This window comes from Harpia harpyja, chromosome 15, assembly GCF_026419915.1.
Source record: "Harpia harpyja isolate bHarHar1 chromosome 15, bHarHar1 primary haplotype, whole genome shotgun sequence".
NCBI lineage: Eukaryota > Metazoa > Chordata > Aves > Accipitriformes > Accipitridae > Harpia > Harpia harpyja.
The window spans coordinates 28,909,181-28,978,836 of NC_068954.1; the positions used below are offsets into that span (position 1 = coordinate 28,909,181).

Here is a 69,656-nt window from a genome sequence, read left to right on the forward strand (position 1 = left end):
AGAGATGAGCTCGGGTGGGGGCAGCAGCTCTGGCCGGAGAGGGTCCATCTCTGGAGGTGGAGGAGTAAGCTCAGGTCATGGAGGATTGAGCTCTGGCAGTGGCGGGTCCATCTGTGGAGGAGGAGGAGGAAGCTCAGGCAGTGGAGGCTCCATGTCTGGAGGTGGCCACAGCTCTGGAGGATGGGGATCCAGTTCTGGCAGTGGCGGGTCCATGTCTGGTGGAGGAGGAGGCGGCTCAGGCAGTGGAGGCTCCATGTCTGGAGGTGGCCACAGCTCTGGAGGATGGGGATCCAGCTCTGGCAGCGGCAGATGCAGCCCCCACGGTGGAGGGATGAGCTCTGGTGGGGGCAGCAGCTCTGGCCGGAGAGGGTCCATCTCTGGAGGTGGAGGAGGAGGAGGAGGAAGCTCAGGCAGTGGAGGCTCCATGTCTGGAGGTGGCCACAGCTCTGGAGGATGGGGATCCAGCTCTGGCAGTGGCAGATGCAGCCCCCACGGTGGAGGGATGAGCTCTGGTGGGGGCAGCAGCTCTGGCCGGAGAGGGTCCATCTCAGGAGGACGAGGAGGAGAAAGCTCAGGCAGTGGAGGCTCCATGTCTGGAGGTGGCCACAGCTCTGGAGGATGGGGATCCAGCTCTGGCAGTGGTGGGTCCATCTGTGGAGGAGGAGGTTCAGGCAGTGGAGGCTCCATGTCCAGAGGTGGCCACAGCTCTGGAGGATGGGGATCCAGCTCTGGCAGTGGCAGCTGCAGCCCCCACAGTGGAGGGATGAGCTCTGGTGGGGGCAGCAGCTCTGGAAGGAGAGGGTCCATCTCTGGAGGTGGAGGTGGAGGAGGAGGCGGCTCAGGCAGTGGAGGCTCCATGTCCGGAGGTGGCCACAGCTCTGGAGGATGGGGATCCAGCTCTGGCAGCGGCAGATGCAGCCCCCACGGTGGAGGGATGAGCTCGGGTGGGGGCAGCAGCTCTGGCCGGAGAGGGTCCATCTCTGGAGGTGGAGGAGGAGGAGGAGGAGGCTCAGGCAGTGGAGGCTCCATGTCTGGAGGTGGCCACAGCTCTGGAGGATGGGGATCCAGCTCTGGCAGTGGCAGCTGCAGCCCCCACAGTGGAGGGATGAGCTCTGGTGGGGGCAGCAGCTCTGGCCGGAGAGGGTCCATCTCTGGAGGTGGAGGAGGAAGCTCAGGTCATGGAGGACTGAGCTCTGATAGTGGCGGGTCCATCTGTGGAGGAGGAGGAGGAAGCTCAGGCAGTGGAGGCTCCATGTCTGGAGGTGGCCACAGCTCTGGAGGATGGGGATCCAGCTCTGGCAGTGGCAGATGCAGCCCCCACAGTGGAGGGATGAGCTCTGGTGGGGGCAGCAGCTCTGGCCGGAGAGGGTCCATCTCTGGAGGTGGAGGAGGAGGAGGAGGAAGCTCAGGCAGTGGAGGCTCCATGTCTGGAGGTGGCCACAGCTCTGGAGGATGGGGATCCAGCTCTGGCAGTGGCAGATGCAGCCCCCACAGTGGAGGGATGAGCTCGGGTGGGGGCAGCAGCTCTGGCCGGAGAGGGTCCATCTCTGGAGGTGGAGGAGGAAGCTCAGGTCATGGAGGACTGAGCTCTGATAGTGGCGGGTCCATCTGTGGAGGAGGAGGAGGAAGCTCAGGCAGTGGAGGCTCCATGTCTGGAGGTGGCCACAGCTCTGGAGGATGGGGTTCCAGCTCTGGCAGTGGCGGGTCCATGTCTGGTGGAGGAGGAGGCGGCTCAGGCAGTGGAGGCTCCATGTCTGGAGGTGGCCACAGCTCTGGAGGATGGGGATCCAGCTCTGGCAGTGGCAGATGCAGCCCCCACAGTGGAGAGATGAGCTCGGGTGGGGGCAGCAGCTCTGGCCGGAGAGGGTCCATCTCTGGAGGTGGAGGAGTAAGCTCAGGTCATGGAGGATTGAGCTCTGGCAGTGGCGGGTCCATCTGTGGAGGAGGAGGAGGAAGCTCAGGCAGTGGAGGCTCCATGTCTGGAGGTGGCCACAGCTCTGGAGGATGGGGATCCAGTTCTGGCAGTGGCGGGTCCATGTCTGGTGGAGGAGGAGGCGGCTCAGGCAGTGGAGGCTCCATGTCTGGAGGTGGCCACAGCTCTGGAGGATGGGGATCCAGCTCTGGCAGCGGCAGCTGCAGCCCCCACAGTGGAGGGATGAGCTCTGGTGGGGGCAGCAGCTCTGGCTGGAGAGGATCCAGCTCTGCAGGTGGAGGAAGCTCAGTCTCTTGTGGCATCGGATCGAGCCATGGTGGTATATGCAGGTCTGACAGTGGTGGGTATGGCTGTGGTCTTGGGTCTAGCTCTGGAGGAGAAGGGGTTTATAGTGGTGAGAGCTGTGGAGGTGGTATATATAGTTCTGGAGATGGGCCTAGAGAATCCAGCTCTGAAGGAAGGTGGTCTTCTTGAGGGTGGGGTTTCAGTTTTACCTGTGGAAGTGGCTCAGGTTTTTCTGCAGATGCTTCTCACATGTAATATTTATATTGCAAAGTCTGTCAATGGAATGGGAAGAAGACATTCCCTTCGCTATTAGAGGCAAGGGTGGCTTTTCTGCCCACCACTCGGTCACTGCTAGTTTGAACGTGTCACACATAATCTCAAGCTCTCTTCCTGCAGCCATCTCCTGAATTCTCCGGCCACACACCTCTGTTTTATGACAATATTGTGATGGTTGCTACTGTTTCTTTAGGCTTTCTCTGAGCACTTCAACTCAGACTGTTTGGAACCTTTGTCTTTGGCAACTAAAAGCTTGAAACCCTGTCTGTTGTGTGTGTATTGGTCTATGGGTGGGCACAAGCCTGATGTGTATGATGAGATTTTTGTAATAACTCTTTAAATATATAAATCAGTGTATGGAGATCTGATCCAACCTCAAAAAAAATTAGTGAAAAAGTGGAAGAAGGTGTTTACAAAAGAATGTCTGTTGTGGGAGGCCATAGGCTGAACATCTGCTGTGAAAATGGGTTCCAGGGGACAAGTCCTGTTGGCTTAATCTAGCCAGTCAACCAGGACCCATGGCCACATCTCAGTTCCATCATTCCCTCCAGGAGTCACTCATTAAAGAACCAGGGGACAGATCGAATAATCCATGTAGATTTTGTTAGCATTGCAGCTGCAGATAAAGGAGCAGAAAGTCTATGAACAACAATGTCTTATCTTGCTTCTAGTCCCATTTTTCCCCCGGGGTCCCAAATCAAAATTGGATGGTATGTACCCAAGTAAGCCTTTTTTGGCCAACATCTTATTCAATGGTCACTTCTATGCAGAGGAAGCAATATATTTTCTAAATTTCTCACAGAACCTCCTCTAAGTCCATTCAAAAGTTCTAATGAAGAGCAGAGAAGCTGACATTACCAGGAAAGTTTGTTTAAGAAGCTCAATGCAACTGTGTCACCTTAATTTAGCAACACTCCACTTTTAGATAACTGGAATGTCACAATCCCATCAGGAATATTTCATGTCTTTTCCCCAGTCGGAGGGAAGGTAGGATGTTCTTAACTGTTTTTCAAAGAAATCCAACTGTGAAGGGTCCTGGGGGTGGCAGCCAGTGAGTGAGATACTCAGCTTTGTGGGAAACCCACTGTGGAGACCCATTTGCAGATGGCCACAGAGCCGTGAAAACAACTAGGGAAGGTTGACAGGGAGCCACAAAGGGCTAAATCAAACCTTTATAGCATAGTCTGGAAGCAGTTATGAGTACCCTTCATGTGGGGAGGTCTAGACACTGTATTTCGGTCAAAACTAGGTTATCACTGCCCTCATCAAATGCAGAAAGCCCCACGTAAGCTGTGAAACAGTCAGCTGTGGTAGTGAAATCTGGAGATTGTGTTAGCAAACCCTGCTGAGATGAGCCTGTGTTTTCATCTGTGCTGGCTCACATCCCACAGGTTCAGTGTGTGGGTGGTATGAGTTTACCTTGGCTTGCAAAACGCCATGCACAGCTACCCTTCAACAGTGGGGACAGTTTATTCACCCTGTTAATGGCTGCTTCTACATCACTTACTGAAACAGTTCAGTTCTTCAGGATCCAAGTGATAAATAAGCTGCACCATCACAACCCCATTTTTCATCTAAGAGATTAGGTAAGACTTTTCAATCAAGACAAAGCCTCCTCTCTTACAATAAAAAGTGGAAGCTGTGAAAGGTAATTCTGCACACTACCAAGTACTGTTGGGCTTTAGTTTCATTGTTACAGGGTGCCTAGAGCTTCTCATCTCTAATCAGAAGAAATAAAGAACAATTATGAACACCGTGGTCAGGTCTGTGGGTTTTTTACTGATCTGTTTTGTAGAGTGAAAGGTCGAAAAGGAAGAAGGTAGAACCAATGGAGAGAAGTAGGCACTCTGGGAGGCAATTCAAAAGACCTAATTTGTGCATCTACCTTAGTACCGGGTGAGTCACCCGCTGGAGATCAGACAAACCATCTGTTTCGGTTGACTATAATAGGAGCCTGGGAGACCAGCTTAGAAAAGAGATTGCTAACCCCCAACTCCTAGGAGAGGCTTGATCAGCATTTCCACTAAGTTGTTTGAAGTACTGTTTACATGCTGGTAGTACATAGCCTTAAGTGCTGGGCTAATTTAGTGAAGGAATGGTTTGGAAGGGTATATCAAAACCTGTTCTGCTTGTCAGCTAAGCTATAATGATATCTCCAGTTTCTGGAAATGAGTGTTCTGGCACCTCCTTCCATATAAAAGTATCTCTGTATAAGTAGGAGAGAAAAATCTCATCCAGGATTTCAGTTGTCTAAAAATATAATATTTTTTAAATGCTTAATTTCGTGGTTCCTTTCCTTCAGCAGCTATATGGTCCAGCTTCTGCTAGTACCTCTGAGGAGCTTGTGTATTCAGCTCTGTTAAGACCGAGGCTGAGTTTCAGGTCTTTGGACCATACAGATTTGAGCTGAGATGATCAAGCAGATGATTTTCTTTCTACCACCACAGTACATGCAAAGTGTGGAAAGTGGCTAAAAGAGGTCAACGTGGGGAGCATGGGGACATATCCACTGCTGATGTCTTGTTGACTCAACACTAAGTTGCTATTGTCAATTAGATATTGCCCATGCATTTTTGATGGAAAATGCCGCAAGATAGACTGTCTAAGGCTGTGCCCAGAGACATTTTTAGTTTTGAGGTTCAGGGGCTGAGCTGAAGTCATGAGAAGGAGAAGATCATAAGGTGAGGCCTTCAGATTAATGTCAGTTAACATACTGGGGCATGTATTATCAGTCATCACAACATTGTAAACATGCTCAGGACGTAACACTGAAAGAAGGTGTCTACTGACACCCTGTGCCTAGGCACAGCTTGAGCCTCCAAAGAGTATTGACATGATGAGCAAGATTTTAGGTATGAGGGGAGGACACCAAGGTGATGAAGAAGATGACAGTAGGTCAGTTGTCCTTAAAGCTGGTGATAAGTCTCTGTCTCAGGGTTGTTTTTCTGCCAGAGGTTCATTACTGGATGCACACATATTTTACAAAACATCCCTGGCTCATAGTCAACCTTGGAGTACAAATCCATAAGAAATCTCACCTTCTTGCAAGGACTGAGGACCTCGTTGTTCCCATGCTGTCCTGGCTTCTAAATATTGCCCTCTACAGCTGTGAGCTAGCTCTTGCTAGTGGGACCCTGAGAGGTTTCTGAATGTTGAACTAGGTGTGAACAGGCTCATGTCACCACCAAGAACCCAACCAAGAACCCATGTGGACAGGGAAGTTCACAATGCATTAGATACCACCACCTAGTGGGAGAAACAAGTTGTTCTGTAGTGGTGTAGAGCTGGTCATTGTGCCGGCTTTCCCAGTCTCTCTCTGACTGGTGGAGTTTTGGGCTTGAGCCCTCTTTGCTGTACAGATGTGGCCAGAACAAGAAGTTCCCTCCTGATTTGCTTTGGCAAAAAGCTGTGAAATTAGTCAGGGCTACATTGTAGCACCATGAAAACTGTGGGCCTCCTATCTTCATTGCTGGGCCTCTTTCCAAAATTCCTGGTGGTTAGGAGGAAATTAATGAGCTGTGATTACCCTGGGAGCTACTCCCCTGGTGCCCACGTACACGTACAACCCTCCCTCTCCTGAAAGGGAGCTGCAGCAGACGCAATTGCTCTGACGTGAATACGTGAGTTCCATCAACTGGATGGAAGCAAGTGGAGAAGTTCTGTATTTTAAACCTGGAGACTGCTGTCAAATGACACACAAAAACTTTGTCTCCCGCAGCAAGTTGAGTGGGATGAGATGAACTTGGGAGAGGAAGGCAGAGCTGACCTTGTGTTCCTCTAAACTACAGCCCGAGCTGGGCAGATGAGAACAGCCCAAGGGTTGCATCAGGTGGCATCATCTGCCTTTTGGGGACTCAGGGTCATCAGGGGACATGTAGACTCAGAGTCAGAGGTGAGGCTGATCTGGACGGATGAACGTTTCGCTATGTCTGGGGGTGTGAAAAACCCAAGTTCAGAAGTTTTGCTTATCAAAGTGTATCTATGGGAGGAAAACTTTTGAAACCACCCATGACCCTGTAGGCTCTAAGCGGAGCAAGGAACCAAAAACTCTGAGCTAACTCTTTCTTGCTTGAAAGGAGCCAAACTCCCCTTGCTAGCAGCAGGGCCAGGCAGAGTGCTCTCTGAGACCACCCACCCCTGCTCAGAAGGTGTGGGGGAACCATCAAGCATCGTGGTACCTCGCCACTGGGCCCATGCAGATGCAGCAGGGGGGATTCAGTGGGAGACCAAGGAGAGACAAACTGGAAGCACAAAATGAAGACCGAGTCAGAGCAGCTCCAGGCCAAGAGCCCTCCTCCTGGGCTCCAATCCTGCTCTTCCAGCTGGGATTGCCATGGACTCTGCCTGTATTTAAGCAGCCGAGACACCCAGGACTTCAATCATTTCTGCTCTTCTGTGTGTAGGTGTAATTGATAGAGCTGTCAAGAACCTGCAATTAAGCTAGTTGTCTTTCCAGCTACTTCATACCATCAATTATCTCTCTTGCTGGGCTAAGGGCAAGCTGTTCCAGTGAAGAACATTTGCAAATAATGAGGTACAAGAAAACTTTTGGCATCAGCCACTCTTGGAGACAGAATACCAGCAAGGTTGCTGGTAACCAGTTTTGGTTTTCATCAGCCTCCTTGCGAAAGGTGGTGAAAAAGCCCTCCAATGAGCCCAGGGAGTGAAAAAAATATTAAAAAATCCCTGCAAAACCAAGGAAAGACATGAGCATGTAAAATACTATCCCATTTCTTAGGAATTTGAAATGCTTAAATGTTTAATTGCCAAAAAAAACACTGACCAAGGTTTGAGCCTGTTGAAAGAGTTAAGGTTTAGTATGGCATAATAACAGGGGAAAACCATTTCTTTCAAATCATCTGAAATGAAACCCTTCACCTTTCTGTTTTGAAAGAGACTTTGGCAAGAAGCCGCAAGGACAGAGATGTAATCTTGGCTCCACCTCTGAGGTATTGTGAGGCTCTTAGCAAATATATTAAACTTATCAGCCTTTTCTTCCCCATCTGTCAAGCAATTCTAATAAATCTTTTTTATTTGCCTTGAGGTATTCCAAGGGTTTTAATTACAAAATCAAATATAAAGGATAGTAACAGAGAGTAACCATACAGCAGCTGTATTAATAAGGTATTTTCGCAGGATACTGGTTGCTGGTGCATTCATAGTCTGCCCACCAAGGCCAAGCCTACTGCAGTTTCCAATTAAATGATTAACAAGCATCCAGCTAACAGCCTTGTGGCTGAGCTTCCTATTTCCTAAGCTATTTATTGTCTTCTCCACACGAGCATCATTTTTCAATGTGTTCTATACAACCAAAGCCAAAAACTTAATGAGATGATACCGATACAGTAATTTATTCCTCTAAAAGTTGAGCATCCAAGTTTGAGCTGGTCATTTTAGACTTTCTTGGACTCAGTGAAGAAGACGAAGGCTCTCTGGAGAGCAATCTCTCAGACATGCCTGTCTCTCAGCAGACCTAGCATCAAAAGTTAGAAGAGATAGGTCCTGCTCAGTCAGTTATGGTCTTTAACAGGGGATGGTGTGTGGAGGGCTATTTATAAAAAAGAAGTATTTTGCACTCTTGTACCACCACAAGGAAATTTGTGTGTCTGGCCCACACTATGGTTCCCAGCTTCCCAGTACTGGGCTGCCTTTGGCTGTGCCTCGTGGACTTATACCACCCTTTGTGAAGGGAGTGACTACAAAAAGAACAGATACTGCAAAAATCACTTATAATTTGCTGTTCAACAGAACATTCCTTTACAGATTGTCCTTGACAGAGGGAGATACTCTTAAGGCCATTTGCTAAACTGTAATTCATGTAAGGAGGGAGGACAAACTAAAACAAAAGAAGAATCCTTACAAAACCCAGCCCAAGGGATCCTCCAAGCTCTATATGCAAACAAAGCAATTTAAAAACAATAAAATTCCATAGGATTTCACAAATGTTCTGTGTTATGCATTGTTTTGCATATTTAAACCTACCTATTTAAACCTCGCCAGCTAAGGCAAACCCCAAGAAAACCCCAAATTATTCATCTGCATCAACCAAGCCCCACTTCTGAGATGTGTATAAAGGAGGCACCCCGGGCTGTCGGAGCAGAGGGGCCCCTTTTTGACTTGCATGCTCTGCTGTCCTCCAGCATCCTCTCCTCCATAACGTCTGCCAGCATGAGCCAGCAGCTGTCAGCTGGAAGGTCTTTTCATGGAAGAAAGTTCTTCTCACCATCTTCTGCTGCGAGTGGCATGAGCCAGTGCCGAAGCAGTGTTTTCCCCTCTGCTGTGCTATTTGGAAGAACTTATGAAGCCTGGAGACACAGCAGCCAAAGCCTCCAAAACACAGATAGGTGCAAATGGATTTCTTCTGACCGAAGCCTCGCACAGAGGGTCTGTGGAGGCTGGAGGTGCAGGGGCATCCATGCCAACAGTGAAGGTGGGAGTCACAGGTTAGGCTTCCACAGCAGGAGCTGCAAAAGTGAAGGTATTTGTGAGGTGCACGTCAGTGAAAGCCTGCTGCAGCCTCTTGATGTGAAGATCGACCCTGAAATCCAGCACATCCGAAAGCAGGACAGAGAGCAGATGAAGATCCTCAATAACCAGTTTGCCTCTTTGATTGACAAGGTGAGAGTTGAGACAAGACTTAAAGGAATGATGAGGTTTAAGTGTGAAGGAAACCTTTTTGTGCTCAGGTCTTTGATTCCTCTCCTCTCATCCTATTACATGAGCTGTATGCTGGTTTTAGCATGTGTGACTCCAGTACTATGAGCTGCAAATGCAGATCTAGCTGATAATGTTATTTTAATCTGGTTTATGTGCTTATGTGCTTTGATAAGCTGCATCTGTTTTTATTATTCATAGTGAAAGGGAGCTGTTCCTCCAAGGTATCTTACTGAGCTTCTGCACTGTTGACTTCTCTCTGTGCAGCTAGACCTTGTAAAGTTGCATTGTCTCCTATCGGTAAACGTGGTTTCCACTATCAGCCATTTGATATGCAGATTTATTTGAATATTCCATGGTTTCTGTAGCTGCCACAAAGGCTGTACTGTCTAGGGCTTCCTTGGAGAATGGGAGAGCAGCATGCCTAGTTTGCTCTAGGATTATAGGATTAGGAAGACTGCAATGCCCCCCTTTTGCCCTCTCATCCCCTTCAAACCACAATGAACCCCTGAAGCATTGACTCAGAAGATGCCTTGGTCCCCCCCCCATTCATTTGGTCCCCATACAATGCAGCTGAGCACGTGCCTGAAGAAGGTGGCTTTGCTTTCTGAATGCAGGTACAGCATCTGGAGCAGCAGAACAGGGTGCTGGCCACCAAATGGGACCTACTGCAAAAGCAGGTTCTGCCATCCCAGAAGAACACCAAGCATGTCTTCGACAACTTCATTTGCAGCCTGCAGAGGTGGCTGGACTCACTGCTGCATGAGCAGGGGCAGATGGAACCTGAGCTGAATGACACAGAGAAGCTCGTTGAAGAGTTCAGGTGCAAGTGAGTGAGCAGAAACCATCCACAGGGCAGTGAGCTCAAACAGCTTGTCTAATGGGACTTGAATTTTTGTCCGTATCAATAGACTTCTCTCTGAGGTCCAAAAAGCTGAGATCCAAAAGCACCCTGACCCCTAAATACTCAGACAAACAAGGTCCCCAGTCTCAGAATGACCCAGTAACCAGTCTTTTCTCTTCCCCAACAGATACAAGCAGGAAGTGAGCAGACGCACGGCTGCTGAGAACGAGTTTGTGTTACTGAAGAAGGTAAGGAATTGATATGAATGGAAGGGTTAGATGCAGAGATCCAAGGACTTTCCTCTGATCTGCTCCTTGCAAGGCAAGGGTCAGGTCTTGAGAATGTTAGAAGTCATTGGACAAGTATGGATACAGAAAAACATGTCACAGAGTATTGCCAGAGAGCATTACACCTCTGCCCTTTAGCACAGAAAGGACATTTCATTCTAAACTGACAGCTTTCTAGTCCTAATGCCCAAGTCATGATGTCTTTCAAGCAAGAACTCAGCAATATTGTATATGCTTTTGGGACCCCCTCAGCTGTTGCTGTTCAGGGGAAATCTGAGCTTCCCAATGACTTTTCCTAAACAAAATTTCCTACCCTAAAAATATAATTACATTGCCTTAGGTCTCTGTGTAGGTACCATTTTGACTTCTAACTGTCTGGAAACTCTTTTAGGATGTGGGCTGTGTCTATCTGGCCAAGGCAGAGCTGGAAGCAAAGGTGGAAACCCTAAAGCAGGAGATAGAGTTCCTGAAATGTGTTTCTGCTCAGGTGTGGATGCTCCTGTCCCAACCTTGCTTGATGGCAGCTATTCCTACCAGCTGCTTCTTGATTTAGGCCCGATTAAACCAATCCCTCTGGCTCTTTTTGGGAGGCAATAAGAATCCCAGATAAGGAAGATTTTGCGATCTCAAAAACCCCAAACCCTCAAGCTGCATGTGTGACCAAATCTAGTCTCAACTCCTGGGCTGTGGCTCAGGTCAGACTCTCAGCGGTGGTGTTACTTCCACTGGAGTGTGAGATAAGAAATCCAGGGACAGAGACATACTGACACCTTACTGCCACTCACACATGGCTTCTAGGAAATCGCTGAGCTGGTGAGAAGTCCCTGTGACACCTCTGCCATTGTGAAAATGGACAACAGCCGAGGCCTGGACGTGGAGGGCATCCTCAGGAGTGCTGAGTGTTGGTATGAGGACATAGCTCAGAAAAGCAAAGCAGTGTTGGATGCGCTGTACAGAACTAGGGTAAGTTGTAGCATCCAGTGACATATCCTTAATTCTCTCACTGTCAAAAGTAGTAGTGCAAAGGCAGTGATTTTTTCTTTCTGTCTTCACTGTATAACTTCTGGACCTAATTGTCCATTCTGCTAAAATCTGTAAGTCTCAAAGTCAGGAGAACATCCCCAGACAAGATAAAATGCAATGGGACAAGACTCAGTCATGCTGGGAAGGCTGTAGGTGGGAGGTTGTAGGTGAGTTGAACAGTGAAAACTACAGGAGGAAAGCTCCATTTGCTGCTGAAAGTCTCAGGAGCTGCAAAGTCATGAGACTTTTCTAAATCTAGTTTAATTCACTCTGGAAAGAAAAGCAAGGCTTCTATACTAGGTACACTACCAGCATTAATTGCCAGGTCTCTCTTTTCTTACTATTAGTTCCAAGAGCTGGAGGAGGCAAAGGGGAGAGATTGCAATGAACAGAAGTCCCACCAGCAAGAGATTGAAGAGCTGAGTTTTGTGTTCCAGAGAAGGCAGTGTGACCTTGAAAATGTGAAGAAGCAGGTATGATGGATCATACTTACTCACTGGATCCTAGGTGTAAGATTCCAAGTCACGTTTTCTAGATCTCTGTGGCATTTCTTTCATCTTTATAAGGAGCATTGCCTCACACCGGTTCCATTGGTCTAGAGAAGATTTTACCAGTGCTGAGCGGGGAATAAGGATTATCTGCTGGCCTATTTACTGTTGGATCATTTTGATTATTGCAAAGAACTAATTGCAGGAAATTAGATCATTGGATTAGCTACAGCCACTCGGAAAATTGCTAAAATTGCTCCAGCAAGAATTCTGGCAGGAGGCAATGCTTCTGACACAGGTTCAAATCATCCAAGAAGTAGGGTAGAATTATGACTCACCAGTAATTCAGCACCCATAGAAACTGGTATAATTTTCAGACCATCTAATTCATTATATAGTTTATAACGGGAAGTAATGGAAAACCTTAATTATTAGTTCCAATTAGAACAAGGTATTGGTATCCTTGAAACAAGACTTAAACACAGCCTGGCAGTACAGGGACATGTCCAGCCTTTCTGTAGTACTTCAGAACTGATATTTGATTTTGGAAACATTTGGCTCTCCTAAAAAGAACCTCAATACTTCCCAATTTTCGACTCTCAAAAAAAGTGAGAATTTCTCTTTCAAGGATAAGGATGGCAAAAAAGAGGGCAGGGAAAGTAACGACTTCTTGTGTCTCCCCTGACAGGTGTCCTCTCTGCAAACATCAGTTTGTGAGACTGAGCAGCGCAGGGACTGTGCCCTCAAACACGTCCAGGAGAAGCACGTTGAGCTGCAGGATGCCCTCCAGCAGGCCAAGGATGAGTTGGATTTCATGCTGCGGGATTACCAGGAGCTGCTGAATGTCAAGCTAGCCCTGGATATCGAGATTGCAACATATAAGACTCTACTGGAGGGTGAAGAGAGCAGGTGGGTACCACTACAACCATGTGTGGGCAGCGTTCAGTCCTTGGGACTCTTCGGCAGAGACAAGGAGGCTGGAAAACACTAGAAATGCTAGTTATGTGATGGATAACCTTGTGACCTTCTTCTCCTTCAGGATACGCCTTGGGAGCCCTGTGAGAGTGTGTAAGTAAGCTCCAGGTTTTCTGTTTTCCTTACATTAAACAGTCTAGTTCTGGTTTGCAGGGGGAGGAGGAAGGCTGAATCCTCCCCATGAGTGATTCCACCTGTGTTTTCCCATGACAGTGATCACCACCCCTTGCAACAACATCTCCGGCTGCGAAGCCGACCTGGGATGTGGATCTGGTAGACAGGCCAGAAGATGCAAGTCCTCCTGTAGTGCTGGTAGAGCATCCCTACCCAAAGATGCTAGTGCCTGCCACAGAGGATTCACCTCCAGAAGCGTTGCCAGCTCTGTAGGCAAGCAGTATATCTCTGGTGGTCCCAGCTGCATCCCTAGGAGTGAAGAATTTAGGACCAGAGGTGGGGGCCATTCGTGCCAGAGCTCAGCCCCTCTGGGCACTGGTGGACTGTGCAGTAGGAGCTGTGGAGAGAGCTGCAGAGCTGCAAAGAGCATGGGAAACTCAGCTCACCCACAAGGGATGTGTTGGCCAGGGGTGAGGATTTCAGCCGGACCTCCATGCCCCAGGGCCACCCGGATCTAAAGTTCAGCTGTGAGAGTCAGGACAACCAGGACGTAAGACCTAAAGTAGAAAAATGAAAGCCTCGCTCTACTTTCAGTGGTTAAAATGTCCTCAACTCCACCTTACACACAAGGAAGAGGCATCCTGGCTACAAGAACATTGTAGCCTCATGAAACCACATCAGAGAAACTCCACTGGGATCACAAAAAAAGGGACACTTAAAACATCTTCCTTTTGATTTCTGCTGTTTCTTTAAAGGGCTGGGCGTTGTGTTGGGGCACTTATCTTATTATCACTCAGTTTCTGCTTCCTACCAGCCTTCTTTTTTTTCCCGATTAAGCCTTTGCTATGTATGAAACAAGTTGTGACATTTAATTCAGAATCCTTTCCCTAGAGTGCTCTGGGAAGTGTTTCTGGAAATGAGCTCTCGAGGACTCACCAATTCATCAAAGTCTATCTGACGTAATTTTAGGCAAGTCAGTGGAGTTGTAGTGCTGAGACACACAGGGTCATGGAGAGGAGGGCCACGACTCCAGTGATGTTCTTTGTTCGCTGACTTGGAGCAGTTTGGTCATCCATATGCAGGCAGGCAAGTCATAAAGGAAATCTCAATTAAAAAAAACACATTTCACCTTCTGTAGTCAGCAAAGAGTAATTACATCGCTTGTGCTCCTATTAGCTTCCTTGCTTAGTGTCCTGATGTTTACATAAATTACAGCACCCTCACTTCTATCTTGATGACTCAAGAGCTTTAAACTTTTTCTCTTTTTCCAATAAATCTCATGGAGAACAAACGTGTTGCCACTTGGTTTTTAGTGTTTGCCAAGAATACAGAAATGCCCCATTCCTAAATTGGTCAAGACATATCTGCTCATTAGAAGCCTTAACAATTAAGCAGAAGTGGCAGGGCTGCCCAGAGATTGTCATGTAGATCCAGTCTTTGGTTGGTGTAAGTTATGGAAGCCTTTTAAAATCAGCTTATTTATGCTGATTTGCACCAAATTGGGCTCCTACCCAATGCTATTCAATGGCTGTTTTAAGATTCATAGAGAAGTCATCTCAGTGTCTTTGCATTTTTATAGCTTGTCTACCACAGAGGTGTGATGACAAAACACATTTTATACCTCTTCAAAATCTGCTGCAATAGGGTCATTATAGGGAAAAAACTCAGGAATGTGCTTGGTTGCTTTTTTTCAACATCATTTTAGAAATCCTACAACAACCAGTTTAGCATTTCAAAACAGATCAAAGGGAGATATTTTATTGTACATTCAAGCAGATTAAAAAAAGAAGCCAACAAATTAGTAACATAAATCAACCACCAAGGACTAAAGTGTTTTGCGATTAAACTGATGAAAGCCAATGAGCAGAACAAAGAAATGAACCATATAGAGGCAAGTTGGACAGATACGTGTTTTACAAAAGGGACAATCCAGAGGGAAGGTCTTTCCTATCTGACGAAATAATCGTGATTCAGAACTGGAAGACCTTTCTGTCCCCCCATAATTCTCATGTGATAGGAAGCTATTTCCCAATCAACTGAGAGGAGCAAAAAAGAAAACAGGCATAATCTTTAATGAAGAAAACCACAAGAAAGATTTGAGAAGAAAAGAACAATCGAGCAGCCATAAATATTCATCAAAAGGGGTTTAAGTATCTCATAAAGGTTGTGGTGTTCCCACTGAAAATAGATGATCCTGTCACTTTTTACGCAACAGAAGAATAAGTCAGGGAAATGATGCAGAATTAGGGTTGCTTTCTCACTCCCAAAATCCCCCCCCCCCCTTTCAAGATCTGATAAGTTAATTTAGCAAGTGCTTTACTTTAAACCTGTGACCAGCCTCTCTGAACATCAGCGCTTCATGAATCAGCCAGGCATTTCATCAGAAATTCAGCAGTACATCACAAAGCTGCACAAATCAAATAAAACATGGGCTTGGGCACTAAGGCTTTAGCATAACAAAAGGAAGAGCTTATCTCCTGCTGGCTGAATATGCTTCCCGGGAGGACCTGACCCACCTTCCATGGGCAATTCCTTACTCCTGTATGGCTCAGAGAACATCTTCCACCCAAGAATACAGCTTCAGCTGGAAGGGATAAGAGCTCCTGTAGATTTATAGGGAAGTTGCTGTAACCTAATAACAGCTGCAATATTTTTTTTCCTTTTCTAATCTTTTTGCTTTAACAAGCAGTGTGATGCCATCCCATTCAGGGGCCCGGATTCCCATAGATCCCACATTCATTTCCACTGTGCAGTTCTGTGGGAGGAAGACATCAACATGAAAAAGATCAAAACAATCCTTTGCTTTGTTGCAAGCCTCAGCTTTACAGGCGCTAATCACTGCACAGAGATATGATATATGCATACATCAGGAACTAAGCAAATCTAGAGAGCGTGTGATGTTGTGTACTCTCATTAAGACTTCAAAGGTGCTAAAGAAATTTGGCGCCCAAAGGGTGGGACTAATTTCACCTAACTTTAACCATCCAGAAATGGGGCGCCTGGTCTAGTTGTCTGGTTGTCTAGACTGCCTCTGGTAGTCAATAAGAATAGAGGTAAGTACCTCCAGAGGTGGATTCCTCCCACCTGTCTTAGCTGCCTATTTTAGGATGCAATGAATCACCGTCTGGAGATGCCTATCTCTTTCCATTAGCCATAGAGGGAGTCTCAAAGATGAAATTAGAATACAAGCCTAGTTTGATGGCTGAAGGAGGGAAGAAGGTGCACCCTGGCCCAGTGTTTGATGAATTTTATGAGGAACACCCTTTGAAAATCCCAGCCTCGTCTTCTAACATAGAGCAGATGTAGGCTAATGAGAAGAAAAAATACATTACCAGATTGAATTCCTTTGGACAACTTTGGCTTTAGGATACAAGGCAATGAGGCTGCATTAATCAAATCAATTCTTTAACATCTCATGAATGTCGTGGACAAGAGTCTATACAGTCCGGGAAACCATGTGTATAAAAATACATGTTACGACCCAATCTTACATCCATCAAATGGTGTTAACATAGGTAGGTTATTGCCATTGTCGTATCTGAATGCAATGAGTTTTCTATGGCTGTGGATAATTACAGAGATGGAGCATGGCTCTTTGAGACTATCGCATAAAACATATTTTAAGAGCTAGTTCAGATTCATCTCCAGAGGCAAAAAACTAATTAGTGAACTTCACATGTTCTTGTAATGAATTCCATTTTCAGCAGCACATTCAGGGAGACGAATGCTGACAAAGGGAGAGATTGCAAGTTGTCAAAATGACTCATCCAACCCCTCATAAAAATATTTTCCTTTTTTTTGCTTCCTCAGTCCTTCCTCTCCTTTTTTTTTGAGTCAAAAAGATGCAATTTTTCTTCAGAGTACACTCCCATTTCCCATGTCCATACTCACAATAACAAATTGTCAATTCTTGAGGTCTTATGTACCAACAGGCAAAACACTTGTTGTTCCTTGGAAAGACCTAAAAGACATTAAGTGAACCTTCTGCATAGCTGCCTTCTCACTGGGATTCAGGAGCAGCAACAGGGATTTGGCTAACACAGAAATTTTACCCAATACTGGGCAATTTATGCCCAAAATCTCTTACCTATCAGGAAGCCGGTCACTCTGGTGAGGTGTTTTGGAACTGGGGCTGCTGCAGCACAGTTGGTTCACAGAGATTTAATTGAAGTCTGTGCTACGTTCCAGGTGTCTCCCACACAGCCGACGTGTATAATGGGGTGCAGAAAGGGAGCAGTGGCACACCAGCCTTCGGTCTGAATTCTGGTGCAGGATGCAGTTTTCTTATACAGAGCTTGTAACAATTGCCTTTTGTACTCTTGTTTGGATTCAAATATGCACTTCACTTCTGATAAATCTTGTTTTAGAACTTAAAGGATGTGGGAAGTTACAAGCTTTAGCTTGAAGTCTCTAATATTTGTTTTAACTGATATTACCAATTGTGCTGGCAACCCAGTATGAACTGTGAGCCTAAAATACTATAAACAAAGGTGTAATCCAAAAGTCATGCTGTAAATATGTTGAACTATCCCATTTGTATAGAGCGAAAATATCTGTTTACACAACTAATTTATACCACCAGCCCCTCAAACTCACATAAGTTGCAATTACATGTTCAATTAATAGCCTCGTGAATCTCAGTGCTGTAGTCACATCCTATGGTTTCAGTGTGCATGTCTTCTTTTTAAGAACTTGATATTAGAAGGTTTAGTGTTTTAAGGGGGGGTTAGCACTGGTTTTATGATTTGCAGTGCCTGGTCCTAACTCTTGGAAAACGTTTTTGGAGGGGGTTAATGAGAACGAGGGAACAGAGCTACCGGGTGTTTCCAGATACCATCATGTTGTACATATAACACGCAGACTTCTCCAGGCATCGCTCCCCTTCAGTCAGGAAAGGCTGAGGGCATTTAGTTGTTTGCACTATAATGTCTCTTTTTCTCCCAAACACTTTACTCTCAAAGAGCTGAAAGAGGCCTATTGTTTTGCCTTTCCAAATGTCAGTTTGGAGAAGGCCCTGAGATGGTTGGCAGCTAGGTTCACTCTCTCACCTCCTTGGGCTGGTGATTAGGAGAGAGAGAGATTCATCTTGCCGATGTGAGTCAAAGCCTTTTCTGGTGTCCAGTCTAATCCACTCATTAAGACTTCCTCTGTTGATGGAGAAAGACCAGTGCCTGCAGAGAGTGAATCACCCCAGTTCCCCTAGGCACAGACCCAGGGGCTGTTTCTCTTGGAGGTGTACCTCCCTTGAGTGTCAAGGACGTGTCTGGCCGTCACCCAACTTTTAGCTGTCGCTTCTTGAATGAGACGGATCTCACCAGGCTGAAATGTGCTACTGTTCCTTTTTTTGTTCCCTGTAGAGACTACCAGAAGATGGATCAAAAAGGTCTCTGACATCCAGCTTGGTAAAGGGTCCGATATAGCGAGGGCCAAAGATTTAACTGTGTTCAAATGGACTTCAGGTTAGGAATTTGCAGCATTACTCAAGTGAAAATGTCGCTGACTGCACAGAACATAAATCTGGTAAGCAAACTGGAATATGCCACAGTTCCTGGACGCAACCTGCTCTGTTTCGGTGGTGTTTCATGGTGGTAAAAGAAGGTCAGCATTGCAATGTTTTTGGGGGGCATTTTGAGTCCTTGCAGTTGAATCCAGACCCATAACTCAATGAATTTGCTGGTGTTTCAGGTACAGAAATGATCCATCCATCACAACACAACTTCCACAGTGTTTTTCCATGGTTGACTTTTTTTTTTGGTTACTTTTCCGCACCCAAAGATTGTGAAATTACCCCCACGAAGTGCAAGTCTGCAAAACATGCCATCATACACAAAAACCCATGAGACACAAAACCCCAAACGACACACTGCAAACAAATCACAAAGAGTTTCTTCAAAAATGTTTGCTAAACTATAATTAGCGTAAGTTAGGGGAACACTTCAAACCGTAATATATTCTAAGCTAACTTGCAAACAGAGCACTTTTAGATTCCTTTTTATTTCCTCAGTAGTTAGTATTTGCTGGGCTGTTTTGCATTTTGAGGAGCATTTATTGCTGCCAGGCAAACCAAACCCTTAAGCGCTTTAAATTAATGTCCTGATCCTATCAAGGCCAGCTTCTCAAATATATATAAGGGGTAGCATCACTGTGTCACTTCAGCGGGATCTCTGTTCCTCTCCTGCAGAAGAGCTTCCCCTAAACTTTCATATTCCACCTTCAAATAAGCCACGATGAGCAGACAGGCGCCAACAGTGAGATCTGTCCTGGGACGAAGAGGCTTCAGTTCAGCTTCGGAGATTTGTGGTCGAAGCTACGCTGCCTCTGCCTGCCAACCTGTCCGATGTGGAGCTGGTGCCTATAGCAGCAGGAGTGTCTGCAACCTGGGTGGAAACAGGAGAATTTCCTACGTGAATGGAGTCTGCGGTACTGGATGTCTTGGAGAGTTCGGCTTTGGAGGTGTAGGCTACGGTAGTGTTGGAGGAAGGGTTGGCCTTTGTGGCCCCAGGGGATATAGTATTGTGAGAGGTTACCCTGATCGCAAAGCTGATGGCATCCAAGGTATCTGCATCGATGAACGGCTTCTGAAGCCCCTCTGCGTTGGGGTTGACCCGCTGGAACATGAAATACGCTGTCAGGAGAAGGAACAGATCAAGACACTCAACACTCAATTTGCCTGCTTCATCGACAAGGTGAGTGCAAACCTGCTCCGTACTTGCGCTTCTTTGAGAAAAATAAAACACGACAAAACCCCTCCATAACCCCAGTCCAGCTGATGCCATGAATCACTGGGCTGGGTACAAGCAAGGGTCCAGATTCCCACAGAGCCATGTTGGTTCAGACTGGGATCTTCAGTACTGGGGAAGGGCTCATTTCAGCCAGATGCCAGTCCTAGTATTTGCTGGTGTTTGTATCGTGGCCACGGTAGCACTGGACTTTCTTGCAGGTGTATCCTCTCTGGACAGCCTCGGTTCAAGGCTGGATTTCTCATGGCAGCCTTGTTCTAGCTCAGCTAGAAGTTACAGCCCTGACGGGGTCATCTTTCTGTCCTCCATTAGACCCTTTTCCCCCTTTTGTCTTTAAATATAGCGACTGTTCCAAAAAACATTCCTGAAGGCAAAGGAGGTTAATCTTGATTCAGGCACCTAAACCTTAGATATCTAAGTCTGAGCTGTCACCTTAGGATCCCTTTGTAGAAAAAACAGAGACAAACAGGTTCCGCCCTCTGGGGACTCAATCTCATCCTAAAATACATCAGAGGCACCATCCAGAGGAGCCTTATTTCTATTCATTGGTGAGAAAGGCAGATTTAGACATGTGACTTTTAGATTTCTAAATAATTTAAACATGTGACTTTTAGATTTCTAAATAAGAGCAGACAATTTTATGATCATCGTGGCATATCACCTCTCACTTCCTGAAAATCCTATTCTTCCACCTGCAGTTTCACAGCGAGAGCAGACAGTTAAACCAGATGTCAAGTTATTGCATTCATCTCTTTATTTGAAGAATTGCTATTTTATGGCCTGCAGGTCCGATTCCTGGAGCAGCAGAACAAAGTGCTGGAGACCAAGTGGGGCCTCCTGCAGCAATACGTCCTACCAAAGAGAGGGAAAAACCTTGAACTGTACTTTGAGAATTACATCTGCGACCTGCGGAAGCGCCTGGACTGCTTGCTATGTGAAAAGCAAAAACTGGGCAGCGAAGAATGTGCCACAAGCCAGCTGGTGGAGGAGTTCAAGTGCAAGTAAGGACCTTCAGGTCTCCTCTAGCTCTTGGCATTTCACTTCTCCTCTGGTTCATCTCAGGCAACATCTCCCAGACATGTGGCACATCCCCTTTGGGGATGTCACATTCTTCCGTCTCACTTGCAAACTCTTTGCATTGTTAATGTTGTTGTTCATGAAGAAGCTTCTGATCTTGGGATGGTCTAATGTTTGGTCTCCAGACACTGATCTTACAGTGCCTGATGGCAGTCTCTGAGCAAGCGAAGGTTGTTATTTATACCTGATGGTTAATGTCTGTGTGTCTGATAGTATTGCTTGCCTCAGCCCTTTTCTTCTCCTTTTCCAACAGATATGAAGAGGAAATCAATAGGCGTACAACTGTGGAGAATGAGTTTGTGGCACTCAAAAAGGTGAGAAGCTCAAAATACATGAATTGTTATACCTATAATAGTTTTATTTGGTGTAAAGCTTGGTTGAAAAAGTGCATTATTAGGAAATGCCCGGCAAAAGTGTTATAATGTGCAGAAGGAGAGAGGCCTGTAAAGAGGCACAGGGTTAGAAAAAGAGGCAAATGCAAGTAGAAAGTAAAAATAATGTATCCTCAAAGCTTACATCATCAGCACTACGGCAATAGTTTTGTTACCCCAAGCACATTCTTGAAGCATAATGGGAGGGTGCATTTGTGGAAGGGGGACAGAGTGGGAGAGGTCACACTGGAATACCTGGTGTCTAAGACGCTGGTTATTTTCTGACTGTGTCTTCACATACTTTATACTTGGACATCAGAAAAGCAGAAATCATTTGAACAATATTAAAAAATTATGTTTAAATACTCATTAGTCAATTCTGAGTTTGTAGCTAGGTCCTAAGTAATAAATAAACTAATCCCTGTAAGTCATGTTGGAATGGTTTTGTTTTCCTTTAGGAGACACCAGGGCATCTTGACTCACCCTCTCACACCTTTCTGCTCTTGAAATCTTGTTGAAACATGTTTCTGTTTTATTGGCGCTATGTCTGTCTTCTGTGTGTTTCTCCAATGTTTTCAGCGAGATTGGGCTGGAACGTATCTATCTCCTCTCTTTCAGGATGCAGACTGCATCTTTTTGAACAAGGAAGAGCTGGAGGTGAAGGTGGATCTGTTAAGAAGGCAGTTGGAGTTGCTGAAATGTGTGTTTGAGGAGGTGAGTTTCTCTGGTCTGTCCCAGGAGTTTGGTGGTGCTGTCTCATCCTTCAGGTGCTCCAAATTTCTACAGCTTGGAACCCTTCTTTGACATGTCTCATCCCAAGCCCTGAATACTTGAAAGCATGGAAGTATAAGGCTGATACAATATTAACATGATTATGCTGGGAATAGGGTGGTTCCCCCTTTCTTAATGCAGCTCCAGGTATGAACTGGCTGTGTCCTAACTCTACCCCTGAGAAAAGAGATGTGTCTGTCTAGTTACTCCGGATTGCAGTTGTCTGATTAGAGCTAAAGAAACTGCCAGCTTAATCCTGTCATTAACATCAGTAAAGCAGCTGAAGATGACAGGATACCAAGGGTTAAGTCACTCAAATTCCTTGCCCTTGATGTGGACAGAATTGCTGCAGGTCAGCATGTAGGTCAGCAGCTGACATGTGGCAACGCATCCAGCAGGGAGGATTTTCTGCTGAGCCAACCTGAGGGACATTTCTTGACTTGTTATATCCATCAGATGAGCAGTGTGGCTCTTTGTCCCAGCCCTTCCTTCACTATGAAGTCTGAGAATTGCTAACAGCTGACTAAGCCATTCCCCAACCTGTAGGAACGAGCTCAGGTAGATCGCCAGCTATGTGACACTTCAGTCATCGTGAAAATGGACAACAACCGAGACCTGGACATGGAAAGCATCATCAAGAACGTTGAATGCTGGTACCAAGAAATAGCTCAGAAGAGCAAAGAAGAAGTTGATGCTTTCTACCAAACCAGGGTGAGTAAGAAGCAACCTGGCTGTCTGCCTGGCAACTTAACAGGCTGCAGGTCAAAAACGATGATTGTCTTGTTTCTTGGTACCAGTTTCAGGAGCTTCAGGATAAGAGAGGCAAGTATTGCGATGATCTGCAAAACAACAAGTGTGAGATTTCAGAGCTAACCCGGATGATACAGAAGCTGCAGTGTGAACTGGAGAACGTGAAGAAGCAGGTAGGAGAGGCCCAGAGGCGATGTTTCCAGAAAGGGCAATGTCTTGGAGGACAGCTCAGATATGGGGGAAGATGACGCATTGGCCTTTAGTAGTCTTAAGACCTGCCCTAGGCTGTAGTTGGAAAGTGTATTGTTGAAAAGTGGATAGAGAGAAGGGAAGCTGGTGGTTTTTTTCTCTGTTTGCAATTGGAAGAGCAGATTAATCCAAAACCAGAATGTCCAAGAATTAGGAAACGAAGCCTTGAAGACACGTGCACTGTTATCCTCCCCTCTGACAGGTCTCCTGCCTGCAAACCTCCATTTGTGACGTTGAGCAGCGTGGGGATTGTGCTCTCAAAGATGCCCGGGAGAAGCATGTTGAGCTACAGAATGCCCTCCAGAAGGCCAAGGATGAGCTGGCTTGCATGCTGCGGGATTACCAGGAGCTGCTGAATGTCAAGCTGGCCCTGGATATCGAGATAGCAACATATAAGACTCTACTGGAGGGTGAAGAGAGCAGGTGGGTGACAGAGACCTTGTCCCTTTTCTCCTGTATATCAGAGTCTGGAACGATTCCAGCTCCCAAGTGAATTTTGCAGCTCCAGGATCCTTCCAGGCTCACAGAAACTGGGGCTGGAGAGATGGCTGGAGGCCATACAGGCCACCCTTTTGCCAGCAAAAACAATTCCTGTCCTAGGGATAGTCAGACTTGTGAAAACAAGGGATTAAGTGGGCTGGTTGTACAGCTGGAAGTTATGAGTAACGTCAGGTTTCTAGATGTGCATGCAACTGGTTAATAGGATAACGTGCATTTCTCTTATCTCCCCTAACAGGATATGTGTGGGGAACCCGGTGAGCGTGTGTAAGTAACCTGAAGATTTACAGACATGAGGGTTTCTCATTTTAGGAAAGACAGTTTATGGAGTAGCATTATCTGTCTGCCCCAGACCCCTCTGCTTCTACCTCCCCTTCCCTTTCAGACCAGGCTGATGTTGAAGGTTTAGTCCCAGAAATCTCAAATACCTCTGAATTTCAAAAAAATCGGCTTTTGGATGGAGGGGGAGAAGGTCAAATTCATGACCCTTTTCTACTCTTGGAGGCAACAGTGAGCTGCCCTGCTGAACCCGCCAGGCAATGCACCGATGTGCATTGAACCTGGGAAAGAATATGCCACCAGCCAGATGAGCCGCGTGGGAACTGGGAGAAACTGTGAGGGGATGTGTTGGGACATGGGGGAGGAGTTGGAAGGAGCAGGGGCTCAAATATGTTGGACAAATCTAGAGGAAATCAGGTTTGGTCGGTTCTGTCACTCATGAAACAACTTGCCTTGTGAGAGTCTTCCAGTTTTCCTCTCTAAATAATTAATCCCATGGGCTGTCTTGCAGCTGTGGTCAGCAGTGGCTACAATATCCCCGATGACTGCGGGATGCTGGCTGCAAACGCGGCTGTGTGTGGCTACGGCTCCCTGGGGAGACGGTCCGGACGACACAGCTCCCAGAATGGAGGATTCAGCTCCCGGAGCGCTGGGATCCACCCCAAGAGAGTCATTAGCTCGGTGGCCAAGCAGTGTGTCCCAGAGGTGTATTGCCAAGCCGGAGGGGTCAACTGCAAAAATGGGGGATTCAGCTCCCGGAGCGGGGGGTACCCAGCCCGCACCGTCATCAGCACGGGAAATGGGGGCTTGAATGCTAGGATGGGGCCTTGCCAAGCTGGTGGGGTGGTCAGCTTCGGAAACCAAGGCTGCGTCATCAGGCAGCTGGGGGGCTCTCCTGTTGTCGTTGCAAACAGCCCTGAAGTTGTGGGGTGCAACAACGGCGTGGTGGGGAACTTCGGGGTTGTCAGAGACCCATGCGTTGTTCCATAGGGCCGTCAGCTGGGGAGGTAGCACAGCCAGCAACGTTGGAGAGCAACACTGAGACACGCAGTTCCTACCACTGAGATGATGCAGGATAGTTTCTCTGCCCACTAGTAGCAACATTTGTCACCAAGCCCATTCCCACATTTATTAGCATCAGATATATACCCCACCAAGTTATGTTTTCAGAGTCCCCAACCCTAAAGACACATCTAGCAAGCTTCTCCAGCAGGTGCTCAACACAGTATTATTTCTCTGAGTTTATACTGTCTAGATTATCACAGCTTTAAGGGTTTGCTTGTTGCGCTGCCTTCGCTGGCTTTTCCCATAACGAGCAGATTCATTAACAATGTTCTTCCTTACAAGACACCTCTTTTTCTTCCAGCTCCTCCCAAAGCATTTCAGAAAAGAGAGTGATGATTTAACTTTCCCAGGAGGCACTGGGAGAACACGCCCCTCCCCTCCGCTTTTTTTTTTGTCAGAGAAGAAACCCTGAGCTGCAAAATTGAGCTTAAATTTTAAACAAGGCAATTTCAACTTTCAAAGCACCTGCTAGTTACACTGCAGCCATAGGCTTTTTGTGGAATTTGCTTACAGATGAATACGTAGTACTTTCATTTGCTTCTGCATGTTAGGGGTGGCTAGTTCAAAGCGTGCTGATTTTTAGAAGAGCTCACCCCCCATCCCTACCCCCAAAATGCCAAGGGAAGTTATTGGTGCATAAATCTTCTGAGCTGACATCTTATATTCACATGAACAGAGCTTCTTTCATTGACTGCTCAGACTTCCCAGCTTTCCACTGCGCCTTCAATAAACTGCATTGAAAGTACATGTTTCGTCTCTGCATTTTTCCATAGATGGTATTTAAACAAATTACAAAATGGGTGAAGAAGTACGCTTTCGCAGTTTATGGGGGGAAGAAAGAATCAAACATCTTTTGATTCTCTTTAGGCAGTTTGGAGCACAGTGGCACTCACATGCCAGGAGAGTCCAATGGTGTTTATTCTGTTTTATTTACCTCCTTATATCACACCACCTATAAGATATTTTATAGCCCAAGTAGCAACTGATGTCAAAGATTGCCAGAAACCTCCAAAATAATTCTGAGCACTGTAAGATGTCCTCTATGACAAGTTTGCCATCCTGTAGCTTCATTCACTGCTGCAACCTCAGAACAAGGTATTTGTTCAATCCTTCCATGTCACAGCAGTTGAATGAACACAGAAGCCAACGCTGACCTGGGCTCAACAGGCTTGTGATCAGGACTGTGCACTGCCAGAGTCATATGTATTTCAGACATAAAAACTTTTGCTTCAGTGGTGTTAGGGCTGACAAAGTGTGACATTTATCCTGTATGACTTAAAAGGCAAAGAGATATGTTGTGAGATCTCTTGGCCATAACGGGGTGGGATTGACTTTGTCTCAGTTTTGAAGTCTCCCATGTTGAGCTCAACAAGTGAGCTGGTTGCTGGGGGCTCATTTTGTGGAGAGAAATCAACATTTCCATGGGGTTATTCATCTGACCAAACACAGGTGCCTAATTTAGCATGAAATGCATCAAGCTCTAGACTCTACTGACTGCGTCAATTAGATCTCTCCTGGCTCTGCAGGCAGCCTCGGGCAGGGGTATTAGCGCAAATAGAGACATCACCATGTGAGACGCCTGCATGTACTCAGACGAATACACCCTGCCTGTCATCCGCTGGATTCGCAGACGTTATTATCACAGCGAATGTCTTCCTGTCTCCAGCACATGAAGTATTACAGGTCACACGGCACCACTAATCTCCCCGCTCTCACAGGGCAAAATTCTAATTGCAACCTAAAAAAAAGTGAATATTAAAGACCGATGCAAGGAAGAAGATAAGCACCTCTGGGGAAGGGCATGAGATGTCATTTCTATGCTGAGAATAGAAACTGTTTCATCTAACTTTGACCATCTGCGTGTCAGAGACTGGTTAGGTGAGGTGGACAGTCCTTCCACCTGAGCCCCTCTCTCAAATGAGGAAACCCAGTTCAGCAGTTTATATAACTTGTAAGTGGCTACAATTAGATGAGATGGAGCCCACCTAGGGGGGTAATGTGGCATCTGAGCTTAATGCATTCACCACCTGCAAGTGTAATTTGGAAAGGCGGCAAGCCCAATCCTTAGAGACCCTGCTGAGATATTAGGCAGCTCCAGTTAATTGCCTGAATGTCGCCAAATCCCTGCGCAGTTTCGAGATATCACTGTGGGCCACGGCCAGGCGGCGTGCGCAGGATGGCTCTCCAGGAACCACTGTGGCTCCAAGTTTGGGTCTTCCTTGTGGCTATGAGGAGGCATGGCCGTCCCTTCACAATCCACAGCCAGAACAACTCGGCTTGGCTTTGTTTCAGCGGCCACGTTTTGCTGTTGCTAAAAAAGATGGTTGCTTGAGAAAGAGGAGGTGGAGAAAGCCACAGCTTTGTGACCTGGGGTTAGTCCTCACCAGCTGCTGGTTGACTCAACCAGTTGGTCTTGCCCTTGCTTGCTCTCCCTCCGTGATCTGTAGAAACAGGAACTGGCTTTGCATGATGTTCCCAGCCTCGAAGGGGTGAAAGCCCAGCAAGCCCCAAGTTTTCCAGAGCTTTCCCCCCCTGACCATTAAAGTCAGGACCAAGGTGTCCCCAGATAAGAGAAGACACAAGCCTGGGCTGTCAGTTGCAGTGCCTCCTTCTCTTGCTTCAGGGGTGAACTGCAGACAGGAGTCTAAAATAGCTTCCTAACATTAGCAAGGGTGACTTCTCCCATCCCAACCGAGGAAGCAGTAGGCGACTGCCTAATTTCAGTGGGAGAATAATTATCTTTTAGTGGACTGAATAATAGAGAGAAGAAAGGAAGATGATACTACCTCTTCCAAAACAAGGGCAGCTCCTTTCCTCCTCATGTTTGAGCCAACACCCAAATATTCTTGCTATAATTTTAGCAAACCAAAGAGGAAAATGAAGGCTGCATTTATTTTTTCTCTATAGCTACAGCTGAATGGGCTAGCTCTTAAGATTTTGTCACAGTAGCAAAAGGAAAAGGTTCATCTCAGATGGTTTTCAAACTATTCATTAAAGCTTGTATGACAAGATCAGGAACATTTCCTGGTAAGTGATTGCTATTTTTCCTTCCCACTTTTTTTTTTTTTTTAATCTTGAGGATTGTTTTGATTATTTTTTTGCTCTTCTTTCTAATAAAAATTATCTTAAACAAACAATTGTTTTAAGTTGGGGAACTGGATTTTCTGTCAGTTAAAAATAACCAGAGAAAACCGTTTGATAATTGAGAAATGTTTCCATTCCGTTCTTTCAGTAAAAAATATTAATAATTTAAAAATACCATTCCAGTAATTTTATTCTATGAAATGTTTTGGTTTTGATGTTTTGGCTGACCAATATAAGCACTCCAAGCCAAAGCCTATGACAGACAAGGAGATGAAGAAGAAAGTGGGAAGAAGCAAAGCATGTGCATGGTCCAGGTCTCCTCCATCATCCATGGAGACAGATGGGCAGCTCAGAGGGTCTCCCCTCTCCAAAAACTAAGCATGTCTTGGGTCTGTTGCAGAAAGAGCAGTATGAAGACAGGGATGACTCTACTCCTGTGTCAGGCAACCTCCTGCAAAGATGTCACCACCCTTTGTAACCAGCATTTTCCATTTCAGCCACCCTGTCCAGGGTGGAATGCTTCTGCCATAAATTTGTCTTCAAAAAAGACAGCCTTATCACACTGACCCACTCACTCTGAACTTAATTTATAGACTAGAAAGGGCAACTCACCTTCTCATAAAGCATCTCTCTGCACTAAATATACCAAGACAAGGATGTGGGAAGAGGAGGAAGAGGTGGGACTCTTACAGGAACAGAGAGAAAGTAATCTCCAAGAAAGTCATCTCCACAGCATGTCCCTGCAGTATGAGGCAGAAGAGACGGCACAGCCGCAGCAATCAACTGAAAGAACACACTTTACAGTAAATATTTGAACTGGTGATTAACCTGAGTGCAATACATTAAACAAGGAAATGTTCTTTGAGCCAAGATTGTCATTTAAGCTTTTTCACTTGCTCATTATTCTCTGTGTGTGTGTGATAGTTACTACAATGTTTTTTCATGTCAAAAGCAGATACCAATTACCAAACAAACCCACGCAGGCTCAAAAGACATTAATCTCATCCAGCCATGCCCAACATAAGGGATATTTTCAAAGTCTGCCACTAGACGGGCTCTTTCCCTTCCTGGTCTGCCCATTTCTTCTCTCCCTACCCGGAACAAGCTAAAGATGCTAGACCTCTGCGGTCTAGCATTGGACGATGGGTCTTTGGAGCCTTTTTAGCTCAGAAGCAGCAGAAAAGGCAGAAGCAAATTCATCCAACCTTTGAATCAATAGCAACAGCAAGAAATTTTAACAGCTTTGCTGAAACAAGAACCCTCTTTGGTCTCTGTGCATGTCTATGGAGTCCTTTGTCATGGACCACACACAGGATGCAGCGAGGGTGGTACAAGATGTGGACGTATGTACCGTAGTTTTGGCTTTAAAGATCTCAGAGATTGCAGGGACCCCGGTGAGTGCAGAACGTTTGGAGTTTGTAGCAGCAGAAGAGGTTGCATGATGAATCATCGTGATGGTGAGCCTGGTCCCACTCATTCTGCAAGCAGTGAAAACAGCCAAAGTATCAGCAGAGATGAAAGGTCCCAGCAATGGTACAGCTATGGGGCTGAATCATCTGGCACTATGAAATACACAGATAAGGAAATCTCAGGAGCAAATCTGCCTGCTTTGCCAATAAGGTAGGAGCAGAAATTTTGCTTTATTCTGCAGTGAATTCCTTACAGAGCCAAACTGGGAAGTCCCCAGACACACCAGAAAGATATGGTTTGGAATACCCCACTTAAAAAAAAAAAAAAAAATCCACTTGTGTAATTTCAGCTTTTTATCCTAGGTGTTAAAAAAAAAGTTTAAATAGCTCAGAATTTTGCGGAGGACAGAAGTTGCATTTTTGTGGCCTGATGAAGGAGATGTAGATTTATTACATTTTTTTACCAATTGCTCAGGGAATCATTATAAGGGATCATTTGCTTTTTTTTTTTTTCCTTCAGCTATCCAATTTTCAAGCTATGTATCCAGCTCCCAGAAAGCACAGCAGTTTTATTTCCCCTTTCTGACCCCTGAACCAAATGAGACGGTGTCTAACTCTCCTCCTGATATGTTGCTTTCTGTTCTTTAATAAACGCGTCATTTACTATAATTATTACTATATTATTGTCACTCCCAGCACACAGAGGAGGCACCCAAGTGGGGTGTCTCATGGCTGCACGGATGGTAAATCCAAGGCCATATTTTCAGGCCTGCATCTGCAGCCCGAGGAAGCGGATAGACACTTTGCACGGCAGGTGGGAACAAACGATACCCAAAGAGCCTGCCACAAAGCAGATTGTGGATAAATACAGGTAAGAAATTAGCCAGTAATTAGTTCCTCCTGTGAACACTCATTCCTTGCAGCCAGACGGCTCCACAATCCACATTATATTCAAAAGTAAGTTGTTTCTTGTGATGTGGTCAATATTACTAACGGGAGGGAGGGGGAAGGTTTTAGTCAGAGGTCTCACTTGAAAAGGGATGGATCTCAGGGTAGGAGAAAGATATTCTGGGCTTGTGGTCCAGGCTCAGTGTGTGGGTGGAGGATTCTCCACCTCCTTGGGTACAAGCAATATAGGATTATGCTGGATTTTTCTCACCTCTGCTTAATACAACTTCTTTCCTTTTAAGGTGATTTTAATGGAAACCTCAGTTTTCTTTAGATGCTTCAACTCAGCTGTACTAGAACAAAGTGAACGTTGGACCTTTCTGTTTGGTTGCCAAACCAAACATCTGGGTAAATTCTGACCTGGCTGTCCCTAAGCATTTTTGGGGGTTCGAGGTTTCTCTTCTACATCAATGAAACCTTTTCAGGAGGTCTGCTCTTCTCAAAACACAGGCCAGCAGATTTGACTTTCCTTCTCCACTTTTTCTAGGCTTGCATCATTGAGGTGGCTCGAGGAAACTCCTAACCGCAGACAACACGATCCGCAAGTCTGCTTAGAAGAAATGAAGGGAACCCAAACCCAAACCAGCCATGCAAACCAACTGGCTAGTTGAGTGTGAACTGCTCGGCGTCTGCATGCGGCTGGTCCTGCGTCGGCTCCCGAGGAGCTGGACGGTGCACACCGTGCCACGACAGAGCCGCGGGGCAGGGCGGGTTGGTTGAGGCAGGAGCTGGAATTGCTGAGATGTGTGTTTGAAGAGGTAGCAATTCCTCCCTTTCTGTCCGCAGGGAAATGCAGGTTATGTTTTTTTCCTGGAAACACCCTCATCTTTAGCACAGCCCAGTTTAGCGTAGACAGAGTTGGGTTTCGGAGCTGGACTGTCTACTTATCCAACATATTCACTAATAGGGCTTATGTGCTAGTTGCATATGGGAACAAAAATCCCACTGATATTCTTCAGGGTTCATGTGCTACCTACATGGGGAATCCTCTGTCTATACCCAACGCTTGCTGGCTATGCTCCAGTTCAGTAGGTGGATTTATCCTTTTTCAGGATTAAAGGAGGCTTGGTATATTCCTCAGTGATGAATCACTCCAGGTCAGATTGTAGCTGCAGGATGAAGACTCACATTATACAATTAGTTCTGCATTTCCCCAGAAGTGATGCAAATGAGGGGGAATCACTTTGGACTGCAGCTTTTTGCAACCTTTAGGCACAAGCTTTGCAACGCCTCCATCACTGTGAAAATGGACAACCGACGGGACTCAGGCACCATCAGAAACCCCAGCACTGAACGGAGCTCAGAGCAGACATCAAAGCTTTGTACCATAAATGAAGGACCCATCAGCTACTGAATACCATTGCACAAGAGCAACTGCTGTCTCTGGAGGAGCCCAGATGTTGACCTAGGGTAGCGTATTAAACAGGACCTCTGCCAGCCTTCTTGAAACGGGCTATTTTGTACAACAGAAATTATATTAACAGTGTTATTTTATGTGAAGAAAGCAGGCAGGTGGAATGGTAAAGCATAAAAAGCTTTTACATTTTAAGTTGCTCTTTCAGTTCTGGCGTCAAGGAAAGAGGATTCAGTGTAACTGAGAAACAGGGTCTGAACACTCAGCATCCAAGACCTGGCTTTGGAGATGAGACCATGAGCTTGCCCTGCAGTGCTCTGCTTGTGACAGTGATGAAGGGTTTGGGTGGGAAGGAGGTGCTAAACCTCTGCAGAGCAACAGGCAATTATGCCAAACCTAGTAGCAATCTCATAAGCAACTGGTTCTCTTTATCATATACTCTTGGAGTAACTTGAAAGAAGTCACTCAAAGGGGGTATGACGTTTTGGGGACAGCGCGCCTTTGGTGTTTGTCAGTCCTTAATTGAAATGAGGACAACGAAGCCACAGTTGTCATGCTCAGTAATTAAAGGGAAAGTAAAGCCACCCGTCTGTCCTTTGACAAGTAGCCTGTCTGCAGACGGATATTTGTGATGCTGAGCAGCGTGGTGACGGTGTTTGCAAAAATGCCTGGGAGAAAAAAACACGAAATACTCTCTACGTTAAGCCAAGGAGGAGCTGGAAGGCCATGTGTGCAATTATTAGGATGTCTTGAACACCAAGCTGTCTTTAGGTCATTGAGATTTCCACATGCAAGCCATTTCTGGATGGAGAACAAGAGAGGCAGGTGCTTAACACTCCCTGGTATCACACGCAGCGCCCAGCAGGCAGATTACCCCATAGGATATTCAAGGAGAAAAAGCAACCACATAATAACAAGAACAAAGAGAATAACAAGGCAAAACACTGATGTGTGGATGTTGCTTCAAGAAATTACACTGGAGTTCCCCCAATGAAACTCCCCAGCGTGTGCATCCCCACTGAGCGGAAGAGGAAGATGGGTGCCTGATTCACTCGGGATCACCGGGGTGCAGAGTTAAGAGTAGCTGTTAAATGAAATTGTGAATTTCTAAGATCCCACTCAGTGGAGTTTCTTCTGTAAGTTGCAGATTTGCCTAATAATGTATCTCCTTTTATCCTCCAGCAGAGTGTGGCCAGGGAGTCCTGTTGGCACAGCTATGAAAAATGTATGATTCACTGGAAGATTTTCTGTTTTCCATTTCTCTGCACTGTTTCTGGCTTTCTCTTCCAGTTACTGAGCGCTGGGTTTTCTTGGAGCCCAGGTTCCCAAGTCCAGTGCAATGGACGGTGATAGTGGCCCAGTTGGATTTCAAACTCAGTATGGGCACATCTCTGGCCATGAAAGAAAGAGGTTCCTAAAAGAGGAGATTTAGGTCGAGAAGTGAAGGAATACACCTCAGAAACACAGTGAAATCAAAGCATGACTTTGCATCTCTGAAGGCATAGTCATCTTGCACGCTGGAGGACATAGCTGCGGCAGGGAAGCGTTTAGCTTTGGGAGGAGGGATTACCAGTCCAGAGGTATAATCATTACTGTTGCTTGCCTTTATCTCCCTGAATGTGTGGTTTGCTAGCAATTCAGAGAGTTAATCTCTGGAAATAGAGGATACAACCCTGTCGGCTTGCTGAGCTGTGGAAATGAAGACTGTGGTGCCCGGTGTTTCAGCTGGCTGCTCTCCAGGGCAGATAGCACTGGGGCTTTAGGTAACTTTGGAGAAGGTGTTTCTGAGTATCAGGGCTGTGATGAATAGAAGTTGGTTGCAAATTCCTCTAGGACAAATTCTGCTCTTTATCTCTAGTTAAGCTGGTGGAGACAACCATAATACAGAGCTTATGCACCAAGCTGCCACCTCTGGAGTGACACATGGGGAGTTTTTTGCGTGTTGGTGGCAAAATGAATCACAAAAGTGACTCCAACCATTCATTAGAGATAATAGGTATGTCCTCTAGGAGCTATACCTTCTAGAGGTATAATCTCCTTAATCTGAGTGTCCATCTGGAAAGCTTAATGAATAGGTGCTCATAAACACAGCATTGTTATTTCTCCTGGTTCATATTTGTCCTTCTATTTTGCTGAGGCTGGTAGCTATGTACAGATACCACCTCTGCTTTTGGATCATGCCCCCATGGCTCTGCAAAGCGTGACTCCTTGGCTCTAGGTTCTCCTGCACTAGTGACTTTAGAAAACAATCTTTTGCTTGATGATACCAAGCGCTCTCATTGACTATTCATGGAGCCCATGCCTCTAGCTTCAAACTGGTAACTAGTTTTTAGGTAGCTGAATCCAGGTAAGAGGACTCCCATGCTGGAATTGGTTTTATTCTTTCATGTTATCTTACCTGCCAAGTCATTTTCAGGAGGCCAGTAATAGAGTTTGCTCTCTACCGAACATGTCTCCTTGTCCCTCTCTGCAGAGTGATGCTTGTTAATTCAACAGGGCACACAGAGATCATATTGCTGATAGAAGTTCTGTGTTCTCTGCTCTGCTGCCAATAAACTGCATGCAATGTTTGCCCATTGTCTCTACTTCACTTTTTTTAAGAAACCTGTTTATAAGTTTGCAAAATTAACTCTATTACATTAACCACACATACTGAACAGCTACTTTCTATGGTCATTATTATAAATACTCATGTGCACACACGGACATAGATTTACAGACCTATCGATGGGAACTAGTTGAAATTCAGTGGCTGAATTTCCCTCCTCCTACACTCTCCCCTTTCACTCAGCTGCTGGAGGGCATCTCTGGAGTCCCTGGTTGGCTTAGTGCATGAAGGAACATGCTTTCTGGTTAAAAAAGTCTGTAACATAGAAGAGAAGAGACGACTGTCCCATGAAACAGTTCAGCAGTATTGCCAACCTCAAAATCTGATGTGGTTCTCATGGCTGCTTTTTACAAGGGTTGCCCACCTTTCCCCTGAAAAACACTTTCAGTGCAAACCTTGTGCCCTTGGCATGCGGTTGCTCTCCCTCTGCAGCGGCAATTCCCAGTGCTTAGTCTTGGCTGTTGTGCTTTCATCATGACACTGCCGTACCAATTCCACCCCATTACTCACAGCCCTAATAGTCCATTGGGCCCCGAGTGTTAGCACAAAGTTGGTCAGATGATGCAAAAGTGCCTTACAAATTCCTATGCAAAAGAGGAACGTTACAAAGGAAGGTGGCGGACACCCGTGGTGTTTGGTATGAAACCTATTTGTCTCTTGCAAAATAAGACAATAAATAAGAACTATGAAGGAGAGCTTCTTGGCTTAGGTCACCTGGTAACACCATCGGAGTTTTTAAACGCAGATTTAAAAAAATCCAAACAGGCTGCCTTGTGCTGCTGCTGGCATGCTGCCTACTGCAGTCAAACATCCAGAAGTCACAGAAGCTCTGTCTGAAAGGTGCATGCAGCTCTGCATCTAACGCCCAGGTTTTTCATTACACGAATAAAGAACTGCCCAGAATATGACAAAGTTGCCCTGAATGAAGCACCTGGATTTGCTGTCAGGACACCAAGCGTGGCCAGTGCATCACAGCACACACAGGCAGGGCAGACATCCAGCTCTGGCTAGTAGGTAGCTCTCCATGTTCCTTGCATGAGACATTGCCTTTGGGAGCAATACTCTCTTCTGCTTAGCTTACTGCCATAATACCCCAACATCTTCTCATCAATACTGGTGACGTGACCAACATTGGTCACCCACAGCTCATTTTTGTCCAGCAGAAAGACTGCGGAAGGAGGGTAAAGGTTTTGGCAAGGTCTTATCTGGCAGCACTGCAAATGCAGATGGTGCATATGGGCAGTGACCACTGATGCTCCGGGAACGGCCTGGAAGGAACCTCAGGAATTAGCTTGTCCATCTTTTTGCCCCAAAGCAGCATAAATGGCCAGGGACAAGCCAGGCTGAGGGTGAAGAGCTACTGTGGAGCAAGGTTACTGGGAGGAAAGCAAGGTGCCCAGTGGCGATGGAAGGAGCCCAGACCATCATCTCTACCCTGGTCCCCACAAATCCACCATCTGCTTTGATGTGGGAGCAGAATCAAGCTGCAGTTAAGAGGCCGGGAACAGCCACCTTTGGAGGGCTGGACCCGTGAAACCAGAGGGAGATGTCCCAGGGGCCTCATTAGCCATTTTAATGGTGACTGCACGGTCCCTTTCGCAAGGAGCCACAAAAACTGCCCAGCCTGCAGGGAGGGAGAGCATCAGCATGGCCAAGCCCTGCCAACCCCATTTTCTCAGGAGAGGGTCTTAAAAAATGGTTTTCTCACTGGGAGAGGGCAGACTTGGATGGCTGGGTTGTTACAGCTGGAATCATAACAGGAGGCTGGAAAAACCCCTAGGCTCTCCCTATCTGCACAGATGGCTTAACAGGTCCCAATTTAGCAAGGTGCTTAAGCAGAATTAATTTATTCTAATGCATCTGGGTACACGTAAATCTCAAAGGCATAAGTCTCACGGAAGCCACCACCATTCTAGGCATATTTAGGGCCAAGGACCTCAGGGCTTTCCCCAGTAAATCTGGGTATAAGCTGCTGCTTTAAAGCTTTGCTGAACCCCATCAGCCTGAAAACAGTGGTTTCATCTGTTCCGTGTAAAGAGGAACGTTAGTCCCTTTCTACAGCTTTTCAAACACTATCTGACCTGCAATCAGCCAGGACAAAGCACGGAGCCATGAAGAAGGTCTCTATGAAGAAGGTCTCTATGAAGAAGGCATTTGCATCTGACTTGAGCCAGTGCTGTGCATGTGTGAGTCCGATGAAATAAAAGCCATTGCAATCCTTCTTTTCAGAAGACCAAATCACACCAGAGCGCTTCCTGCTTTGAAGCTGATGTAACCAGCGCTCAGGGCTTCCACCATGTGACTGCGAACCAGCTTTGTGAAAGCTCAGCAGATGGAAACCACAAGCGCTGCCCTGAACCATCTCGCTCTGATGTGCAAGGCTGGGCACCTGGAAGAAGCCACTTCTTAGGGCTGTGAGGAGGAGCCAAAGGTTGAAGGGCAGGTTTGTTGCTTTCGATCCACGGGGAAACAGCCCGGCAGCACGTCGTACGTAAGACGGGATCTCAGGGCTCGCAGCCGGTGGAGCAACGTGGATGGTTGTAACATGAGCGGCATTTTCCCTGCCTTCCAACAAGACTAGGGGCTTGGAGGGTCTAGAGCCCTCAGATGGTGTATGTATCACCCCTGTGGCGCAAGGCACTCTACGGTGGGTGGCCGAGCAGAGACAGGGAGGATAGCAGGGACCTGATCCGAACCAGATCCAGATTTCTCACAGCTGGAAAAACCAGCAAGTTGCTACCCTCAAAGATAAAGGGCTGAGTCTTTCTTGCCATGGAAAGGAGCTGGAGCCTCTCTCTGTGCTCCTGCTGGATAGCAGACCTCGGAGCAGTGGCTGCTCCTGGTCGCTATCCCCGATCCCTCGTCTCTGCCCCACCACAGCTGCACCAAGCCAGCGTGCAGGGCCGAGGCATACAGAAAGCAGGACTGCAGCCACTTGTGCTGGTAATCTGACAGCCTGGCTTCTCCCTGTTTTTCAGCTTGCCCATGGTTATGCCCATCTAAAAGAGCTCATGAAGGTCATGTTGTACGGACCTACCTAAAGGCTAAGCGATGCTTTAGCTCATCCATGAATGCCCTGATCCCAGGGAGTGCCCCAGGTTTGGCTTCAGACCACACACCCAGTTGTCCTCTACAATGCTTGCACCAACACTTCAGCACAAAATAAAATAAATTTCCAAAATATTTCCCCATTTCACTTACTAGCAAGAGGTCTCGGTGCTTGGATTACCTCGGGCAGAGTGACATGAAGGATGCAGTGCCCAAAAGCTCATCTGTTTTCTCCAACTATCTCAATCTCACAAATGAAAGTACATCTCATTGCAAGACGTGCACCCTAATATACTCAGACCAATGCAGCTACAATGGAACTACTGCACAATTATAATTGCATATAGTATTTTATAGTTCATTTCAACTCATTATGAGACCTATAAAAAAAAAAAAAGGAAGATCTTTACCTGGAGAGACTCCACAAGTATTCTAAATAATCCTAATTCCTTTGCATTATTTTTAATTCAAGACAACCTATTTCAAGTTTACAATAGCACTGACTAGGAATCCTCCCAGAACCAGTTAATTTTCCCCCGGCAAAGATGCAAAGATTTCTTAGGGCAAGCTATGCAATCACTTGTGATTCTGTGATTAGACCCCTTTGTTAAGGCAAAAAAGGAACTTTATTTGTTTCCAAGGAAATTCAAAAATCTTTTTAAGAATTTTAATTAAGATGGTATGGTACCTTCTCATTAACAGATATTACTAGAATAATTTAACGTCAAATAGGTGTGTCACAGGAATACGAGGAAAAAAGTTCACTCTGGCTAACATTTCTCAACCTGTCTGTAACACTTTGCTTCACTTCTTTGTTGCATCTCCAGCTATCGTTTGCGTGAATTCGCCGTGTGTGCCAGTCACATCACACCCAGATACTAAACACAATCCTCACCTTCCCTAGGCACATAATTCAGCAATAAATCGCTGTCTGCAGCAAAGCCTTTCCCAGAAATGCCTTATCTTCAATTCTGTATATTCTAAGGGGCCCAGCGCCTCGACTTCATGTGCATGAACCCCCAATTTGCCAGAGCATCCATCCCATGACCGAATTCGTCCTCGGCACCACCTCGTGTAGTTCATGCTCCATTGATACAGAAACCACCAACCCCAACCTGCTCCGCTTACCAGCACGCGAGCCGGCAAACACGGCTGCAACCAAATTGCCTACGAGAGCTCTAGCCGTACCCATAAGAGGAAGAAATGAATGCTTACGAGAATGCTCCCGACAACGTCGGTGCTGTGCTTTGACAGATACGCCTTCCTTCTCCCCTATCATCGCCACCGGTCATTGCTCAAGAGCCAGCCCTGAGCTGGCGAGAGACCCTGGAAGAGGTGGCATTGCCACGACATTTTGCAGGAGGTCCTGAAACATAATTAAACGCTGTGGTGAAACCGAACCGTAAACAAGCCATGAATAAAAACCCCTTGAATTATTTTGCTAAACTATAATTACACAATAAGGAAGCAGATTAATTAAGTAAAATATAAGTCCTGAAACTGAAGCTTGCAAGCAAAGCAGTTTATTTTAATTTCCACATTATTTCGTATGAGATAGAAGTGTTTGCTGTGGGTTTAAAATGTTGGAAGCCATTCCTTGCTGCCAGGCAGACCAAACCCAGTGGATAAATTAAATTTTTGCATCTCAGGCACCTCCTGAAATGTATATAAGGAGAAGGGCTCTGCCTCAGAGAAGCTAAAGGAGATCTCCTTCTTTTACTCCCCGCTCCTCTCTTGCTCTTCTGCTTTGCCGTTACCGCTTCACCTCCCGTCTCCCCCAGCCACCATGAGTCGACAGTGCTACACCTCCAGCTCTCTCCTGGGAAGACGGGGCTTTTCCTCCGCGTCCGCCGTCTGCGGCCTCGGCAGGGGCAACAGCAGCTCAGCCTCCGTCTGCCAGCCGGTGGGACGGAGATGTGGAATTGGTGGCTTCAGCAGCCGGAGCGTCTGCGACCTGGGGAGAGGGCAAAGGATTTCCTTCGGTGGGAGCTGCCGCAGTGGGGTCTACGGCGGTGCTGGCGTCGGACGTTGCGGCGTGGCTTACGGCGGAGGCCGCTTTGGCGTGGGCACGGTCGTAGGGTTTGGTAACTGCGGAAGCTACGGGGGCCTGGGCAGCTACAGAGGTCTCGGGGACGGCGTGGCTATCGGAGGCTACGGTGGCGGCATTGGCATCGGCCTCGGCGGAGGTAGATCCGAAGGGATTCGGGGCGTCAGCATCCACCCGGAGCTCCTCAAGCCCCTCTGTGTGGGGGTCGACCCTGAGGAGTGCCAAGTGCGGACCCACGAGAAAGAGCAAATCAAGAACCTCAACAACCAGTTCGCCTGCTTCATTGACAAGGTGAGACCCTGATTCCCTCCGCGCAGGCTGCTTGTCTCATGTCTCTAGGCTCTGACGGATGGATTGTCTCTAGAGAGGCAATGTCGGTAGCTATTTCTTCTGGCACCCTGATATTGTAAATGGTTCTGACAGACCATGGTGGTCCTGACCTGGAGACTGTTTGGATTTAAGCCTTGCACCAAGGCAACTGCACCAGTATTTCACCTTTCGATGGTCACCAGTCTGCTAAATAGCTAAATCAGGAGTGGCTCCAGGGATACAGTAAATCAAAACCTGTGAGAGAAGGGATGGAGACACGGAAATGTAAAAAGGCGAAATAGGAAGTTTCATTACAAATGTATAATCTGACATTGCTATCGCATCTCTATAAACTCCAAAGGACTTTGGCATTTTTAAAATAGTTTGTGTGCTTCGTCAAGGAGATGTAGAAAGATAGATGTCTAGCTAAAATGAGATGAACAATTTTAACTTCTCTGTCCCTCCACTCTGTGAATGAAATGATTTGGTGATTTCCTAAACAGATGTAATTTATCATTGTTTTCTTAGCTAAGCCTAAGGGTTTTCGTTACTGTTTAGAGATGTGTTATAGGAAATGATTTTTCAAATGGCAGAGAAACCTTTGCTCTGTCTGATCTTGATTTTCCTCGTGAGTTGTTGTGCAGCTGGAAAAACCAAACCCACGTAAAAGCAGCAACTCTGCTTCCTCCCATTTGAAAAATGACTTATTCATGATGCATAAAGGTTCTCAAGTACTAGAGAGCTCTTTAATCTAGAAGTGAAAGGCATGATAAATATCCGTGGTTAGAGTTTAAATCAGATACATTCAAATGAGATCCTGGATGGAGCTTTTAGTGCTCCAGAAGACTCATTATTGTCCTCAGCCCGTCAGGGGAGGCAGTGGATCTTCCATCAGCCAGTTGTCGCAGGGGAAGAGGTGGCGTTTGGCTGAATGGAGCTTTGGTCAACCAGATGATTGGCCTCAACACAGAGCAAACACACCAATGTTGTTCAGCCTGTGATATGAGTCCTGGGTGGGACCAGGTTTAGCTCAGAGAAGATGCTAGTCTCACTCAGGCTGCTGAGAAATCAGCACTTAACCATTTGCATTTCTGATTTTATTTTTCCTTTTTCCTTTTGGAAGTGGAGAAGCCCAAAGCGCCTTTGCCTGGGACAAGAGGGGATTGTATGACTCTCACATCTCTTGCTTCCCCAGGTCCGGCTGCTGGAGCAGCAGAACAAGGTGCTGACCACCAAGTGGGAGCTGTTGCAGCAGTATGTCCTCCCAGCTTCCAGGAGAAACCTGGAGCCCGTTTTCGAGAACTTCATCTGCAACCTGAGGAAGCAGCTGGAGTGTGTGCTGGGGGAGCGAGAGAGGCTGGAAAATGAGGAGCGGTGCCTCAGGGACCTGGTTCAAGAGTACAAGTGCAAGTAAGTACTCTGCAGAGAGAAGCTGCAGACGGCAGTATTTGCTGGCCTGAGCGGTGTTTCTGAGTGTGAAGCCAACGCACTTGCACCAGATAGATAGGTCCAAATACTGGGGTACAGGGAGGGGAGCAGAGCAGGGCACACCAGTACTGGGCTGGTTTCCTGTACTGGAGTCACACTGCTGCACCTCAGATGCTGGTGATAGACTGGGAGAGCTCTTCAACCACAGTGTTTCCTTAGGAAGAGGGACAGGGAACCACTTTCCCTCTCCCTAATGCTCCTGCACACTGTCGTGGTTTGCCATATCAAATCTCCCACATCATCTGTGCCTGTGGCTCCCCCACATCTCATGTCCCCGGTGCCATCTGTTCCCACAAAACCCTCAGCCTATTTGTCTCCAGCCCACGCTTTATCCACATCGTCTCCGTTGGGGTTCGTTCTCTCTTCCCAGAGGGAACGTGGGAATTGGCTTTTTAATCTAAGCTGCAGATATTCCTTAATAGCTCCCCGTGTGCTCTGCTAAGCCACGAACCAGGACACTTTGTGGCTGGTGGTACACAGCACAGGATAAAAGAGTAATCCTTTCTCCAGAGATTATACAGTCAAGCATCTCAGACTTTTTTTTCTCGCTGAGCCACCACCAAGGAGGTCAGACTCAGAATCATAGAATCATATTGTGAAAGTTCTAGGTCCCAATTACTTGGTCATTATGCACTGGCTTTTCTTCCTATTGCATCTGTGAGTGTCAAAGGTTGCTCAAGCTCCTGACCTCCCTTGGGGCATTTTGGCCACAGTCTCCCCATAAACACTCAGCGCAGAGTCCTGGATGCTTCAGAAAAACATCACACAAAGCAGCAGGGCTAGGAGAAGCAATCCCAGCCTTCAGCTGAGTTACAGGGTTTTGCATTTCTAGTGGTTTGGCCTGATTTACTGCCATCTCACTCCAGCCACCGATACTGCTGGCGTGGACTATTTAAAACTGCTGAACAAAGCCCATTGGGGAGGAAAGAAATAGCAACAAAGCAAAAATCAAAAAGGAGGTACAAAGTGAATAGGGAGAGGCTCTGGTTTTAATCACGCTTCCCATTTTCTGCACTGGACACTTGGGTGGTGGGGATGGGACCCCCGGGGCTCAGCATCCCATCCCTCTCCTTTCCTCCTGCAGATACGAAGATGAGATCAACAAGCGCACGGCTGCGGAGAACGAGTTTGTGGTCCTCAAGAAGGTGAGTCACACTAGGGACAACGTCAGCAAGACCAGCTGAGAGTGGCAGACGTGTGGGCAAAACCTGGGCATGGGGCCGGGGAGAGAAGTGGGGAGTCCTGGCACCATGACACTACCTGAGTTCTCATCAAGTAGCCCCAAAATAGAGGCAACCCAACGAATCTGGAGAACCCCTATCAGGTTGTAAGCATGTACAATGCAAACCCAGATAGTCTTAAGGGCTGGAGATAGTGAGGTTTCCTGCAAATCTAACAGAAAACATGGGCTTTGCCACAGTCCTTGTTTCTTCACCTCTTTTCACCAAATATGTGGTGTCTCTCCAGGATGTGGACTGTCTTTACCTGACCAAGGAGGAGCTGGAGGTGAGAGTGGGCCTCCTGCGGCAGCAGCTGGAGTTCCTGAAGTGCATCTATGCCGAGGTAAGAGCTCCCGGCTCCCGCTCCGCTGCCCCTGGGACGATGCATCATCTGCTGCCACCCTGAGCTCCTACACCAAAACTAAATGCAGGGAAAGGTGTCTTTTCTGAAAATTCTGAAACTGCGTCCCAAAAATCTATATCTCTTTATATGTATTTGATAACAACACTATTGCACACACTTCAGGAAGGCAAAGGGAGTCCTTGGTTATCTCCTGTATTGCTGGCTGCAAAGGGAGGAATCTTTTGCATGAAAAAGCCCCTCAAATTCTAATCCAAACCATCCCTGGGAACCACTGAGACATCTTACTCTTCAAAACCCAAAGATTTTTAGCACTTCACTTTTTAAGCCACATTAGTCAAAATATTTTGGTGAAAGTTAACACTTTTGTCTAAAATGTAGCAAGTTTTTAACAAAACGCGCAGGGGACACTTTATATTTGCACCTTTTCTAGCCATACACCTCCCAGCAGTCTGTAGGCAATGGGGCCCAAAGCACTCACCCCTGAGGGATTCACAGCCCAGAAAACTGCTGACGCAGCCAGAAATGCTGAGTTGCAGTGAAGCAACTTGCTCCACCAGGATTCCCCACCCTTCCTTAGGGAATTGCATGCAGCAATCCCACGTTGTGCCACCAAAACAGGTCCCAGCTGCCAGCTCTTGCTGGAAACCAGTCACCCACCTGGAGAACCCCATGCTCTAGTTGGGTGTTAATGGGAGAACCTCCCCCAACCCTCCACCTTCTCATCAGGCCCCTCTTTGCCAGGGGTACTGGCATGCCTGGCTTGGGCTGGTTGAGGGAAGGGGACTGACATGCAATGGATCTTGCAGGAGAGAGCTCAGCTGGATTGCCAGCTGTGTGACACCTCTGTCATCGTGCAAATGGACAACAGCCGGGACCTGGACATGGAGGGCATCATCAAAAGTGTTGAGTGCTGCTACGAGGAGATTGCCCAGAAGAGCAAGGCTGAAGTGGAGGCTTTCTACCAAACCAGGGTGAGTACTCACACCACCAGCACAGATGGCAATGAAATCCCTTGGCCAACAAAACTCTGAGGACCATTTCTGTCCTCCATGACACAACTTAAACCCACTCCACAGAGTGCATGCACTGTAGTTTGCTAAAAAAGGTCATGCCAAAAACCCCATCCCAACCTTAAAACTGTGGTTTGAGACTTTTCTGTAAAAACAGACCACAGCAGATCACAGTGTTGCTTCAGAGAGGTCTCCTCTGTGCACATCCATCAGCAACACCATCCTCTTCCCAAGGGGCAAATGCTTAGGACCTACCTGGGACTGTTGCCTTGGCTGGGCTGAGGTCATGTCTGGGTGCTTCCCCGGGAGCACCGACGTCAGCGCGGCTCCAGAGAGTCACCACCTTCCCTGGAAGGGGCGATTCAGGTGCATTAACGTCATCCTCTTTCTGCGCAATAGCTGGAGGAGCTCCACAGCAGCAGGGGCAAGTTCTGCGATGACCTGAGGAACAACCAGAGTGAGATAGCCGAGCTGAACCGGATGATCCAGAAGCTGCAGTGCGAGTCGGATAACGTGAAGAAACAGGTAGGACAAAGGGTTGAATGTTGCATGGGCAGTGGGGCGTTCAACTTCTCCAGCGAAAGGTTTCATCCTCACCAGCTCCCACCCTGTTGGGCTGCAAAGAACCCCCCCCGCCCCAGCTTATGCCTATATTTGTAGCTTCCCATCTGCTGTCGATACACAAAGAAGCAGATTTATTTCTCACTTAGCAAATAAGCAGATGCCAGTTGGTCTGGCTATAACAGAAACGGTGTTTGCTGTATGCTTCCTATCGGGGTGCAGCCAACAGGTGCCCTCCCCTTCATCCCAAACAGCTTAGCCATCACGTGTCTAGCCTAAATCTAGGCTCTCTGGCATTTCCTAGCTGAGAAACAAGGGGGTACACGAGCAACCCTGTGGAGATGCCTCTTAATATCACCACTGTCAACCCTTTTGCCCGTTAATGTCCACAGATTGCAGCTCTGCAAACGGCCATCTGTGATGCTGAGCAGCGGGGCGACTGTGCCCTCAAAGATGCCCGGCAGAAGCTGATCGACCTGCAGACTGCACTGCAGCAAGCCAAGGACAAGATGGCATGTTTGCTGAGAGACTACCAGGAGCTGCTGAACGTCAAGCTGGCCCTGGACATTGAGATTGCCACTTACAGAACACTGCTGGAAGGAGAAGAGAGCAGGTAGGCGCATCCCTGGCTGCACCTTGTAATGACAGCTGGTGAAACCCCACGGGAGGGGAGAGAGGGGCCGTAAGAAATGCTGGGTGGATGTAGCTCCCCAGGGGTGCAGAGGGGGGAGCATCACCCCTTTTTCTCCCCATCGGTACAGAGGGGAGCATTGCCCTTGTTTCCTCCTCATCCTCCCAGGGCAGCTGGGTTGCAGCACACCGAGCATGCTGCTGTCAGATCCCCTGCTTGCGGTACAAAAAGAGGATGGGATATTAAGATGTCTGTGGGATTTGGGGATCCAACCCTGCAGTGCTTCAGTGGGCAATTTGGATCAGCACCTCACACCTGGGTGCACAGAAATGCTGCAGTACCTGCAGGGTTTCTAAGGAGGCAATGGCTGCGCAGCACATCTATTTGCTTGTGTATTTGAGGAATATTTCCCTAAATACATCTTTGAGACATTTATTTTCTTAACAGGATATGTACCGGCAACCCTGTGAGCGTAGGTAAGCTAATGAAGTGTTCCCTTAATTTCCTTACAAGTCCTTTAAGCTTATAAGTTTCCTTATAAGCCGGGTTTTAGCTGCTCTGGGAGTGACTGAGCCTGTTTTTCTCCCACAGCTGTGGTCAGCGGCGGTGGCACCGTTGGGGAGTGCCGATCCCTATCTGGAATTGGAGGGAAATGCGCCGTCAAGACAGGAGGGGCCGGTGCGGGGTTAGGGGTGGTCTCCTCCTTCGGCGTCGGCGGCGCCGGCTTTAGCACCCGGAGCGTAGATTGCCTCCCCAGGGTTGGGGGTGGATTTGGGGCGAGGAGCGCGGTCAGCTGTGTGGGGCGAGAAGTCATCTCCGGTGCGGAGGGGGTGCAGTGCACCACCGGCGTGGGCAACCTGGGGAACGTGATGTGCGCTGGCGTGGAGCAGTGCAGCCCGGCAGCCGTCATCATTCCCGGGGCAGGGGTCTGTGGCACCGGGAGCAGGTACAGCACAGCTGTGCGCGTGGTCAGAACAACCCGGTAGAGACTGGAGGGCAACAACACAACATATTTTAAAATAGTCAGCATTTCTGCAATAAAACAGTATTCCCCTTCCTTCTGACAGCTATAGGGATCACACAACCATGCGCTGCCCATGCCCACGCAATTAGGCTAGTCGCTCTGCCAAGAACTCTTTGCATGACCAAAACCCACCTTCTCTTGCATGTCCTTCTTGGGGGAAACTTACCCCCACGGTCTCAGCCAGGTGAAAGTTTCATTTCAGAGAGTCCATACCTGTCTTCACGCATCATCTTGGCTCTTAAATCAGTCTTTGCTGCTTGACCCCTTTTCAGCAGGGATTTTCTTTCCCTAATGCAGCTATTGCAAAGGGATGAAAAATTTGGTCATCCCAACTTCAGAAAGAGAAGCCACATTTTAATTGTCCGAGATGGAGCTGCAGCTATTATTTAACTTCTTTAATGACACCAGAAAATCCAATTTTTCCTGTTTGCGAGAGGGTTGGTAATGCTTATGTAAATTGGTCCAAGTTGCTACACCAGGTTTGGTAGAGCAGATTTTAATTACACACCGATGAGCACCTTATATTTCTGTAGTTAAATGCATGCGTTGTTTTTCCTGTGTGTGTACTAGATAGACGGATTTAAAGCTTTTAATGTGTAAGTGAACAGAGTTGATTATCCTTCGCTTACTCCAAACTTTCAGCTACCTTCAATAAACTACATGCATAATTCACGCTTTGCTTCACGGTTTTTATTTCCCTCCCTGATAATACAAAAGCATAGATATTTTCTCAAACATGAATCTCCAAATGGGTGGGGTTGGTAGCTTGCAAGAAGTGGAGTTTTAACAAAGTTTTTTTGAGACTTTGTCTGCTCTCCTTCCTGATGCACTTTTGCATACCTTTATTCCAGCCAGAGATTAGTGTGGTCACAAGGAAGTCTGGAAACGCAGCGTAAACCAGGATATTTAACTGCTCGTGGGATGTGCAGCTCAGTTGGGATCTCTCACACTGTCTGGGATCTCTGGAGGCAGAACAAAAAAGCAGCCAGGCCCTTGTTTATAGAAATCAGTCAGAACCAGCTCAGGTAGTAACAAAAAGAAAATAATCCCACACCCCACCCCTGAAACCCTCTCACAAGAGTAGGCTAATTTTAAAAGAAAGCAAGAGAAAAGCGTACCTTCCCAAAACGCAGCATCAGGGCCCTTCTTCCACAAACGCCCCACCTTCCTTAAAACACATGACCTCACACGAAGAGCAGAGTCTGTAGGATGGACGTCCCCCTCCAACGTCCCTTGCAGGGAGGGGAAAACCCTCTCCCATCGTTTTGGGAGACTGGGATTTAGGTGAGATCACGTTGCCCCCTCCCTTTTGTCTGCGAGGGTCCCCAGTTTCCAAGGGATGGGGACCCGCTGAAAGGTGTCTAGAACACGGCTGGGAAGGGCTTGCCACGGTGGCACTCGTCACAGCTGGATGCACAGCTGGATGCTGGGAAAACCAGCCGGCCCTGCTGGCTTCTTCCCTCCCACAGCTCACCTGGGTGCAGCCAAAAGCCCCTGAGACAACTTTGCTCTGAATTGGAGAAATCTGTCTCTCCTCACCCAGTCTGGAAGCAGCACAGAGAGTGGGCAGGTTAATTTCCCCCATGAAAGCTACACCAAGGACTGGGTGTCATAATTTATTCCCCGACGTCCCACTCCCTAAACTTCACTGCTGACTCAATGGCTTGTCCAACCCAACGTCTCCGTGGCGGGTGGGTGAGTTCAACCGTCCCACCAGGCTCGGTCTGTCCATGCCGGCGTGGTGGTGACGAACCCACCACTGGCTGAGCATCTGCCTCTGCTTCTCTCCCAGCACAGAGGCCGCACCGATCGCGGTGGATTCAGGCTCCCCAAGTCTGCAGTGCTTTTCTGATGGAAAGCAAGATGTTTTATTGGATGCGATCAGCAGGTAGCGGATCACTAATTATTTTTTAATAAATGACATGCCGTAGCAACACTGTCTGGGCTGGGAGTGGTGGTGAAAGCCAAATGGATCAGCCCTTGCTGAGAAGGCAAACCCCATCCACCTAAAGAGGATGTTTTTTGAAATGGTTATCTTCACCTTTTCTGTCTCAATGCATAAGACTCGGACTTCATCTCATTTGTATGTAAATAACAAGCAGAAACACCTGAACGAGAAGGTTCCAGTGCCCCAACAGCTCATAATTTATGTTGATCACCCCCTCCTGCAAAACAATAACTGCACACCAAAAACCAGCCGGCTCCCCAGGGTACCAAAGCAGCCCAGCAGCCCTTGCATTTCTGGGAGAATAACTTTAATCATCCCTGCCCTTCTCAACCTCCGAGTATTGCAAAAATCCATGTTTTCTGCTGCCTGCCTGAAGACGTTCATGTAGAGCAGGCTATTTTGGAGCATGATTTTTGGGGCAGTTTGGAGGCCAAATCCTGCTCGGTGTCACTCTGGACACGGCCCTTGGTAGATCAACAGAGCCTAGTAGAGTTGATCCAAACTGACAGATGCAAAAAGCCACATCTGCCTCTGAGTATGTAGCCCACCAGCCTCAGCTCCTCCACACAATAAACCAGCCCGGTAAAGAAATGGTGCATTTTTCACCCAACCTTTGCATCACTCGCATACCTTGTGGACAGTGGGCTGAAGGAAGAAGAGTGTGGGAGCCTAAAATGACAATTCCCTCTTTCTTGTTGGCAGCCCCACCTTTAATCCCATTACATTCATTCAGCTCTAATATCTGATCCGAACCCGTTTGTCAGCTTCAGGACAATCTGCCTTTACTGGGGTCAAGAAAGCATGAAGACAATCTCATTTTCCCATCGCACCCAGCCTTTGAATTTTATGCAAATAATCAAGGCAATAGATGTTCATGAATTTCAAGTGACATCCCAGGCAGATTCAGATCAACATTTTCCAAAGAGAAGCAAGCCGACCTGTACCAACCGGGAATTTCGCACTGCAATGGGAAATTCTATTTGAGTGACCCAACTCTCCCAGTCTGAGCCTGCCTGGCAGCATTTCTCCAAGGATAATCAGATATTTGGTCTTCTGTATTCAGTAGAACACGAAGCACCTGCTTAATTTTTCTTCCAGAGATGCCAGTGGGATTTTAGCTCATACTTAATGGTTTTGTAGCACTGGGGCACATGAATGTATTTTGAAGGGCATGTAGAGTCCTGTCCTGCAAATACATTTAAGCTCCAGTCATGTGCACAGCACGGGCAATGCCACCAGGACAGCAACACGCTGAAAACAAACTGAGCTCTTAAATACGAAGAGTAAGATACTCTAAACATTGCAGTTCCACAAATTCTGAGATGCCAGAAAATGTCACCACACCCTATTGAATTTGCTCTTTTTCCCAAGGACTCCAGGAAGTAAAATAAGGAGAATTTGAGGGAGTATTTTTCATGCTGGTTAAATCTTTGCTTTTGGCAACATTTTGAATGGAAAGGTTCAAAAGTCTTTAAAAGAAATCACAGATGTAAAGAGCTAGAAACTCAAGACTGATTACATCTTAATGTTAACATGCAAATAGTACCATTCCACAAAGCTGGGCAAAGTGTTTTTCAGCAAATCTGCCTCTTTCATTGAAATGCTTTTTAGATCAAGATGAAAATGCATCGATCACATCATCAGGCGGCTGGAGACATTGGAACAGCACCCTCTGGGTGGGATGGAGTTGTCCTCTGGAGATGCCAATATCTCTAGAAAGGAAGCCTAGGAAATCTGCCATAGACTAAATACCTCATACTAAATGGCCAAAATTTGAGGTGACATTTAAACATAGTGTCTCAGAGGAAAATCGTGGATCAGGACCTCTTTGCGCTAGTCAGCTCAAAAAGACGGTCCCTGCCTAACAAGCGTGAACAGGCAGACTGGATAAATTAGAGCCCTGAAAGAGATGTCAGGCTTCATGAACATCACGCCTGCACTCTGCCTTCAGGTGAAGAAGCCCCGTGAAATATTTTTCTTCAGATTTAGCTGTTTTACTCTCACTGCCTTTCACTCAAATTAATTCAGAGGACTCTCCACTAAGTTCTATGCTGATCTACTGCATCTTATAAGTACTGTTAAGTGTATCCAGGTAGCTATTTCTCTTTTTTCACCCTTTTAAATTTCTTTTCTTTTGCTTTGCAGCTAGGAAATAAAATAATACATCTCTCTGCAAGCATACAGAGGCTTTGGACTAAGGCTGAGCTCTCCCTGCCAAAAATCAGGGACTTAGATAACTCTTCTAGCTGAGCAGATTCGCACCAGCTCCAATAGGTGTGTTGGAGTGCAATCAGTGTTCAACAAGTTTCAATAAGACAGGTGGCTGCCTGGCACGTCAAAACCATGAAGGCACTAAATTGATCACTGGACTTCCATGCAACCAAGCCCAGATCCCCAGAGGGATAAAAAGGGCATCTTGCACTCCCTTCCATCAGAGAGCTGCACTCTCTCAGTTTGCTGCTTCTCCCCAGTGCCGGGCTGTTATCTCCTGCTGCAATGAACCGGCAAACTTACAGCATGAGAGCGGGAGGTGGAGGCAGATCTTACAGCACTGCTTCAGCTATTATTCCAAGTGGCAACAGGGCTGGCTTTAGTTCGATGTCTGTGGCACGATCTGGAGGAGGTGGAGGTGGTTTTGGAAGGCTCATCGGAGGAGGTGGTGGTGGCGGCGGCGGTTTTGGCAGCAGAAGCCTCTACAACCTTGGTGGTAGCAAGAGGATATCCATCGGTGTTGGAAGCAGCTTCCGAGCTGCTTTCGGGAGCGGAGCTGGTGGTGGCTCTGGCCTGGGAGGCAGCGGTGGTGGTGGCTGTGGACTTGGTGGTGGTGGAGCTGGTGGCTGTCTTGGACTTGGTCTTGGTGGTGGAGGTGGTGGATATGGCTTTGGTGGAGGTGCTGGTGGACTTGGCTTTGGCGGTGGACAGGGAGGTGGTGGAGGGTTTGGCTTTGGTGGAGTAGGGGGGCTGGGAGGATTCAGTGGAGGGCTGGGTGGTGGCAGGAACCCAGCGGGATTTGGTGGTGGCCCAGCTGGAGTCGGTACAATCCAAGAAGTGACTGTCAACCAGAGCCTCCTGGCACCGCTGAACCTGGAGATAGATCCAAACATCCATCAGGTGCGAAAAGATGAGAAGGAGCAAATCAAGACTCTCAACAACAAGTTTGCTTCTTTCATTGACAAGGTGAGACTTTATCAAGTGCTGTGGAATCATGACAGAGAGGGAGCGAGACAGTCTTGTAGCTACAAAAATATGACTTCATAGATCTACAGCCTATTGCATATTTCCTATCTGCATGTCTTCATTAAAGTAATCAAAAAAGAACATTCTCCTAAACAGTTACAAGGCAGAAAACTAGACTAGAAACTAGTAATAAGAGGATTAGATCCAGGTTTTGTGCCTGAGAAATAAGATATATTAGTTTAAATGGAGTAAGCCAGTTTCAAGTCCAGATCTAGCTGCTTAACCCAGCTCTCTCTGTGGGGAATCACAGCAGACACGTTAGTCCTTATTGCTGTATTGCCTGCAAGCTAAAGTCCTCTGTATATTGACTCAACTTAAGTCCTTCCTTGGCTTTTACTTGGGTAAATATGTAGTATACATGAGCAAAAGGAAAGATAATTAAGTACTTGTCTTTTAACCTGTAGTACTCAGATCTTAGCTTTAATGAAGGAAGATAAATATCTCTTACAAAGAAAGAAAAACCAAAGGATGTTAAAGAAAGCAAGTGATGAAAGAGCTGAACCCACATTTTCTAATGATTGCTCATTGGCTTGCTAAATTAAATTGACTCTAAAGAGAACTGTCCACTGAGGGCAGATTTGCTTAACTACTGGGTGAGCTAACATTGCCCTAGATAATCTGGAGGATATTCACCACTGGATTTAATACTCTTGGTTTGGGATTTCCCTGGTTTGTGCTACGCTTCAGTCCCAGTTACTGATTATTGGCCATCAGCATGCTCCCAGGTATCTTCTGCTAAGCTTCTTTTGCTTCCAAATGCTCAGGTTCGCTTCCTGGAGCAGCAGAACAAGGTTCTTGAGACCAAATGGACCCTCCTGCAGGACCAGGGTCAAAAAAACAACTCAGGCAAAAACAACCTGGACCCACTCTTTGAGGCTTACATCAACAACTTGAAACGGCAGCTGGCCAACCTGCTCAATGAGAGAGGACGCATGGACGGGGAGCTGAAGAACATGCAAGACCTCGTTGAGGATTTCAAGAACAAGTGAGTGCCTGTTAGCAGCACATCCAGGTTCCCTGGGGTGAAGCAGGATGCAAACGGTTCAGCTTAGCGTTAGGCAGTAGGATTAATCTCACTTAAATTTAGCTTTCTGAAAGTCAAACATCTAGCCTGTGAGGTATCTGTCCCCGCAGAACCCCTGTCTTCCTTGACAGCAGCAGAAAGGTAGTCCATTGACATTTTTCCAATTGGAAAATGCAGATTCAGCCAGGACATAACAACTTGTGATGATGCTTGCAAAGGAAAATCATCTAAACCAGCTTTACGCTCCTTGTTCCATCTGCATTATGTCAAAATTACATTTAAACCCTTTGAGAAATGAGATTCTCACAAATTCGAGCTAGGCAGTTTCCAGGAGATTGTTTTGGAAATGCCATACCCAGCCCAGGTAACCTTGCAGTCCTACCTGTACAACTTTTCTGCTTACTGAGGTATGATCCAGCATGTCTTTCCCTTTATCCCTACAGATATGAAGAGGAAATCAACCGACGCACAGCAGCGGAGAATGAATTTGTGGTGCTGAAGAAGGTGGGTGAGACAGGAGGTGTTACGGATGCTGAGCTAACCCTAACCATTGCACAGGCTGGGAATGTCCTAAAGGATAGGAGATCTCATGGAGCTGCATCCTCATCCTTTAAAAGCTGCCATTTGGATTGTGGTTTTGGGGGAAAGGAATGGAGAGGCTTGGAGGATGGAAGTAAATTCTTGTCCCACTCCTGTCCCACAACAGACACACATGCTTGCCTGGGAAAAACAGACCATGTAGAAACAAAGATGGTCAGTAGTGCCAGGAACCCCAGGAACCAAGGCCAAATGGCCTGCACCCCCTCCTTATCCACTAAGTTACATACAGCACTTCTTTTGGCCAAGAGATGTCCTTTTGGTGCTCTTCCAGGGGGATGTGCCCAGCACAGCTGCTCCAGTCAGGCAGCACCACTGCAGCTGTGAAAGGGGCAGCCTCATCTCCAGGTTTGGCCAGTTCTTGGCTGAGCTAAAAAAGAGGTGCCAGGAGCTGCAGATGTCCCCACGGTTGCTCTTTTCCAGGACGTGGATGCTGCTTACATGAATAAGGTGGAGCTGGAGGCCAAGGTGGATGCTCTGACTGATGAACTCAGTTTCCTCCGAGCCCTCTATGATGCGGTACAGACACCCTCCTCCCCTGATTTCTGCCCTGTTGTCACCCCCTGGACAGTGACTGCCATCATTCACGGCATTTGAAAAGGTAAGTGCAGCTGGCCGAGATCCTGTATGCTTCCTCGCAGGAGCTGGCTCAGCTCAGTGCACAAGTGTCCGACACCGCTGTCATTCTGTCAATGGACAACAACCGGGACCTGGACCTCAGCAGCATCATAACTGAAGTCAAAGCTCAGTATGAAGACATTGCTAACAGGAGCCGGGCCGAGGCAGAGGCTTGGTACCAAACCAAGGTGAACAGACCTATAGATGCCATGGACACATTTCTGGGGAATTTTTCCTGTATGCTGTCCCTATATGAGGCTGTTTGAGCCACATCTTGTCCACCTGGACATCTCAGACTGTTTACTCTTCCTTCTGAACCTCAGTTCGAGGAGCTTCAGGCCACGGCTGGGAAGCATGGGGACGACCTGCGCAACACAAAGGGGGAAATCTCTGAGCTCAACCGGCTGATCCAGAGGATCCGGTCAGAGATAGAGAACATGAGGAACCAGGTAGGAATGGCAAAAGGAGCCCACGGAGCCCTGTTCTGTAGTCCCTTAGCACTGCAGTTCTGCTTTGCTGACTGGGGACATTAGCACAGAGTACGATGTGCCTCATTAAATGTGTTGAATTGCCTCCTGAAATGGTACCATGCTGTAACACGTATTAAATTATTCTTGCCAGGCTGGCATTTCAACTCCAGCAACATTAGCTATGGATGAACGACCTCGGTCATAACTTTTTTCATTAACACCCCAACCAGAATGATTTTCTTCCTTGGGTCACTCTTACCCAAAAAGAAAAGCAGCATTTAGGAGTCCCAATCCCTCCTCTTGCAGTGTGCCACCCTGCAGACAGCCATTGGAGACTCCGAGGAGCGTGGGGAGCTGGCCCTCAAAGATGCCAAGGCAAAGATGATTGACCTGGAAGATGCCCTGCAGAAAGCCAAAGCTGACATGGCTCGGCAGCTCCGCGAGTACCAGGAGCTCATGAACGTCAAGCTCGCCCTGGACATCGAGATCGCGACCTACAGAAAGCTGCTGGAGGGAGAGGAGAGCAGGTGGGAGCAAAATCCCTGCAGGAATAATAGCGACTATTGCTTTGTCCAGCAATTGGTCCCCCTGCCTGCCTCCTTCATTGTGCTCTAACCTCCCCTTTATCTGGTCTCCAACAGGCTGAGCGGAGAGGGACTGAACCCCATCAGCTACTGTAAGTATCACAGTGTTTGTCTTGCTTTGCGCCCAGTGGGAGCAGAGGCTCTGAGCAACCTCGGGAAAAGTGAGGTTTTGCCCAGTACAAGACATTCAGAGCCCTCCAACAGCATTAGTGGCTTGCACAGAGAACAGAAGTTGGGTTCAAGTCCTGTGGGTCAAGGTCCTGATGATGGTTCTTTCTGGAACTGGGCGACTGCCAAGCAGATGTCCAACCCTCTGGTTACTTTTTCTTGCAGCTGTCATCAGCTCCAGCTCTGGCATGGCTGGTGGAGCTGGGTTAGGAGGAGGATTTGGTGGACTGAGCCTAAGCGGAGGAGGCGGCGGAAGCAGTTTCAGTCTTGGAGGAGGTGGTGGAAGCGGTTTTGGTCTTGGAGGAGGTGGTGGAAGCGGTTTTGGTCTTGGAGGTGGCGGCGGCAGCAGTGGAAGCTACAGCTTTGGAAGCGGAGGAGGACTCGGCCTGGGGGGTGGTGGTGGTGGTGGTCTCGGAGCTGGATTTGGAGGAGGCAGTGGTCTCGGCATTGCAAGTGGTCTTGGCTACGGAGGTGGTGGCAGCAGCAGTCTGAGCACTGGCGGAGGGAATTTCAGCTCTGGAAGTGCAAAGGGCACCAACCCAGGTGTGAAAATAGTCTCCAAAACCTCCTCCAGCAAAAAGAGCATAAAAAGCCAAAGCCTGAAGAATGCTACACAGCCCGAGTAAAACCAACACCAGACCCTCCCCAAAACCACTGCTCCCACATTGCTCCTGCATTACTCCTGTATCCTTCCTGCACACCACCATTCCCTCCACCCACCTCTGTCCCGGCTCTTCGCACCGTATTTCTTAAGCATTTGGATCACAGTTCAAGAAAAGCATCGGAGCACGGGTTAACCAGCTCTCTCAAAGTACCTGAAACAGGATTAAAAGGAAAACATGGGCCTAAGTGAATTTCTGAATGGGAAATTGTTTTTTTTGTTGTTGTTGTGTGCTTTTAATGAGGCTGAGCAGCTTGTTTGTAATTGTGGCTAGCTGACAGTCATCAGCTGAGACAGATCAAATAGCAGTGAAGACGCAATAACTTGGGTTTTTAGCTCAGTTCTGGCCCACAGAAGCCCAGGGATGGGCTGGGAACTTGGCTTCAGCTCAGCCTGCTTTGCCTTCACTGCTGGGATGAACCAAACTCACTCCTTCAAGTTAAGCAACTCATCTTTATCAGAGATGTGGGTTATTTTTCTGCTATGTAGAAATACCCCAGGAGGTTGCTGAAAGATCCCAGGCAGTGGTTTGCAAGCGTGGGGCCCCTCCTAAAATATCCCTTATTATGGGACCGCAGAGCCCGTTAGGAGTAATTTCTGAGTCACTCAAGTGCGATGGAAAATCCCTCTTTTCCCCATTCACAGCCAAGCTTCGAAAAACACGTTTCTTCCAGATGTGCTGAGCATTGCAGCTATGTGAATTCAGGCACACAAGCCTGGCCAGTGGTTCAGAGCATAATATTAGGAAAGCAATCTGAGATACCTCCATCTGAAAAGTACCACCCACAGCGATGCGGATTCAACTTGCAACAAGCTTATCTAAAAGGAAGCCCAAACTACTCTCCCGTTCCTGTCCTTTCTCTTCTTAAATGAAAGTTTGCCCAAAGCGGCACCTTACCATAATCTTGTGGGTGTATTTTGTCAGAGGAGCTATCAGTGACTGATCCAAAGCATATGGAAAAGGACTTGTTTTCTAAATTATAGGATTTTTAAATTCTAAATAATAACTGAGCCAGAGAGTTCTTCAAAAGCAAGATCAGCATTTGCAGTTAAATTGGGTTTCTGTCCTGTCTCATGCTAGGTTTTATTGGAATGGTCTAAAAAAATGCCCAAATAATCCAACAGTCCAAGTCTCGCTGACTTTCCCCACTGTCTTGATAGCAGCAGTTGAGGTGAAAGTCTGAGACAGTGAAAATTACACTGAAAAAACTGTCTGAAGGGCCATGTCCACACTGTTCCTGCGGGTATTTCAGCATTTCCACTATGTGTGGGTTTCTCTGCCAAAAGAAAGACATTTGGTAAACTGAAAAGTACAGTCAGGTTTCAGCCCAGCGCATGGGAAATGAGGCAATTGGGAGCAGGAGCCCAAAGGCACACCAGTGCCCAAAATCTACCTTCCCCTTTCTGATGGAATTTACCCCTTTAGCCTTCCACCACATCTTTTTATTTTTGTGAAAATACCATTAAAAAAAAAAATTGCAGCTTTTTATACTTCAGTGATAGTGATATGATGCTGTGTTTTCCTTCCTCTCTCTTTTTGGAATATGTCCAATAAAACCGGATTGTAATTTACTTGCTCCTACATCTTTTTATTCTGAAACAGAACCAGTAGCACAAAACATTCCAACCTTCAGCAGAGTGAGCTGGAGGGGGCCTTTGCTTTACTTTGGGGGAAAAGTTTCAAAATTCTGATAAAATTATAATGAAAAGCTTGAAATCAGTTGTCCCAAAACAAATTGAAGAATCGAGAAAAGAGGAGGAGGAGGTGGCGGGTGGGGATTTATCCATTAAGTGACAAAAAAATTAATCACCCTTCATTTCTTAACATATGATTGGGGTTAATCCAAAAGCCTTTCTTCCGTGGAAGGGAAGGTTTTGCACAGCTCTGCTAGCTTGGGAAAACCCCCAGTATTTAATTTTTGCTTTCTTAAAAAGTCGTAGCAAAACGAAGCATATACAGGGCTCTGGGGGAGGATTTTATCAGGATGATCTAGATTAGAGGATAGGTTTTGGTGAGCTGGAGCACAGCAACTCTCCAACCGATGCAGGTATTTTGGTCGGCCGTCATTGCAAAAGGAGAATAAAGAAGAAAAAAGGGGAAAAAAACCCCTCAGACAAACACTCACACCTTATTGCATTTCAAAGAGTCAGACACTTCGCTCTTCCCTGACCGCTCAACATCCCGGCTTTACATAACTCAGTGCAGCAAATGGGAAGGAGCAAGCAAGTACACGCCAGCCCAGCAGGTTTACAGGAGACGCTCACAACCGTTTCAGGAAAACCTCACTGAAACCCAGATGCACCGAAACACGGGAGCATCAACTCTCCCTTCACCCAGAAAAATCAAAGAAGCCGCAGTAAGAAAGACCAAAGTCTGGGGACAAAACCCAGCTCCTTGGTCCCTGCTGTTGCAGAGGATGTTGCAGACAGAGAGGCCAAAAATTAGTGAAGGTTAAAAATAAACTCTGAGTCACCTCGATTTCTGTACTCACCTGTGCAAACACTGAATTACACAGCATGGGTGTAAGGAATTAATACAGCTAATGACAACCTAACCTTAACTAACCTTAAAAGTTTTGAATGTCTTTCTTCCAGCCTGTGCTGAAAAAACCTGCAAAGAACAGTCCAAGAGTGGTGCTCACAGGCAGCCGAGCTCCTGCAAACATCTCCGCTGGCCCCATTCCTCCTCCCTTTGCTCTGCATCCGCAGCCCACCCACCACCCCCAGCAGTGCCCTCATCCCCCCAGGCAACCCCTCTAGAACAAATCCTGCCTCCCAAACTGACATTCTCTCTGCAGGCAATCTTCCTGAGGGGGCAAATGCAGCCCACCTGCAGCCCTGGACAGCCTCAGGAGGATGGTGTATGTGAGCGACACAAGCCAAGCAAAGAAACTGTGTGGGACTGAGAGATTCTGCAAGAATTTCCCTTGTTTTGGTGCCTAAACCATCATTTGCTTTACTCTTCCAAATCCTTTGTAGTATTCCACTTAATTACCGTTGTCTGCAGCAACAGGCTTTCCTAGAAGAGCTGGGAGGTAATGACTGCCTTCAACATGAATCCTTTCTCTTTGCTTTAATTAAAACATTTGCAGCCTGTGCTCTGGTTCCCAGGTGTGACTTTGCATAGCTCTTTGGAAGTCAAAAGACAAGCTCCCTGCCTGGCCCCCATCCACAGGATCCGGCACACATGTGCCAATTCACATCTGCAGGCTTAGGAAAGCAAATCTCCATACATTTGCCATGCTTGTAACAGAATTTATTTATTTTCAGTATCAGCATAACCCCAGTGGTGCTATTACTGAGGTTACCTGCTGCTATGCATCACCTGTGAAATGGGGGTTCGTTGCTTCTGGCCGTGCGCGCGTGGGTGCAGTTTTCCCTGCAAAACTCTGCATTTCCAGCACCCAGGAGGTTCCCACGTCTCCACTCCCGAGGCGAGAGCACCCCCTTGCTACCGCCCAGCCATCTCCCTTTCCGCGGGAGGGTGCCTTGCAACAGCCCGTCCAACGATCGGCTTCCCGATAGCTCGCCCGAAAGCGCTGCGGGTGCGGGTGACGCACGCTATTGGCAATGAGCAGCGACAGGATTGCTTGCAGGAGATGATAGTTGTGAGCACTGGCTTTTTCTGATTGCAATGAAAAAAAAAAAAACAACCACCAATAAAAAACAAAACAAAACAAAAAAACCCCCCTTCTGCTCAGGTTCTTTCAAGTTCCCAGACAGAGAACACGGCAGTTGGAAACACATCAACAGAAACAAGCTATGAGATGCAGCAGATACCCTTAAGCTGCTCATTTTGGATTAAGCTCCTGTACTTATTGCTCACGTAGCCGATTTCGAGAATCTTTTTGATTTAGCTGCTCGGGGTTTCATCTCTCTGCCCTGCACTATTACTTTATCTGACACATAACATGACCAAGGTGGGCAGCCCTCGCGGCACAAGGATGCGGCTGGGCAGAATCCAGTTTGCAGAAGTATTTTGGGTGGGAGGGAGGGGATATCTTCTCTTGTAACCCGTGTCCAGCTCTTCATGGACACAAGAGAAGAGGTCCCCAGCTCTCCTGCCTTTACGCTGTCCTAAAGCACGACCCAGCCTCAGCAAGGGGATTGAAGCTCCTGGGCGAGGGTTCACCCAAGAGCCCAAGATCAAGAGGCAAAAGGTATTTTAGAAAAAATTTCAAATTGAATGATCTCAGCCGAGTGAAGAAGGGGTTGGGCGGGAGCTGGAAGAAAAGGAGGTGAACTCCCCTTCATAGAACGTCTTGGAGAGCCAGCAATGACGTGGAAACTACTGATTAAATACAGGGGGTAGAAAAAAGTGATAAAAATACCACTTCACAGGGAGCTCTTGAACCCTGAGCCTGACAAGGAGATTCAAAAGAAGAGCAATCATTTCAAGCAACTTTTTAATAACTATTTTATAAGCCTTGTAGTACTATTTAATGTAATTTGAAGTTATTTTGGAAAAGGGATTTACTTGCTGTTAGCCATGCTAACTAATTTCTCAGTTTCCCCTGCAACAAGGGGAGAATTTTTTTGGTAAGATCCCAGAAAATACTGCCACGAGACAACTTCCACTCAGCTCATCTCTGCAAGCCCATGATCATTCAGATCCCTTTTCCAAAATAAATCAAAAGAGCTGCGCTGATAAGTTAAAACCACCTTCAGCCCCAGCTTTCCCAAGCCGACAACAGGACATGCATGTCCAGTCCCAGAGCTGGCAGCCTTGGAAAAGACCCTATTTATATTGCCCTGTTTGCTCTGCAACGTGTTAAACCCTAAACTTCACCTTGCAAAAGCTTTAGTGCAAGTAGCCTTACTCAAGAGAGCGAGTCCTTTGCTTGCCTAAGGAAAACTGGCTCCCAGGGTCTTGGGAGAATCGTGTTGCATCCTGCCCCTGAGCACAGACCTCAGCACGTCGTCCCATTCAATTCTAATTTCATGACTCAGAGCAGCAGGCTTTGGTAGAGGGGGGAGCTCCCTCACTCCGTTACTTTCTTGCCTGCAAACAATGCATTTTTCAGCGCCTCGCCGTAGCCTAGGTGTGTTTGACAAGGCAAGTTGCTGCAAGGCACGTCAAGTTCTGAATTCCCGTGCCAAGTTTTCCAAGCAGATAAAAGAGGAGGCTCCCAAGCTCTCCCATCACAGGGGTTTCTGTCTCCGTTGCCCTCTGCTCTTTTCCTGCCGCGCAGCTTTTATTCACCAGCCTTTTTTTTTTCCCCTCTCCTGCTCTTTGCATTTCCAATTGAACAAGCCACCATGAGTCGGATCTCTTTCAGATCATCTACTGGAGGGGGCATGAGGGGCTTTAGCTCAGGCTCTGCTATCGTAGGAGGTGGCAGTGGTACCAGAAGCAGTTTTAGCTCCGTCTCTGTCTCCAGAGTTGGAGGAGGAAGAGCCGGAGGTGGAGGAGGCTTTGGAGCTGGTGGTGGCTTCGGCAGCAGAAGTCTCTATAACCTAGGTGGAAGCAAAAGAATTTCCTACAGCTCGGTCGGTGGAGGTCTACGGAGTGGAGCCGGTGGTGGATACGGCTTTGGTGGAGGAGCTGGCTTTGGTCTTGGCTATGGTGGTGGAGCAGGCGCTGGTTTTGGCTTAGGAGGAGCTGGTGGTGGTGGCGGCTATGGGCTGGGCAGTGGATTTGGGCTGGGAGGTCCTGGATTTGGTGGTCGAGGTGGCCCCGGGTTCCCTGTTTGCCCACCTGGTGGCATCCATGAAGTGACTGTCAACCAGAGCCTCCTGGCACCCCTCAAGCTGGATATCGACCCTGAAATCCAGAAGGTGCGAACACAGGAGCGTGAGCAGATCAAGACGCTGAACAACAAATTTGCCTCCTTCATTGACAAGGTGAGAGTTTGGTCTTAAGCATCAAGCCATGCATATTATCAGTTGCCTTGGGAAAAAATAACAGGAAGAAACTTCCTTTGGATTGAGGGACTTGCCTGGACTAATCCCAGCCAACAAACAGCGTGGGTTTGGCTGAAAACTAAGAACTGTCTTATGTTTCCTCTTTGCAAGGATGAGTTTTTCAGTGCCTTATTTTATTGAAAAACTAAATCTCCCTCCTCCCTGTAAAAAACATCCCAGGGGCTGGATGGATCTTCTGCTGGCTGTAAAATGGCAAAGCTCTACACAACTCAAGGGGATAACACCAGTTTAAACCAGTAAGGTGGGCTGAGCATCTAGGCGGGGGCGAAACACCTAAAGTTGCAAATACAGGTGTTTGGCCTGCTTAATATCTCTTGAAAAATCTCGCTAAACATCTTAGCTGCTTTTGATACTTTTGAGAATCCAGTGCCCTGAATTAGGAAGATCCTAATAATTTCCCCCCGACTGTCCCAGCGTCTCTTGACCTTTTCTTTCTGTGTTGAATGATCCCTCCTTTTCCTGGCAGCAGGATTTTTTGTGCATTGTTCACATAGGCTTCAGCATGTGCCGTTTTTGTTTCTCCCCAGGTGCGCTTTTTGGAGCAGCAGAACAAAGTGCTGGAGACCAAGTGGAGCCTCCTCCAAGAGCAAGGTCACACAGTCACCAGAAAGTCCCTTGAGCCCCTTTTTGAAGCCTACATCAACAACCTCAGACGGCAGCTAGACAGTCTTATGGGAGAGAGGGGACGGTTGGACTCTGAACTGAGGAACATGCAGGACATGGTGGAAGACTTTAAGAACAAGTAAGAAATCGTGCTCTGTAGCATAAATGATTAACAGCCGGGAAAATCAGGGCAGGCGGCTCATGCTCGCTGGTGCACGCGTTGTGTTCCTCTTCCAGATTGCAAAATGAACATACAAAACCGAAACTTGGTCTCAGAATTACCTCTAGTTATGCCAGATTTCTCAGGTGCAGGAGCAGTGTTTAGCACAGAATTCATGCACCCGTGGAAAGCTGCTCCAGTGTAACGGAGGTCACGGACTGATCCCTTGAGTCTCCCAAAATAATACACCTGGAGACAGAAAAACGCGTAACTCATGAGTATAATGGACATGAAAAAAGGGAATGAAACATAGCTATAAACTGCCAGCTCCAAAATCCCCCATTTCTCTTTTTGCAAAGGAAATCCCAGCCTTTCCAGAGGGCTCCAGGCGACCTGCATGGGCTCGGCCTTGCTCAGCTCCCATCACGTGAAAGATGCTCAGCTCTTTTCTCTGACCATTGTCAAAGAAAACGATTTTCCTGGGGAGGCAATTAATCCCATCCTGAGATAAAGTGTCCAGCGGAGGCGGGATGAATCATTTTAAGGATGTGCTCGTCAGCGTCTGCTGACTATAAGGGACATTTAGGTGGTTTTTTTAGGCGAGGCCGTTCATTTTTAGTTGGCTGTAGTCTGGCGAGAACAATCTCTCCCTTATTCAACCAGATCTGGCCAAGTGCAAATTTGAGAAAAACACCCTGGAGGCCTGAAATATGTTTGTATTAGATAGCTAAGCATGTGAAGAGACAGATTTGGGGTGGGGACAGGGAGACGGCACTTAGAGCTGACAGGATGGACTGACATAGCTTCTGCTATGTTGTACTTGGGTGCATTTCAGATCTTGATATGTATTATGGGCTTTTAGAAATACTGATCAGGCCAAAAATGACAAATGATATTGTCTGGATTTTGGAGCTACTGCCTGGGAAAGAGAATGCATTTTATTTCAAGTCTAGAGTTGGTTCCCAGTCCACTGGCTTATTTCCACCTCTTCCCATGACCGCTCGGAGATCCATCTGCAGGGATATCTCTGCCAATATTAGTTAGAGGACTGGCACGAACCTGCCTTTAAAATCCAGGTCTTTGCCTCAAGAGCCTACATGTTTTGTCTACTTTCTAGCTAAGCCCTGCCCTGATTATCTGATGAGAAGATATTGCTCAGAGCCATAAAAAGTTCCACAGAAACACAGTCTGAGGCATAATGATCTGCTCTTGCACAACCATGGCTAAAGAACCACAGACTTTTTTTTTAATTAAATGCTGCAGCGGCTTATTCAGAGCCATTAGCATTATTATAATATCAAATATCAAATTGTTACATTATTATATATTTGTAGGCATTGCAATGCAGCTTCGTTGAAAACCTTTTGCATAACTTTGCTTTGGGCAAAGGTCACCAAGAATACCTGCTCCTGCTTCCTACTGAAACAGGCTCTGATCCTGCACACATTTATATATAAGCTTGACTTTAAGCGCAGTGATTAAAATCTATTAATTTTAGCTGGGACTACTCACACCATGGAGTCTTGCCGGTTCAGAGTCAGTAATCATTTGATCTGCATCTGCTCTGGACTGTAAACGGGTGGGAGTAAAGAATATATCCGTGAGCCACAACTAGTGATTTGGGACTGGAGTGGTCCCATCTCTGCTTCCCGTGCTGGCTTTGCTCTTCACTTCCACCAAAACCCTCTCACTCTTTTATCCTAACAGATATGAAGATGAGATCAACCGGCGCACTGGTGCAGAGAATGAGTTCGTGGTCCTCAAAAAGGTGAGTGAACTGGGAGTTATGGGACGGACAATGAAATTAACTTGGCATGCACAGAGTTCAAGCAAAGCTGATGGGAGCTGGGGTCCTCTAACCTCACAGCTGGGTTAGGCTATGACCTGGGCTGGGTCCTCCTGAGGCCACGAATGGGCTGAGTATGGGTATGGACTGAATATGGGCTGGGTCCTCCTGAGGCCACAAATGGGCATAACCTTCTCCATGCCAATGGAGCTGCCCTGTTTTCTGAAGAAAGCTCCTTCAGTTGCAGTTGCAAACCATCTGGCCTCTTGCGGCGCAGTTCAAGTCTGTCTCTGGTCACATCCCTGTGAGTCAGAGCTTCGCCTTCTGCCCAAGAACCTGGTTCTGGCTCTCAGTAAACATCTAACATTACATGAAAAAAAACCCCACCTTGGTTATAGCAATATAAAAACAAGCCTAAAGAATTACAGACCTGGAAGCAGAAAGATGGTCCCACTGGTGTTCTGAAGCCCCTTTGGCCTGCGGTTTCATCAGAAGTCTTTGGTTTTCTTTTCTTTAGGATGTGGATGGTGCTTACATGAACAAGGTCGAGCTGCAGGCCAAAGCAGATGCGCTGGCAGATGAAATTAACTTCCTGAGAGCTCTCTACGAAGCGGTAAGCAGTCAGTCCTCCCCGCAATAGCATCCTCCACAGCTCCCTGCCGTACAGCTCTCCATGCTCTCAAGATCCAGCCACCACGCTTTGTGCTGTACAGCAGTAAAAGGGAAGGTGGTCACTGCCTTTTTAAAATTATAATGCAGGCATAAGATAGAGAAGGGTAGATAGAGACAGAGCAGGGGAAAATGCAAGAAAATGGCTTGGCAGAAAGGGCTCCCAAGCCATCTCGTCTGCATAGTTTCCATCCCAGATACCAGACCGTTAACTTCATCTTTTCCATCTTCCGCAGGAATTGTCCCAGATGCAGCAGCAAGTATCCGACACCTCTGTCGTCCTGTCCATGGACAACAACCGTAACTTGGACCTCAACAGCATCATCGCAGAGGTCAAAGCTCAGTACGAGGACATCGCCAACCGGAGCCGGGCTGAGGCTGAGGCTTGGTACCAAAACAAGGTGGGTAACCAGAACGACAGACTAATTTCTGTGATTCATGGGGCATCACACTAGCTGCTGGGAGGCAGGACTAACACAGAAAGGATCACAGCATTACACCAGAGATTAATTTATCTTTCTGTGCATGCTGCAAGAGGCTCTTGCACACAGATCCCCACTGTCCACCTGTGGACCCACTACACTTGACCAGCCTTATATTCCTTGTGGTGAAACCAAGGAACAAGATGCTCAAATGCCTTGACCCTGGGCTCACAAGGAGTCACTGGTAGATCTGGCCTTAGACACAGAGCGCTCCTCTTTCCTTTCCAGGTTCTTAACAGTAGGTGACAACCCATAGGTGCTCTACGCAATGCAATAGCTGCTGCCCTAGCATATATTGATAACTAACGGCAAATGCTGTTATTATATGGGCAGGTTGCTCAGAGGAATGTTGTCCCCCACCCTAACCTGCATCCAGACCCGCACTTTGCGCCCCGAGGTCCCCTCACCCTTCCCTGAGCCCCGTGGTGCCTAACCAGCGCTCTCCTCCTTTCTACCTATAAGTACGAGGAACTCCAGGTCTCCGCCGGGCGGCATGGCGACGACCTCCGTAACACCAAGATAGAAATTTCAGAGATCAACCGGATGGTCCAGAGGCTGCGGAACGAGATCGAGAGCGTGAAGAAACAGGTAGGAGGGGGATGTTCCTGCAGAGCAGCTGCTGTATGGTGGAGGGCAGGCAGGAGGTGATGGTGGCCAGGCATAGCAGAAAGAGCCAGGTCCCGGCATTGGAGCAGGGCTGGAAGGCCAAGCTTTCCCCCTGCATTAAAGAGGGAATGGCCAACTGTGTCTTTGCTCACCAGAAACGGTCCCTCAGTGCAAGGATGTGCTGTGATAGCTGCTTTCTTGCTGGGGAAGCAAATTGTGTGCTACTAAGCTACCCCAGCAAAGGTGTGTAGCAAAGCAAGGAGATGTAGATGTCTCCCCTTTTCTTGGGGGACAGGATTATGGCTGCAGCTCCCCAGTCACCCACCTTACGACACCTTCCTAATGGCCCATCGGGAGCTCTCAGTGCCATTCTGGGAGCCACCAGCCAGTATCTACAGTACCATAGCGATACTCAGGAGAGCAGTCTGGAGTAGCCCAAGTTAAACAACTATCTGTTTTCCTCACTTTCAGTGTGCCAGCCTCCAAGCAGCCATCGCTGAGGCAGAGGAGCGTGGGGAGCTGGCCCTCAAGGATGCCAAGGCCAAACTGGCCGAGCTGGAAGATGCTCTGCAGAAAGCCAAGGCTGACCTGGCCCGGCAGCTCCGCGAGTACCAGGAGCTCATGAACGTCAAGCTGGCCCTGGACATCGAGATTGCGACCTACAGAAAGCTGCTGGAGGGCGAGGAGAGCAGGTGGGGACAAGCACATGGACCGTTGCGCGCTGCTCTCGAGAGCAGGGCGCATCTCCCTGGGCTCACAGAGACAGCTCACCCCAAGGGGCTGGAGCACCAAGCGATGTAAAACAAGGGCAGAGAGAGGGATAGTTTAAATTGTGAGCTTTGTAGGAAAAGATTAGTTTCTCCAGCTCTTGGCGTCTGATGCACTAATAAAAATGAGCATTGTCACCTTTCACCTGTGATACAGACATACCCCACCAGAGCACAGTCCCTACTGAAGGCCACAAAAGTCTAATTAGGTGGCCCCAGCGGCTAATGTTCTCTCTTGTCTGTGCTTTGGCATTATTGCTTACTTTCCCCTTTCCCAACAGGCTTGCCGGCGAGGGAGTCGGAGCCGTGAGCGTCTGTAAGTATCTCCCCTGGCTTCCACCCCTGCTCGCTCAGCCCCGGCTGCAGGGGTGATGGTGCAGGTCCCCCCACCCTGGGGAGCCGGCGGGACCCTAAGGCGGGTGTGCGTTGTGTCTCCCTGCAGCCGTGGTCAGCAGCTCGAGCGGGATGGGCTACGGCGGCGGCAGCTGCCTGGGCATGGGCGGAGGTCTCGGCGTGGGAAGCGGTCTCGGCATGGGAAGCGGTCTTGGCATGGGAAGCAGCGGCGGCGGCGGCGGCGGCAGCTACAGCATGAGCAGCAGCAGCGGCTTCGGAGGTGGGAGTGGAGGCTTCGGCGGGGGCAGCACCTTCAGCTCCGGGAGCAGCCGAGGTATTGGTGCCAGCACGGGAGGCAGCGTGAGGATCGTTTCCAAGACCACCACTACCAAAAAGACCGTCAGATAAGGATGGTGAGCAGGGGGCCTCCCCACGCGGACGACGGCGTGTTTCCTGCCTTCCGAAAGCAAGTGCTGCCCTACGAATCAATGGTGTAAATAGCTGCGCTAGACCCTCTCCTTCCTCCGTCCTTCACCCTCCACCTTTGGGGCAGCGGGGGGAGACCAGGACCCCACCGCAAGAATCTGGAGCACCTTTGGCTAAAGCATAGGTTGTAACAGGTCACCGACAGGGCTTTGGAGAGCCGTCGTGGACCCCGGTGGTGGCCCTCTTTCAGCACAGTCCTTGTTCTTCCCCTGGAGTCACACGTTTAAAGCGAAGTGGAAGCACTTTGCTGAACGGGGATAGCCGCGTTCGGCCACGCACATTCGCTTCATTCCTCCTAAAACAAGGGCGACAGCCTTGTGAAACCACAGTCCCGGGTCCTCAGCAATGAAAATAGCTCCAAGATGCTCTAAAAGCCTCTGCCTGCAACACGCGTTACAACCTCCAAATGTTTTGTCTGCAACTAAAGAGTTTTTCCAGCCCCTTCTGTTTTCTCAGGCACCTGTGGGAAAGGTTATTGCTTTTTGTGTATATGAATTGCCACACTGATTTCTAACTCCTTGTCCTCACGGCTACCGCCTCTCCACTTCCAGGCCTACCATACTGTATGGTCCAATAAAGAGCATTTGTCATTTTTAAAATCTGCTGCTTTTTGGTTTTCTTCTCCGCTGATCTGGGTATCGATACATGCGGTGCCCCAGCTGCAGTGGGGACTCTCTGTAGGTAGTTCATGAGAAAGGATCGTTGCCTTGAGGAAACAAAACTCAATTTTAGGACTCAGGCTCTGGGACAGGCTGGGGAGAGTGGAGAGGAGGGTGGGATGGATTGAGAACTGAGGCACGGGGAGGAAAAGCTGCCTCAGGGCTGAGCCAAAAGCTGGATGAATCCCCCTGCGGTGGTTAACTACAAAGCTGCCCTTTCTGCCCGTCACTGTAGTAGTGAGAAAGCACAGGCGAGTGGGAAAAGGAAGGTGATTCCCAAAGGTTTAGCTGGGATTCATGAGTTAGCCCTCGTGGGGCATGGCTCAGCCAGGCCAGTAGTCAATACAAACAGTAGGAAGAAATCTTACGGCAGAGGAGCCCAGCTCTGGCATCAGCACCGCGGCAAGGACGCATCGAGAACGGCATCAAACGGGGAGGGGAATGGAGCAGCCGAACATCGCCCTAACCAGAAAGAGCAATTGGAGGGAGGGCAGCACTAGCAAAGAGGGGTGGACACAGGGCGAAGCAACCAATATCTGCACGTGCAGTGTTTGCGCATCAAGGTTTCCCCAGCACACGCAAATATTGCACTAAATATCCTGGCTGCTCCTCTGGAAGGGCTGTTTCAGGGCCTCAGCTTCACTTTGAATGAACCTGGAGGTCTTCCAAGGTGCCCGCAGCACCCGGCCTCCCAATTCCCATCCAGCCCCCCTGGGGAGGTTTCAAAGACCTGCCCGGTCGGAGGGTTTCGGCCAGGCTCCCGTGCTCTTCCCAGGCTCCCTCCTGTGGCTCCGCCGGCGTGCCCTGGCTCCCGCACCCTGCGAGGCTGTAGGGCCAGGCGCGAGTCCTGGCAGCAGCGATTGGGAAGCGCAGTGCGAGGTGGGAACCCAGCCCCAAAGCTGGAGCATGAACCAAGGGTGAGGGAAGGGGCTGGGGCAGGAGGGGAGCTGATGAGGAAGGGCTTGTAGCCCGCTGGGGATGCTGGTCCCAAAAGGAGACTGGTTGGTGTCCACCAACCCACCCCTCATCCCCTGCAATCTCCAACTGGGGGTGCACCCAGGCAGGACTCCAAGGAGCGAGAAGAGAGGGGGAGGCAGCAGCCACATCTGCAAGGCAAAAGCACCTCATGCACGGCGTGCCGGAGCGCTCACCGCAAGGAAATACCTCCCAGCTCCTGAGTCAATGGGACCCTGTAGACCCATCATACTGCGCAGAGGCGTGCGAGCACCGGACAACACAGCGTGGTATCTCCAGCAGGTGGGGGCCCAGAGTAAGAGAAAGGCATGGTGCTGCCCTGCAAGGGCTCCAAGCCCTGCTGGTCCTACAGTGGGGCTCACACCCACGAATCTTCCCTCCAGTGCATGGGAAGGGGCAAGGAAACGGTGGCTTTGGAAAGTCGGGGCAGCCCGTTTGCACCCGAGGAGGTTTTGCGAAGAGTGAATGGCTTGGGCTTCATTCATTTAACAGCTTGCATCAGTTTTCAGGCATCTGACCATGTTTCTTAGACTGTTTTAAGGAAATAGAGTGACGCTGGCAAAGCAGAGGCATTTGTAACAGGCAGGGCATCCCAACCGGGCTATTGTTGCTAAACTGTATTCTGTTGTGGTTTGGGTTTTTTTTTAATTATTGAAAATGTCAAATATAAGTTTGTTTTGTTTTTAACAGAAGTGTGCACAAAACGTTGCTGTGCCATCAGCTGCATCAACACATGGGCCACCACCAACACTGAACCCTCCAGAAAACTTGTTTGTAAGCCACACTGCCAAGCCCTTGCCCATCCCCGCAGTACCTGGGCATCTCTGCAGCCTCCGTCAGTCTGGTGCCACAGGCTGCTGCCAGGTCCTTCTCCTGCGGTCTGAGGGTGAGGATGCTACCGAGGCAAAAAAGCACTGAGCAGCTATTGGTCTTTTTTCTGTTTCCACAGGAAGCGTTTTAAGAGCCCACCCTGGCACCTCTTCTCTGAGAAAGCAGACAGCAGATGCAAAAAGTCGTCTTCTAGTTACCTCCTTCTGATTTGCAGAGACCTGGAAAACTCACATATTCAAGTCAAACTTGACAGGTAATTTTAGCTAGCAACTTAAAACATTAG

General features: G+C 47.7%; 4 protein-coding genes and 1 pseudogene across 4 annotated transcripts; all 5 read left to right on the forward strand.

The window, feature by feature from the left end:
• Window positions 1-2,246: 2,246 nt before the first annotated feature.
• Window positions 2,247-13,467, forward strand: LOC128151757 (keratin, type II cytoskeletal cochleal-like). The gene is given in 11 exon segments (XM_052809405.1): window positions 2,247-2,409; window positions 8,558-8,601; window positions 8,603-9,112; window positions 9,766-9,977; window positions 10,180-10,240; window positions 10,671-10,766; window positions 11,078-11,242; window positions 11,650-11,775; window positions 12,479-12,699; window positions 12,830-12,858; window positions 12,979-13,467. Coding segments are annotated over 11 exon segments (2,046 nt in total). The 3' UTR covers window positions 13,398-13,467.
• A 5,538-nt stretch (window positions 13,468-19,005) lies between these two features.
• On the forward strand, window positions 19,006-24,959 carry LOC128151856 (keratin, type II cytoskeletal 4-like). The gene is made up of 9 exons (XM_052809582.1): window positions 19,006-19,565; window positions 20,406-20,620; window positions 20,950-21,010; window positions 21,686-21,781; window positions 22,385-22,549; window positions 22,636-22,761; window positions 23,040-23,260; window positions 23,574-23,602; window positions 24,126-24,959. The coding sequence occupies exons 1-9, from the start codon at window positions 19,107-19,109 to the stop codon at window positions 24,602-24,604; spliced, it is 1,851 nt and encodes a 616-aa protein (XP_052665542.1). The 5' UTR covers window positions 19,006-19,106; the 3' UTR covers window positions 24,605-24,959.
• Window positions 24,960-38,846: 13,887 nt separating this feature from the next.
• On the forward strand, window positions 38,847-46,457 carry LOC128151716 (keratin, type II cytoskeletal 4-like). Its single transcript, XM_052809341.1, has 9 exons — window positions 38,847-39,468; window positions 40,682-40,896; window positions 42,059-42,119; window positions 42,442-42,537; window positions 43,365-43,529; window positions 43,968-44,093; window positions 44,522-44,742; window positions 45,208-45,236; window positions 45,352-46,457. Exons 1-9 carry the CDS (start codon window positions 38,917-38,919, stop codon window positions 45,744-45,746), a joined length of 1,860 nt encoding a protein of 619 aa, XP_052665301.1. The 5' UTR covers window positions 38,847-38,916; the 3' UTR covers window positions 45,747-46,457.
• A 3,649-nt stretch (window positions 46,458-50,106) lies between these two features.
• Window positions 50,107-56,093, forward strand: LOC128151718 (keratin, type II cytoskeletal 5-like; annotated as a pseudogene).
• Window positions 56,094-60,046: 3,953 nt separating this feature from the next.
• On the forward strand, window positions 60,047-67,517 carry LOC128151717 (keratin, type II cytoskeletal 6C-like). Its single transcript, XM_052809342.1, has 9 exons — window positions 60,047-60,935; window positions 61,544-61,758; window positions 63,487-63,547; window positions 64,083-64,178; window positions 64,471-64,635; window positions 65,179-65,304; window positions 65,794-66,014; window positions 66,371-66,405; window positions 66,532-67,517. The coding sequence occupies exons 1-9, from the start codon at window positions 60,351-60,353 to the stop codon at window positions 66,828-66,830; spliced, it is 1,803 nt and encodes a 600-aa protein (XP_052665302.1). The 5' UTR covers window positions 60,047-60,350; the 3' UTR covers window positions 66,831-67,517.
• The last annotated feature ends 2,139 nt before the right edge of the window (window positions 67,518-69,656 follow it).

Coding starts and splice junctions, on each gene's coding strand:
- LOC128151716 (XM_052809341.1), top strand. CDS start 38,917: ATGAGTCGACAGTGCTACACCTCCAGCTCTCTCCTGGGAAGACGGGGC. Junction 39,469..40,681: donor TCGCCTGCTTCATTGACAAG/GTGAGACCCTGA, acceptor TTGCTTCCCCAG/GTCCGGCTGCTGGAGCAGCA. Junction 44,094..44,521: donor CGGATAACGTGAAGAAACAG/GTAGGACAAAGG, acceptor TAATGTCCACAG/ATTGCAGCTCTGCAAACGGC.
- LOC128151856 (XM_052809582.1), top strand. CDS start 19,107: ATGAGCAGACAGGCGCCAACAGTGAGATCTGTCCTGGGACGAAGAGGC. Junction 19,566..20,405: donor TTGCCTGCTTCATCGACAAG/GTGAGTGCAAAC, acceptor TATGGCCTGCAG/GTCCGATTCCTGGAGCAGCA. Junction 21,011..21,685: donor AGTTTGTGGCACTCAAAAAG/GTGAGAAGCTCA, acceptor CCTCTCTTTCAG/GATGCAGACTGCATCTTTTT.
- LOC128151717 (XM_052809342.1), top strand. CDS start 60,351: ATGAGTCGGATCTCTTTCAGATCATCTACTGGAGGGGGCATGAGGGGC. Junction 63,548..64,082: donor AGTTCGTGGTCCTCAAAAAG/GTGAGTGAACTG, acceptor TCTTTTCTTTAG/GATGTGGATGGTGCTTACAT. Junction 64,636..65,178: donor AGGCTTGGTACCAAAACAAG/GTGGGTAACCAG, acceptor TCTACCTATAAG/TACGAGGAACTCCAGGTCTC.